We start from the raw sequence: 72,089 nt of genomic DNA, 5'->3' as shown, positions 1-72,089 counted from the left end.
ATTAACACTAGTAAATATCTTTTATGTAATTTGCGTGTACACCATTGTATTAATGTATTTTATGTTACAGAAGATAAAACGCAATGTAAACGATGTGCTTATATCAGTTGATACTGTGTTATATGATAAATTCTTTTAATGCGTCATCTTTACGAGCCCATGTCTGTGTGAAGCACCTATTTAAAAAATATATATATCTAAATTTCATTAAGTGTGAGCTATATTACAGATATTCTTTCCGTTTATTACTTATGATCTGATCAATAATAATCATATTTTGGTTACGTACATTATGTATGTTGGTTTATGGGTTCTCACGTACTAACTACGGAATAAAATTTGTTGATATCATAGTTATCATCTGCTTTAAGTTTGAAACAAAAGAAAGACCAGTCTATAATCATTAATTAATTCGCTGTATAGGAAAGCAAAATACCGTTACAAAAACTGAGTTGAACGGGTAAATGCCTGGGGCTAAGACCTCGCAGCGGTTGCTATGGCGACTTGGTGTGACAAACGAGCTAGAGCTGTGAATCTGTCGACACGGGTGACTGACCCACAAGGTAAGAAAAATCGTCTGGATTACCGCGGCGGGGGGTCTCCTTTCTCCCACTTCTTACAAATAAGTTACGGGCAGGTATGTTGTGACAGTCATTATAGTCTTCACCTATACCTTACCTGGATTTTACCTGTGTTCTCCAAAGTTCTCCCAAATTACCTGTATCTTATCTGTCAATTAATTATAAATTTAAAAAGTTATTGAGTCAATTCAGTATGCAAGGACACAGTCTAAATATTGAATCTGGGCGCTACAATAAAATACCTAGAAGTCAAAGAGTTTGCACAGTTTGTGACAAAAATGACGTCGAGGACGAAGTACATTTTGTGCTTCTTTGTCCTGCATATTCTGAACTAAGAAAAACATACATCAAAAAGTATTATTATTCTCGTCCAAGTGTTTATAAACTGATAGAATTATTTTCCAGTAAAAGTGTTAAAACTTTGAATAGATTGGGTAATTTTTTGTTACATGCCACTGCAGAAAGAAAAACTCTCCTTGTAAGTAATTAAATTAAATGCGTTTTGGAAATTATGATCACAGTTTTCATATAGTGTTCTTGTATATATTTAGAAAGTATGTTATTTATATTGAATAGTACATGTTTAAATTATGTCGTCATACTGTCATGACGTCATAGGCATGCAATACGTAAACGCTGTAATTGTTATGCCTCAGTTACAAGTTTTCAAAATCATTATGTTATTCATTAGTATGTGTCGTAAGTATATTGCCTGTGTCGGGCCCTCCGCCATCTTGTCATTCAAGTTGCAATATGTATACATATATATGAATATTGTGTTATCCTATATGCTGTGTTGCATTTGGAATAAATAAATTGAATTGAAAAATATCTGTATTCCCCGATATTACATGATCTTTACCTCTATTTTACACGAACTTTGAATTCATCTCATTTCATTCCTTATTAATAATTTTGCATACCATTTTCATAAACCAAATTTGCAGAAGACGGCTATAGTACAACAACGTAGATATTTTACTGTTTTAAATGATTGAAAATGCGAAACAAAATCACATCAGGCCATTTACTACTATCCGATAACCCTTATCAACATGGCGAACTATCACTGATATTTTTCCTGATATTGTTTAACTTAACTGATTACAAATCATATAGACATAAAAGTGTACTCGACTGTGAGTGGGTTAGTATACCATTTAACAATAATCAGGTGTGAAATTGCGGTCGACACGGCACAGCACCACAGGTATCTGTTCTGTCGGGTGTTCTAATCGGAACCCGCCTATAACTGCTGGTGAGTTGACACGTATGGTTTCCGTGCACGTCAAAAATGTTCCGAATATATGCTTTTGAGTTTTGTTAAAAATTTCTTTTTACTGTAGGAATTCATTTTTAAATTAAACACATTATTTACATTTAAATTCCGTTGAGTTAAAACAATAAACATTCGTATCACAAATAAAATAATTACGCATTATAATAGACATTCAGTGAGATGTTACATGTTGTATACGGCCCGTTATAAAAGAAAATTACAGTGAAACCTCACTATTAAGAACACCTGGGGGTCCGGGTCAAAGTGCCGAGGTGGACCAATTTGATCTAGACCATCAGGAACCGTAACTCTTAATTGACTGAACTCAGGTGCAAGTTGTATAGATTTGGCTAAATACATGCCATAGTCTTAACTTTAAATAAAAACAAAGACAATTGTTTTTTTCTATCATTTCCTTTATTTTCTTCATAACCTTCTAAAATTTCTGTCTTTCTTTTCAAGATGCTCTGACCTGTGTTTTGCCGACCCCAAACTGTTCAGCAAGTTGTCGTTGGCTACGACCATTGCTACATTGAATCAGTTCAATTTCTTTTTTAGTTTAACTCGTTACGTTTACGTGATGTGGCCATCATGAGCGAAAAAAGAAATGAAGTTAGAAAGAATAGCATAATTCTAGCGAAATATTTGAAACCAAACATGTTTTTTTTTTTAAATTATAATAACACCTATCTACAGACCCTATTCGGCATTGATACAAAAACATTGAGATCGCTGAAAAAACTTGCGCTTGACCAGAAAAAAAATCAAACGTTACTATGTTTATTTTACTCGCTTGTATGTAATCGGGTCTTAAAACGACCAACAGCCACAAATCAATTATTTGAATACCATAATTAATAAGCAAATGTACGGTTATTACAATTTTCAAGGCAAGATAGATAATCTGATCACTTGTGTATTTAATCCGTCACAGCGCCACCAAGGAAGGGCGATCACCCGTAACGGTAAACAAAGGACTACAAACTCAAACCCGGCACATGTTGGCTTGTTACGAACAATGAAAGACTGGATGTTTATTTTACCTTCCGGTCAGTGCGAAGATTTCAAAGAGATTAATAGCCATTCTACTCACCTGTCGATACACTGGTCAGTAAACAAAGATCGATAATTACGTATACACACGTCAATGGCCAGTTTGACACGCATTACCGTAAGCTGTTCACGGTTCGCTACACACCAGTTAAATTTTTTAGACACGACCAACTGGTCGTAATTGTGGGGGTAATAAGCGTTAATTAGTATTCGTTGGGACTGCCCAAGGTGGTCGTAATACGGAATAGCAAAGTGGTCGTAATAGTGAAGCGACCAATACAAAGATATATTGAGAAAAAAATCGGGACTGAAAAAAGTGCCCGTAATAGCGGGGTGGTCGTAATTTTGAGGTGGTCGTAAGGTGAGGTTCGTAGTAAGAAGTTACATGTTATCAACGGCCCGTTAAAATAGAACATTATATAATTGTGACATGTTATATAGGGCCCGTTTTAATAGAAAATTAGTGAGATGTTACATGTTGTATACGGCCCGTTATGATAGAACATTATTCAAATGTTACATGCTGTATACTGCCCGATATAATAGAAAATTAGTAAGAGGTTACATCAGCATCACATGTTATATACGGCCCGTTAAAACAGAATATTATATATTGTGACATGTTATATACGGCCCGTTATAATAGAAAATTAGTGAAATGTTACACAAGTTGTTTACGGCCCGTTATATTAGAAATTTAGTGAGATGTTACATATTGTATACGGCCCGTTATAATAGAATATTGCTCAAATTTTACATGTTATATACAGGCTGTTAAAACAGAACATAATATAATTGTGACATGTTGTATATGGCCCGTTATAATAGAAAATTAGTAAGAAGTTACTTGTTTTATATGGCCCGTTAAAATAGAACATTATTCAAGTGTCATATGTCATATACGGCCCATTATGAAAGAAAATTAGTAAGAATATGTATGTTATGTACGGCCCGTTAGAACACAATATAATTGTGACATGTTGTATACGGCCCGTATAATAGAAAATTAATAAGAAGTTACATGTTATATATCGCCCGTTAAAATAGAACATTATTCAAATGCCATATGCCATATGCCATATGCGGTCCATTATAAAAGAAAATTAGTAAGAAGTTACATGTTATATACAGCCCGTTAACACAGAACATTATATAATTGTGACATGTTATATACGGTCCGTTATAACACTAAATAGAACGTTATATAAATGTTACATGTTATATATGGTCCGTTTTAATAGACATTTAGTGAGATGTTACATGTTTTATACGGCCCGTTATAATAGAATATTGCTCAAATGTTACATATGATTTACGGCCCGTTATAATACATATTTAGTGGGAAGTAACATGTTATATACGGTCCGTTAAAACAGAACATTATATAATTGTGACATGTTATAAACGGCCTGTTAAAATAGAACATTATATAAGTGTTCCATGTTATATAGGGCCCGTTTTAATAGAAAATTAGTGAGATGTTACATGTTGTATACGGCCCGTTATGATAGAACATTATTCAAATGTTACATGCTGTATACTGCCCGATATAATAGAAAATTAGTAAGAGGTTACATCGGCATCACATGCTATATACGGCTCGTTAAAACAGAACATTATATATTGTGACATGTTATATACGGCCCGTTATAATAGAAAATTAGTGAAATGTTACATGTTGTTTACGGCCCGTTATAATAGAGTATTGCTCAAATTTTACATGTTATATACAGGCTGTTAAAACAGAACATAATATAATTGTGACATGTTGTATATGGCCCGTTATAATAGAAAATTAGTAAGAAGTTACTTGCTATATATGGCCCGTTAAAATAGAACATTATTCAAGTGTCATATGTCATATACGGATCATTATAAATTTGTTTAGAAAGAATATGTATGGTATATACGGCCCGTTAAAACAGAACATAATATAATTGTGACATGTTGTATACGGCCCGTATAATAGAAAATTAATAAGAAGTTACATGTTATATATCGCCCGTTATAATAGAACATTATTCAAATGCCATATGCGGTCCATTATAAAAGAAAATTAGTAAGAAGTTACATTTTATATACAGCCCGTTAACACAGAACATTATATAATTGTGACATGTTATATACGGTCCGTTATAACACTAAATAGAACGTTATATAAATGTTACATGTTATATATGGTCCGTTTTAATAGACATTTAGTGAGATGTTACATGTTTTATACGGCCCGTTATAATAGAATATTGCTCAAATGTTACATATGATTTACGGCCCGTTATAATACATATTTAGTGGGAAGTTACATGTTATATACGGTCCGTTAAAACAGAACATTATATAATTGTGACATGTTGTATACGGCCCGTTATAATAGAACATTATACCAAATGTTACATTTGCATTATCGTTGTCTTATTCGCATTAATTGCAGGCACGTGTTTACATTTGTTTATATATATTTCCTAAATAGCGGTCTGATCCCGTTGAACCTGTGATATCACGATCTTGTATTGCTAATGTATATGTCTTTGTATATGTTGTAAAATCAGATTGGCTGAAACGCCAAAGGAATAAATGAATTAAATTTACCTACAGTTAAGGATCCACTTCTTGGCATTGGGAGTCCTTTTATATAATCATTATCAAAACAAACTGCCCTACAGGTAAATTCAACATGTTAGAGTTTAGAGATACACCTGTTAATTAAGATGTGGTATTTACCGGGCTATTATCTTAACACGCCTCTGTGACCGCGGCTTGCCGGTCCCTGGCCTTTGTGGTGTTGGCCACTCGTCGGTTATAAAACGGACTCGGATGTATCTTAGTTCGTGTTTCTACGTGTAGATATTCATATAACATTATCATGACCAGTCCTAGGACAGGACTTTTTTTATTGTTTATTCCACAGATCAACCGATTCCCGTCTCTGATATCGAAGGTGCATTGAGACTTTCCTATCTCCAATAATTTAGCTCGAGCTCTCCAACAAATGAAATGTAACCCAAAACCGATGAGTGGATGAGTCGGAACAGAATATCACAAATCGCGCAACATCGTTGCCTAAAATATTAGCATCTCTAGAATAAACTTTTAATAGACTATTAATGCAATGACTCAAATACGGTCTCTGGGCGAACCTCACACGTGAGGTCACTGTGCGGAACATATCCCTATATAGGCTACCGGTAGATAATCAGTTTTGACGGTATGTATCGATACAGTTTTTGATAATGTTTCTCAATATTTATTTAACGGGTTTTACGTCTGCTATTACAGCTGACGACAAAACATGTGCACGTACGCTGACTTGTCGATCATTCTCACCAACCAATGGAATTAACGGACGCCTTTCTACAGTGTTTGATTGACAGAGTCAGAGATCACTGGAGTGTAACAAGCTTGAGTGTCTTGTCAATCATTCTCACTAACCAATGAAACTCACGGATGCCGTCAGATACCCCGTTTGATTGACAGACAGCTAAAATAGAATCATCTGCGTGTGACGAGCTGCCGAGAAAATCAGCGGTTATGGCTGCCATGTTTATGCAAAACACCGCGTAAAAAGTGTTGCATTCAATGAGTAATTTATGACTTAAAATATGATTGAATACAAATCATTGAAATTACAGTGGTGATAGAAACAGAAACCATAATTGGACCTGAATGCAAAGCACTCAATATACATGATAAATATAAAGACATTAAATGGTTATCATAAATCGGTACATTTAGGGAATGTATATAAACATTGTACATGTAAATTATATTGCAGAAAGGGCCGTAGTAATGATTTAATTACATTCTGAATCCATTCTGCTTTTGATGCAATAATGTAATGTTTAATTCATTTTTGTGTTTTCCGTTTAGATACCACATTAACGATATTACATGTATACAAGATACCCAGATAGGCAGTTATTTACAGCTCTTTTGTGTTTACACTTTAGAATAGATATACGACTAGTTGTCACAACATTCGATATTCCGCATATTTTAATATGGTCGGAGTCTGATAACATGATAACACCGATGTTTAAAAGATAACGGAATAAGGATTCAAATGTCGAAGTTTAGATATTTTGATGAGATTTGGTAAAGCTGTTCTTATGTCGCAGTGGTATTTTCTATTTTCCCAATTCAATGTCGTGTAATGAATGCAATATTTCTAAAATAAATGAATATTTTTTAAAAACGTGAATACGTCAATGGAGAATGCTGGATGGATGAAACAGCTTATGTTAAGTTACATTAAATATTAACAGTGCTTAATATATTGCGATTGTTTTTTAATGTTTATAATATGGCCATAATAACGCTATTGATGGACCAAGGGTCTAAAGCTTTAAATAAAACTTGAAATGTTCTTCAATTTCATCCGAATCATAAAGGCTTATCTACACCGCCAACATGGAACCATGCATAATTCTGATAAACGATACCGATACCACTACCGCTACCGAAAGACGAAGGGATATAACTCGTGTAGATCAGAAATGAACAGCAAACAACTTGTACCCACTGTATATCGCGGATCGACATGGACCACGGGCTTTAAAATGAAATGCATGTCCACCACGTATCGTGGATCGTCGTGGAACACGGTGTCTCGAGTTGAACTATGCCCACCACTAATCGCGGATCGTCACATACCGTGATGCCGAGTGGATACCGTATCAGTCAGCTGATGTCCACGATATATGACGGAACGTCGCGGAATGCCATATCCGGTGGGCGAGTGGGGTCCGCGCTGCCCACGTCCGTGACGGACGCGTGGAAACCGCAAAGTCCACGTAAGCTGTAGTGTATATTGGACTTTACCGTCGTTATTACTAACTAGACCCTATGTATCACTGAAAGCGTATTGTGATCGTAACCCCGCGAGTATCGATGATGATACCACTTCATATTTGTACCTCTAAATCAGAAAGAGTCATGGTTTGATTAAAGAAGAACACGAATCTTAGTCATAGACGTTGTGTAAATTATTTTAATAGCCTATCGACTGTGCTGTTACGTGTTGGTTTGGCGTCGATATTTGTACACGTATTCTTGACCGTCGATGTGAAGCAATATTCAATTCAGTATGTTCTTTTTAATTCCATCCAAAATGGGGCAACACTGAATACAATACAAACAAATAAAAATAGAGTGACCAACAGACAGGTAACTGACATGAGATTACATATACATGAACATACGGTATACATTTTTTTAATTGCATGTATGATACCCGATATATATACACGGTTTGTGACTTCGCTAAATTGACAGTGCTTCAATAATATCGTTACAAGACCCTGAACAGGAACTAATGCATGATGAAACAAATCGCCTTACGCCAAAACCGTCAGGTGGAAGAATTCGATGTGATACGCGTGTAACCACAGGGGCTTGGCACAATTTTCCAAATGATAGTCTATATCAGAGACATATATACAGAGAGATTGGCAGCTCTCTATTTGCCCTTGTGTTTACATAGTGGCCCATGACCTTCCCACAATCCTTTGCGGTCACTCGGTTCAGTCTTCACTAGACGCCATATTAGAGAAAACTTGAAAACCAGACACATAATTATCGATAATTTCTATTTGAAATCATCACCAAGATCCAATTATGTGCTTTAATTTTATTAATATCAAAGTGCAGAAGTGTCATCAATATGAAATATATCACAATTTGCTGTCCAAGTGTTTGTATTTTGAGTATGAAAGTCAAGCACAACGCAGGAAAGATCGGCGGGAATCTCCAATTTTCGAAAAGTCCCTATGGGGTTTTCGAGAATACGGATAAATGACAACAATGTGCATGATAATCAAGACCACATTCCATAAGTATGATAGTTTTTGGTTAATGTGGTAACTTTTGTAGTGGCCTAGATAAAACAATGTGCTTTTTGTGTGCGTTTAAAATTGACGATGTTTTGGTCGGACGTAATAGCTGCTTAATTACAAAACTTGGACATGTCGGATAGGACCCAATGGATTTTAGAAAATACGGATAAATGGCAACAATGTGCATGATCAATAAGACTATATCCCATAAGAATGATAGTTTTTGGTTAATGTGGTAACTTTTGTAGTGGCCTAAATAAAACGATGTGCTTTTGTGTGCGTTTAAAATTGACGATGTTTTGGTCTGACGTAATGGCGGCTTAATTACAAACTTGGACATGTCGAATAGGACCCAATGGATTTTCGAAAATACGGATAAATGACAACAATATGCATGATCAATAAGACTATATCCCATAAGTTTGATAGTTTTTGGTTAATGTGGTAACTTTTGTAGTGGCCTAAATAAAACGATGTGCTTTTGTGTGCGTTTAAAATTGACGATGTTTTGGTCTGACGTAATGGCGGCTTAATTACAAACTTGGACATGTCGAATAGGACCCAATGGATTTTCGAAAATACGGATAAATGACAACAATATGCATGATCAATAAGACTATATCCCATAAGTTTGATAGTTTTTGGTTAATGTGGTAGCTTTTGTAGTGGCCAAAATAAAACGATGTGCTTTTGTGTGCGTTTAAAATTGACGATGTTTTGGTCTGACGTAATGGCGGCTTAATTACAAACTTGGACATGTCGAATAGGACCCAATGGATTTTCGAAAATACGGATAAATGACAACAATATGCATGATCAATAAGACTATATCTCATAAGTTTGATAGTTTTTGGTTAATGTGGTAGCTTTTGTAGTGGCCAAAATAAAACGATGTGCTTTTGTGTGCGTTTAAAATTGACGATGTTTTGGTCTGACGTAATGGCGGCTTAATTACAAACTTGGACATGTCGAATAGGACCCAATGGATTTTCGAAAATACGGATAAATGACAACAATATGCATGATCAATAAGACTATATCCCATAAGTTTGATAGTTTTTGGTTAATGTGGTAGCTTTTGTAGTGGCCAAAATAAAACGATGTGCTTTTTGTGTGCGTTTAAAATTGACAATGTTTTGGTCTGACGTAATGGCGGATTAACCAGAACATGTCGAATAAGTTCCAATACTACGATACACACATGCGCATAGCCCGATTTACCTGCGCTCGCGTGTGTTTGATAGGAGACAGGACGCTCTCGATAAGGGATATGCTTGAGTGGTCACGAATAAAGGGAGCCACTATCTGTACGGGGAAATAGCGATGTTACTAATCTCTCTGTATGTATGTCTCTGTCTATATATATATGTATGATACTATATACATATATATATATAGACTATCATTTGGAAAATCGTGCCAAGCCCCTGTGCGTGTAACACTGACGAGTCCTTTAATTTGTAGTCGACTCCGATGGGTAGGATGTTGCGATTCGTTAGTGGGCTCGTCTGTGGAATTTAACGTGCTTTAGGTAACTTTTCCTAATGGACCGATGAATCGGGACCCTTGAATGCACTTGATTGTAAATAACCAAATTTTTTTAAGTGATTTTTAACTTTTTGGTAAAACTGTCAAATTCATGATAATTGGTCCTTTATGTAAAAGACAAAATCCGGTTAAATACCAAATAATTTCAAACTCGTGTTTCATCGATGAATTTCGCGGGTAAACCCCGCCTACTCGAAACACTACACCGATATCGTACCCCAATCGGACGTTTGTATTCGAACTGGCGATGTACACTGATTGGTCAACCAATCAGAAACGTTATGCCTGCTGAGAGTCGCCGAGTTGTGTGGGACATCAAAGGGATCCAAACTATTTACCGTTAGTTCTTTTGCTAAATAATGTGCGGTATTGCTGTAAGTAAAACACTTTTCATAGATGGTTTATTATCGGTTGATAAACTGTCGGCAAGAATTAAGGTAGATTTTCCCATGGGCATGGTCCTTGTTCTGCATGGACGCTCAAACAACCCGAAATATACCCCGAGTTTCCCCTGGCCCTGACACCATGTCTATGGATACAGGATTTTCCATAAGGGCGGCGTGCCAAATTACGTGGGGTCCGGGGGTATTCACCGGGAAAAATTTTAGCAGGTAAATGCAAAATCCTTCATTCTAGTGTATTTCACGATACGACCAATCCCCTCCCCCTTAAAGCCGCCAGTGACACGTTGCAGTCAGATGTCACAAGTCTAAAAATACCACCATAAGTCTTTTTTAACTTGTTTATATTTACCCATACACACAAATTTCCGAGTAAGTAATATCAGTTTCGGTAGTGTGAAAACCGACGAGGCTGGACGGGTGACCCATGACCTTCACATCCGACCGTGAAATCAAATTCAGGCCATCTAGGCACGTCTTATCTTTTGTAAGCACATTTCCAAGAACATATAAAGAAGTTTCTCACTAACTTAAACTATATAACGTGTACTTTAATTGAGTTCTAAATATTTAGAAATGGAATTTTTTAATATTCTTTTTAAATATTTCATATGTAAACCTCCTTATCTGGATAGTTGTTTACTTTTTAACCATCTCACACTGTAGTTTGTGAGCAGTTATTTCAAGTTATAAATCACACTGTAGTTTGCGAGCAGTTATTTCAAGTTATAAATCACCGTGTTTTTTTGTGAGCAGACAATTGTGGGTTTAATCTTATTATAAAGACATGCATTACATTTTGTCTAGTACAACCTTAATAATTCTCCATTTTTGCATTATATAGCTTCTTTTCCTTAAGCAGTTCCTGTATAAACAAATTGTATTTAAATGTATATATTGTGTGCGTCGTTTATGAACCCTAATTTGTGGTGTATCCTAATGTAGCAACATTCATCTTACTCCTAGTTCTCAAGATCTATCTTTCTTCCTGTCATTCTTCTTTGCTTTCCTTTCTTAATAATCATTATAAGTAAACTGCGTCGCTATTAAAATCGTTGATATATATATTCTATTAAGAGGGCTTTTATAAGTTCTTAAAAACTTGTGCCCAATCCATTTGTGTCTGAACAATAACATGTGTTCAAATCAAATCAAACAATTTTTTTTATATCTTAAAAGTATGATAGAAAATTTTCTAACATAAATTGTTGGACTAGTTTTCCTCTATTTAAAATGATATTTGAAAACTCTTTAAGTACTAATATTACATAATTGATTTCATAGTCCTTATCAATACCATGTACACCAATGATAACAGACATTGGATGACGAGGAACCATAATACCATAGACTTCTTCTATTTTTCTGTGTTGATGGAAACCAAACAGACTTAACATGGAAGCATTCCCAGAAAAAAAGCAAAAATGTTTCCCTGCCATCAAAACAAAATGGTTTTCGTGCCATCAAAACGAAATGGTTTCACTGCCATCAAAACAAAATGGTTTCCCTGCCATAAAAACGAAATAGTTTCCATGCCATAAAAACGAAATAGTTTTCCATGCCATCAAAACAAAATGATTTCCCTGCCATCAAAACAAAATGATTTCCCTGCAATCAAAACAAAGTGGTTGCCCTGCCATCAAAACAAAATTGTTTCCCTGCCATCAAAACAAAATGGTTTCCCTGCCATCAAAGCGAAATGGTTTCCCTACCATCAAAGCGAAATGGTTTCTCTGCCATCAAAACGAAATGGTTTTCCTGCCATCAAAACGAAATGATTTCCCTGCCATCAAAACGAAATGGTTTCCTTGCCATCAAAACAAAATGGTTTATCTGCCATCAAAACGAAATGGTTTCCCTGTCATCAAACAAAATGGTTTTTTTTCTGTCATTAAAACAAAATGGTTTTCCTGCCATCAAAACAAAATGATTTCCCTGCCATCAAAACAAAATGGTTTCCCTACCATCGAAACAAAATGGTTTCTCTGCCATCCAAACAAAATGGTTTTCCTGCCATCAAAACAAAATGATTTCCCTGCCATCAAAACAAAATGGTTTCCCTACCATCGAAACAAAATGGTTTCCCTACCATCGAAACAAAATGGTTTCCCTGCCACCAAAACAAAATGGTTTCCCTGCAATCAAAATAACTGTACATCTCTCTTAATCTACTAACGACTCTTTATTAGTTTAGTATTGGTATATACAAGTCTATGTAACATTTTAAATTGAAAGTGTGTCTCATCTGTAATACTTCTTGGAAGTAAATAGAAATATTTCATGTGTCCAGAGGTATTTTGTAACAATTCATGCCATTTCAATTGACTAGTTTCTGGCAAACTTTTTATTAAGTCAATAAAACAAAAATGTTTTTTGACTTTGTTATGAGTAGATACGTACAAAATTAATTAACAATGGTCAGTGAATTGGTTGGTTAACTTCAATCCTACTAAAACAGAAACCTTATTAATATCCAAAAAGACTAATTCCCCAAGTCATCCCCCTCTACATATGAACAATATTTTGCTTTCTGAGGTAAGTTCACATAGGCATCTCGGTTTGACTCTGTCCAACAATGGCGGTTGGACTGATCATATCAACTTGATCATATCCAAGGTTTCACCAAAATTGAATATTTTACGCAGATTCAAATTCACTTTAGATCGTACTTCCCTTCAAACTCTGTATTTTACTCTTATCCGACCTATTTTTGAATATGGGAACATTGTTTGGGATAACCTTACAAAAACTCAGTCTGACATGCTAGAAAATCTCTAATTAGAGGCAGCGCGTATAGTTACTGGCGGAACTTAACTCACAAGTAGAGTAAAACTTTATCTTGAAACAGGCTGGCTTCCCTTAGAGCAAAGACGTAAACACCACAAAATAATTCATTTCCATAAAATGGTTCACGGTCTCCTTCCTCAGTATCTACAAGAAATTCTTCCTCGACGTAATAATAGAATCCATAATCACAATACTCGTGTTGGAAATAACTTTCGCCCTCCTCCTTGTCGCACAAGTCTTTACATGAAATCCTTCCTGCCATCTGTAATCCCTTTGTGGAATTCCTTGCCAGATGCAATCAAAAGTGATCCGTCCATAACTAAATTGAAAAGTCATTTGAATAAACCACGCCACAAAGTTCCACATTACTTCCTTAGCGGTAATAGACTGGGTCAGATTCACCATGCAAGATTAAGGATGGAGTGCAGCCCACTAAAATTTAATCTATTTCATAAAAATCTTATAGATAGTCCTCTATGCATGTGTAATCATGAAGATGAGACCAACGAACATTTCTTATTACGTTGTCCACTTTTCGCGCAGTTTCGCTTACGTTGTTTTAGTGCTCTAAACTATCCCTTATCAACTGAAATACTACTCTTCGGTGATAACGAACTCACGTATGATGAAAATCTTTTGATTTTTTCAAGTGTTCAAGAATTTATAATTATTTCTAAAAGATTTGAATGATTGTTTTTATTTTTTTTATTCTTGATTGTTTGCACAGCTGTTACAGCAGGTTGTATATCTCATGCCATGGCATAAAATTCCTCTCTGATCTTTTTCTTCTGGTCTTTTCATCTCTCCTCTTTCCGAATTTCCCCATTTTTCATTTATTCAAGTATTACATTGCTCACTTACGTATTCTCCCACTTGCTGCCGTTTACTCAATGTGTCATAAAAGGAAACGGATTAATATAAGTCTTATACTTGTTTCCGAATCATATTCACATTATGATTGTATGATTGTGTATTGTATATGTATGAATTGAATGAATAAAATAAAGTTTATATTGAAATTAATTAACAGCATGGAATATTAATATTTCCAATGTCATTTCTAATAATATTTTTTCCAATGTGTTGGAATAGCACGTACAATACCATAGTATTCTGTAAAATTAACTACTTATACTCTGGAACTTCTGTTTTTTTCCTTTTTTTTCGTGAAATTTTGGTTATTCTACTCCTTGACTGGAAAAATCATGATTTTGGTTTTCTTTGTATACTAAATGAAGGTTGACATTTAGTGCAAGACGATTCAAGTTTATTCAATGATTTTATAGAACCTCAGGAGAATCCGACAAAATTAGCGAGACAAAATTAGCGAGACAAAATTAGCGAGTCGACTTCAAATTATAAGCTTCCAACTTACAGATTTCCAAATCAAGTTATTGTAATAAACTTTTTCATATTCAACAAATGTACTAATGTAGTAAGTACCATTGAAAACACCAACAAGAAATATATTTAAAAAAAAGATAAACGGCATAGTTTAAATGCTGGTGGTTATAATGTAAAACTGCTGTTGAAATAAATTAACGATATAATGCGTTTCAGCACGGATAACAGAATTATATCAGTTTGAATCATTTTTAATCAGGAATTTAATTTTATCAATGTATCATTTAAAAAGATTCATCCGCTTATTCAGCTTACATTCAATCTTAACTTTGTTTCGGTTTTAACTGCATATCTGCAATTTGCATTTACCGCTACATTGACCAATCACATACTTCATCTTGACCAGTAACGCCACCTGTCGCGTCATATCCGGGGCAAAAAGAAAATTATACGGCTATGCCGAAAAACACTAATTGTTTGAAAAGGTCAAAAAACACATACGAGTTGTTTCCCTTGTACCATTGTCAATATGATACATTGTAACCACAGGCGTCTACTTCTATAAATAGAGAAAAAAATATTGGCACTACGTATGAGTAGGGCCTAATATTTTTTGTCTATTAATACCATCCAAAGGCAGACGCCTGTGATATAACCTATATTAACACAGACAAGTCAAAATATACGTAGTGTAATAGTATCATTTTTTTATTAAGCTTAGAACAATGAAATGTGGGAAAAACAACTTTGATGAGTTGATGGGCACCATAAAAGCATGGTTTGTTTTGATTTGGGGTTTATTTTTTTTTTTACTTTTTCATTGTTTTTTTTTTGGAGGGGGGGGGGGGGTCATCGGCACCATTGACAAGGCTCCACAAAGATTACACCAATTACATCTAGCATATACACACAAAGCATAAATACACATTTAAAAGCAATATCATACTATCATACCCACATGTTCATGAGAGAGAGAGAGAGAGAGAGAGAGAGAGAGAGAGTATTACAATTTCTTACCCCAAGTACCTGTGATTATTACCACAGATTTACAGAATACACAGAGGGTCGATCGAGTTATGTCCCCTGAAGAGAGGTATCATATAGGTGGCGCGCAATGCTTATCGATCAGCTGCAACAGATGACGAAAGTGGAAGAGGGCCGGTGATTTCGGGCGATAATGTTAGAAGTTAGCCAGCACAGCGGGTTAACCAGCAGGTCCGGTTTGGATACACGCCTACTGCGGTGATAGGCCCCGCCTACTTCTACGCCTGCTTCCTGTCTAGAACTTTACACGCATGCTATATCGTACTCAAGTCACTTGTGGACATGATTATGATGTTTTTAATTTAAATGTTACATTATTGACGAGTAAATTATTGTATTACAATCGCATGGTTAATTTGTGGGGGAAAAATCGTACCTCTGCCTTACAAATAAATAGTTTTTTTTTGTTTTTGTTTTTACTGTGATTGTACTCTCCGTCTATCCATGTACAGTACTGTACATACATTAAGCTTAGATTCAGTTTTTTTGAATCGACTTGAATTTTTTGAAATATTGAATATAAGATCGTATTTTTTTTAAACTTAAGCTTACAAACAAATTTTGACTCTGAATTTTTAATAAAATACCCACACCCGATCTGTATTATTTGTCATGCGTTACAAGTATGAAGTTGAATTTTCATATGTGTAGTTATGACCTGGAACCACATTTTTAGTATTCTCCTAGAAGAAGTTCACACCATTCACCGTTTTGACCCCGTCATTTCGCATGTTGTTATTAACCAGATTGCTGCATCAAGAAGTGAGTTCATAATGAAATAATTAAGGAGATTTTCTTTTTTTTACATTTCATTCTTGACGTGCAACAACATCAGCAATAGATACGTGCGTTTTGTATGCCAGTACAGTATATATCCGCACAGCGACTGGCCATGCTTTGGTTACGAAATTGATTACTATTCATGTGTTGGTGCAGCTGTTGTATTTTTTTTTTCTTTTTTCCAATTTGAGACTGAACTTTAACCGGATTAATTATCATTCCAGTTGTACTTTAGTGAGTTAATTGGAATTTCTGTTTAAAAATCGGAGACAGTGAAAACAATTATAAATAGCTAGAGCGTTACTACTTACTGAAAATAATGCCCCAATCGCCATGCTGGTGTAATTTGACAAATATTCAATACTTAGACAAATAATTATAAATTAAACAATGCCATTTATTTTACTATACACTAAGTATTTAGTCAAATGACCCCCACCAGCTGTGGTGGTCAACCCCATTTCACACACTTACTATACACTAAGTATTTAGTCTACTGGCGCCCCCACCAGCTGTGGTGGTTAACCCCACTTAACATGCTTACTATATACCCGGTATTCAGTTAAATGAGCCCTACCAGCTGTAGTGGTTAACCCCACTTCACACGCTTACTATACACTAAGTATTGAGTATAAATACCCCCACCAGCTGTGGTGGTTAACCCCATTTCACACACTTACTATACACCAGGTATTCAGTCAAATGAGCCCTACCAGCTGTGGTGGTTAACCCCATTTCACACACTTACTATACACCAGGTATTCAGTCAAATGACCCCCACCAGCTGTGGTGGTTAACCCCATTTCACACACTTACTATACACCAGGGCCCAGTTGTTCAAAAGGTGATTAGGCTAATCACAGTTTAACAACGATATTAAAATCCAGATAAAATAATTTCTGGTAAAACTCATTTGACAAAATTTTCTTGAACTATAACACCTACCAATCTCTTCATAACTGCTGATTTTGAAGGATATACACATATATGATTTGAAGTGAAGGCGAAATGACATTTTCACTAATCAAGTGATTAAGCTAACCACCCTTTGAACAACTGGGCCCAGGTATTCAGCCAAATGAGCCCTACCAGCTGTGGTGGTTAACCCAACTTCACACGCTTACTATACACTAAGTATTGCGTCTAATGACCCCTACCAGCTGTAGTGGTTAACCCCACTTTATACCCTTACCATACACCAAGTATTGACACTACTGACCTCCACCAGTTGTGCTGGTTAACCCCACTTTATACCCTTACCACACACCAAGTATTGACTCTACTGACCTCCACCTGCTGTGCTGGTTAACCCCACTTTAAACACTTACCATACACCAAGCATTGACTCTACAGAGCGCCACCAGCTGTGCTGGTTAACCCCACTTTATACACGTACAACACACCCAGTATTGACTCTACAGACCCCCACCAGCTGTGCTGGTTAACCCCACTTTATACACTTACCATACACCAAGTATTGACTCTACAGACCGCCACCAGCTGTGCTGGTTAACCCCACTTTATACACTTACCATACACCAAGTATCAACTTTACTGACCCCCACCTGCTGTGCTGGTTAACCCCACTTTATACAAGTACAACACACCCAGTATTGACTCTACAGACCCCCACCAGCTGTGCTGGTTAACCCCACTTTATACACTTACCATACACCAAGTATTGACTCTTCAGACCGCCACCAGCTGTGCTGGTTAACCCCACTTTATACACTTACCATACACCAAGTATCAACTTTACTGACCCCCACCTGCTGTGCTGGTTAACCCCACTTTATACAAGTACAACACACCCAGTATTGACTCTACAGACCCCCACCAGCTGTGCTGGTTAACCCCACTTTATACACTTACGATACACCAAGTATTGACTCTACAGACCCCCACCAGCTGTGGTGGTTAACCCCGATTTATCCACTTACCATACACTCAGTATCTAGTGTAATGAAACCCACCAGCTGTGGTGGTTAACCCCATTTTACACACTTACTATACACCAGGTATTCAGTCAAATGAGCCCTACCAGCTGTGCTGGTTAACCCAACTTCACACGCTTACTATACACTAAGTATTGCGTCTAATGACCCCTACCAGCTGTAGTGGTTAACCCCACTTTATACCCTTACCATACACCAAGTATTGACTCTACTGACCTCCACCTGCTGTGCTGGTTAACCCCACTTTATACACTTACCATACACCAAGTATTGACTCTACTGACCCCCACCAGCTGTGCTGGTTAACCCCACTTTATACACTTACCATACACCAAGTATTGACTCTACAGACCCTCACCTGCTGTGCTGGTTAACCCCACTTTATACACTTACCATACACCAAGTATCAACTTTACTGACCCCCACCTGCTGTGCTGGTTAACCCCACTTTATACAAGTACAACACACCCAGTATTGACTCTACAGACCCCCACCAGCTGTGCTGGTTAACCCCACTTTATACACTTACTATACACTAAGTATTGCGTCTAATGACCCCCACCAGCTGTGCTGGTTAACCCCACTTTATACACTTACTATACACTAAGTATTGCGTCTAATGACCCCTACCAGCTGTAGTGGTTAATCCCACTTTATACCCTTACCATACACCAAGTATTGACTCTACTGACCTCCACATGCTGTGCTGGTTAACCCCACTTTATACACTTACCATACACCAAGTATCAACTTTACTGACCCCCACCTGCTGTGCTGGTTAACCCCACTTTATACACGTACAACACACCCAGTATTGACTCTACAGACCCCCACCAGCTGTGCTGGTTAACCCCACTTTATACACTTACTATCAACTAAGTATTGCGTCTAATGACCCCCACCAGCTGTGCTGGTTAACCCCACTTTATACACTTACTATACACTAAGTATTGCGTCTAATGACCCCTACCAGCTGTAGTGGTTAACCCCACTTTATACCCTTACCATACACCAATTATTGACTCTACTGACCTCCACATGCTGTGCTGGTTAACCCCACTTTATACACTTACCATACACCAAGTATCAACTTTACTGACCCCCACCTGCTGTGCTGGTTAACCCCACTTTATACACGTACAACACACCCAGTATTGACTCTACAGACCCCCACCAGCTGTGCTGGTTAACCCCACTTTATACACTTACTATCAACTAAGTATTGCGTCTAATGACCCCCACCAGCTGTGCTGGTTAACCCCACTTTATACACTTACTATACACTAAGTATTGCGTCTAATGACCCCCACCAGCTGTGCTGGTTAACCCCACTTTATACCCTTACCATACACCAATTATTGACTCTACTGACCTCCACCTGCTGTGCTTGTTAACCCCACTTGATACACTTACGATACACCAAGTATTGACTCTACAGACCGCCACCAGCTGTGCTGGTTAACCCCATTTCACACTCTTACTATACACCAGGTATTCAGCCAAATGAGCCCTACCAGCTGTGGTGGTTAACCCAACTTCACACGCTTACTATACACCAAGTATTTAGTCTACTGGCCCCCAACCAGCTGTGGTGATTGACCCCAATTCATACACTAGCTATATATCACTTTACTTTTTAATTGAGGATTTTCTTGTAAAACCAATTTTCATGATGCAATACTTACCATAACTTTATCATGCGTTAGTCCACCAGTACCCCATACATTTGTATAAGAAAATACAAGGTAGAAATTCCACTCACACACCCCTTGGGAGGCCCCTCTTATCCTTAGATGTGCACACATACCCAGGGTACTTCTTCTTCATTATCCCAACATGGAACTGATGAAGCACAGGATAAAGTGAGTCAAGGGGAGGAATGAAAAAGGGAGGGACTCACTAAAGTTATGGTAAGTACTACATCATGAAAATTGGTTTTACAAGAAAAGCCTCAATTTCATTTCAGTAATACATTGCCATAATTTTATTATGTGAATTCGTCTTACAGTAGAGGAGACTCCGATTCCCAGCGCCATCAGCCGAAAATAACAGCACTCCGAGGCCAAAAAAGGGGAAACCAAAAAGCCAACCCAGATGTTGGAGCTGCCAGTGGATAAACAACGTGGGACATGCAAACGCAAAAACCTACTGACTAGAGGAAGGGGGAGCTGCAATCTGCTGTGCAATTACCACCGGACCAAGAGAGAATAGGTCATCCGAAACTGATGCCATAGATCTAAAAAAAAAGTCAGTGAAAGTGGTCTGGCCACCCCAAAAGGCGGCAGACATAATCTCCTGAAAAGAAGTGCCCAAGAAGAAGCAAGGGACCTAACTTCATGAGCTCTAACTTTAACGCCATCAAGTGTTCCTTCATCTGAATCTTCGTAAGCCAGACGAATTACTTCGCAAATCCAGCTGGATATAGACTGCGAAGAAATGTTCTTCTGGCCCTGCTTACTAAGCAAGAACAAACGAGTTCGTGAGCCCCGCCCTTCCCCCTGGTTTTATCAATATAAAATCTCAAGGACAGACAAGGACAAAGCAAAATGCCCCCATCATCAGAGCCAACTTCAGTATTTAAAGAAGGGATCTTGATGGGTTCAGGAGAAAATCCAAGAAACTGATTCTTGGCTAAAAAAACCAGTATCAGTGCACAAAGAGTAGGCAGAAAAATTCCGAGACCATCGAAGATAGGAAGGAAAATAAGAAAGAGCGTGTACTTCACTACCTCTACGACCTGGGGCAAGGGCAACAAGAAAAACAGTCTTAAGAGTGATGAATTTCAAGGAAGCACTGCCTAGAGGCTCAAAAAGAGCTTTAGTCAAGGAATCGAGGACGAAAGACAGATCCCAATGTGGGGCCAACTGCCTGACTCTAGGCTGGTCAAGTCTAAAGCCTCTGATCATAGCAGACAAAGAGGGAGAAGAGCCCACTTTTGGTCTGTCAAGAACAGAAAAAATACTAGCCAAAGCCGAACGGTACCCAGCAACGGTACCGGGGGCAAGGCTTCGGTCTCTGAACAGGGAAAGCAGAAAATCCGCTATCAACTGAATATAGGCCTTGACTGGATCAACCTGCCGTCCATCACACCAATCACATATGATTCGCCATCTGGACTGGTAGATGGCAGATGAGGAAGATCGAAGAGATCGTGCGATGCAATCTGACACCTCTGAAGAAAAGCCTGCCTGAGAGAGTCCTTCTTTGATAGCCTCCACGCGCGAAGGTGGAGGATCCCTGGGTATGGATGTATTGACCTTGACCGAGGCTGCCGCAGAAGGTCCCAACTGGGAGGTAACTGTAGAGGTTGGTCTACCAGAAGGGACAGCAACTGTGGAAACCAAGGCTGACTCGGCCATAACGGTGCTATCAGAAGAAGTGAACATGGATGTTTCACGAACTTATGAAGCACACTGCCCACCAAGTTAAAGAGAGGAAACGCATAGGCGCTCATTCCGTTCCAATCGAGAGATAGGGCTTCTACTGCCCAAGCCAAGATCCGGAATCGGGGAGACGAAGGTCGGTATTTGAAAGTTTAGGGAGGCTTCAGTTGCCTCTCTGTCAGAACTGTCTGACGACGCCTGGAGAGGGTATCGGCCAAGACATTCAGTCTGCCTGGAAGATGTTTGACTTGGATGGTCAAATTCATTTCCCGACACAACCGCAGGACTCGGATAGCGAGAGCGCACAGTACATGAGATCTGGTGCCTCCCTGCCTCTCCAGATAGGCCACACCTGTCGAATTGTCTGTCGCAAGACAGATCACCTGAGACTGCAGAACCTACCGAAGAGACTGCTGCAGCGCCAACAAAACTGCCCTCGTCTCCAGCACTTTTATGTGCTCCGAAAGCTCCTCTGTCTTCTCTCTGGAAGGAATGAAACCGACCTTGAGCAAGAGTTTCAGAACCGATCAAGTATCCTCCACTAACGAGTCCCGAACCATGTGTAACATGAGGGAATCGTCGAAGTGGATATGGATATCTATGCTTCTGGAGTGAAAGTAACTCGCCAGGCCTTGCAACAGCTTGTTAAAAACCAGGGGAGCAGTGGTGAGCCCGAAAGGCATGGACCGGAACTGAAAAACCTTGCCCTCGCAATTGAAGCGAAGATATTTCCGTGCCGACTTTTTGATAGGAATATGGAAGTTAGCGTCCTTCAGGTCTACTCAAGTTTCCCACATTCCATCCCCAACGGCGGCAATAATGCCCCTTGGGTCTTCATCTTGAAGTGAGGAGAATCAACGTGCGTGTTGAAAGCACTGAGGGCAATGATCGGACGCCAAGCACCCGACTTCTTGCGAACCAGGAACATCCTTGAGAAGAAACCGGGTGTACAGTCCGTCAAAGAATTCTTTTTGACCGCACCCTTGAGAAGCATGGTCCCTACTTCCTCCCTCAAGGCAAGATACTTTTCTGGATCTCCTGGCGGAGAAAATAAAATTGGCTCTGCTGACAGAGGGGGTTCCAACAAGAGTGGAATCCCAAGACCCTCTGACACCATCGACAAAGCCCAGCTGTCCTGGGTGATCTCCTTCCACAGAGGAAGACAGGAAGCTAGGTGGCCGCTTACCGGTAAATCTGGTAAGGGAATGTCTAGCCCGTTCCAAGAATCGGAAACGAGTCAAGCTGGACTCGAACCGAGACTGGAAGCGACAGCTGGAGGGTGGACGGAGGGACAGTCAGGAACCCTATTTGCCCTTTGAAGGAGGTTTCTTGCCACCCTTACGCTTCTTGCCCTTGGCCTTGAGGAGAAGCTAAGACTTAATCCCAGAGGCACGACACCTGGGATTAGGTCTAGCCTTCTTCACAGCAGACCCAGCAACCTGCGCGGAACTAGGAGTCTGACTAGGCTTGCCAAAAAGAATCCTCCTTGAAATCCTTCTGAACAGAAGGCAAAGTGCCCCCGAACAAGGAACATGTGAAAGGGGCCGTCAAGAGACGTGAGCGGTAAGGACCGCTCAATTTAATGCCCTTCAAGACAGAGAAGCGTCGGGCGAGCACTACATTACGGAGGAGGGAGCACTGCCGAGCAGCTACTGTCCTCAACGCAGCATCCAGGGCAGATGTAAGTCTGTCCTGCATTTCCTGTCTTTCTTCCTCGGATAACCTATAATCAGGCAGATCGGATATTCTATAGAGGGAAACCGTGCAAAAGTCCACATAAGACAGGACATGTAGATAAAGCCTTAGCATTCTCTCCACCTTGTGGTGTTCCTTAGGCTAGAGGACCACCTGGTCAACTTGATTCCCGGGCCAAGAAGCAAAGTCCCTCGATTCTAGCTTGGCTTGATGAGGGGAAAGCTTCCCATCTTGGATAGCATAATCTGACGGTTTAACATCACGGAGATGACGCATGCCTGCAACACGATGGGAGGCTTCAGCCACAACATCATCGGCCTGATCTGATTCCCTAGACTCATTATCAGCAGACTGACCATCAGAAGATGGAGCAACCGATTGAGAGTTGTCCAAATCGGAACAACCAGGGGACAGATGCAGAATGTCATGCTCTGCCTGACCCGATCCCTCGCAATCCATAGGCTCCGGATAGTCCAAAACTTCAGTCTGGACTGTAAAAAGGAGATAACGAAGTAGCCAAAGGGGCTATCTGGAGCTGTGGCTCAGACATAGCCTCTGAATGGGAACGCTTCTGTAAACGTTTACCCACCTTGGCCTTGGGACGTGACAAAAAATTGATTTAGTCCGAGTCACATCTTTTCCTAGAGACTGCATAGCAGCAGGGACCGCCTGAGAAGCGAAAGCACCAGAGGACCGGTGTCGTCTACTGGAGCCAGCCTTAAAGGGTTTTAGACACAAAAATGTTTAAGTTGTCTTTAGGTTGGTTTTCTGAAAAGCCAGTCAAATTGCCCCCACACTCCTGGTGTTGTGTATATACAAACTGAGATACAGGGCACAGAATGGGTCCATCTGGACAACTGACCTATATGCAAAATTTCATTCTGATAACGAGGTCGTCAGCCTCCTACGTCACAGGTTCACTGCTGCCGAGACGACAGTTAAGCTGATAGTATAACTAACATTAGAAATACCCAAATGTGTGTCACATTAAATCACTATTTACACACTATCTACCATTGCTACGGTTTTGTAATGTGGGAATACTTCACATTAATATATTGGGTTACAACATTGAATTGGTTACATGTACTCCAGTGATGATCCCGTTATTCATTAAGCATCTGTATTCAATTTAACTTTATTCCATAAGTTTTGCAACTTATTGGATAGAATAGTATATAACATTAATGGAAAAAGACATTCACTCTTATATGATTTATAATTCAATAAGCGAATTTGTCAGATTTGTTTCAGGGAAACAATAATGTTTCAAAAAGTAATGATTCAAAATGAACATATTCCAATTAAAATCTTTTAAAAAATCTTTCTTTTAGTTTATTTGCTAGTGATGAATATTTTCCTAAATTGTTAAGTTCTTTTATATTTTTTACTTTGTGTAACTGAATACGTTTAAACATACCAGGGTATTTCAAATGATATGTTTTAATCAAATCAATACGAATATCTACGTAACATTTTCACCAGTTCAAAGTTACTGATTTGAATAAAGGATCTTTACAAAAAACCCATGTATCGTCTTAGATAAAAAAAAACAACAACAACAGCTCTATGATTACGCACTATCTAATTAAATTACATCAGGATGAGAAACCAGTTTTTTTTAAACTACTGCATTTTTATCAAATCTTTATCTTGCACAATTAAGAAATGGATATTTTTATGTTTACATTATGTCAGGAAAGGGAAAAATGTGTTCTTAAATGTTAATAAAATCTTATCAAATTATGCCAAGAATAAAATGGATAACAAGGTTAGGAAAATTAGTCATCGTGAAAAGACTACACAAGTAATATAATTGTGTCACCCCACTGTATAGTAGTCCAGATATGTATATATCACACATGTGATATTTACACCTCTGAGTAGACCTATAGTGTATATACCATTGTTTGAGTTTTTAAAATTAAAAAAAAAGATGACATGTGATAATAGTAAATTACCAAGGTTGTGATATTGTCCGCTGGTCTACTATTTTGGTTATACAATTTACAGACATGATGTGTGGAAAGAAAATCTAAATATGTAAGATGATAAAATCACGACATTCACTGTCATTGCTTTCAATGTTTACAAAATAATATGGGGCTCTTTGAAGTTTCGCTCTATAAATGCATATACCAAGGCAGATTCTAGCCTAGTGATACTGGTGAGGTGAACCAGATGACGCGTTGGACCACGTGACCACCTAGCTCATTAAAATTTTTCAGCCAGCAGCATTATCCCCCTACTGGCCTAAAATAGATAAACAGCTTTGTAAGGCGAGGTGAAACCTGTGTCAGTCAACATTTATGAGGTCGGGCTAACAAAAAATGGAAAAATACCCTGTGTGTCCAAAACCCTTTAAAGGCTCCCGAACTAGAGGGTTGGGAGAGGGAGGGGGAACCAACAAATCACTAAAACGCTGCTGTGAATGAGGGACCAAAGCCCAAGGATTCCACCGAGGAAAAACATATTGGTTGAAACCTAACCCCGGAGGGCAGGTTGGAGGTCCCAAGGATTGGGAGTGACCCTAGAAAAGGTCAAATTGACCTGCCTGAGACTGGGGCTGGAACCCCTGCCCAAAGGATAAAGGGGAACCGCCACTCCCTCCGGGGCTGCAAACCCAGACATGTACGGACCCTGTCCGCAACTGCTAGGATTCTGGAATGCCAAACCACTCGCAGGCTGATTTGTGGAAAGCCTGGGGCGGGCGTCGGATGGACAACACCCGACTGACCGACAGACTCGCAGCCCTACGAATACACCGGGTTCCCAATCATCGATAAACCTGGAGCAGACACAGTGTGACTAGGATCAGGCAACGAATAATTTGGGGAGAGAACTGCAAACCAGAAGGATTGGAAGAGAGAACGTCTGGGCCTGGTCGTGCCAAACCAGGGTCCTGACAAGGACCTACCCCGATTCCAGAAGCAACTGGACCAGCGACTGGTGACTGGGACATCACTTTACCTAAAGGCAAGCTCTTAAAAGGCTTACGAGGATTCCCAGTCCATTCAGCCAAAGGGCGTGCCAACCCCATGCTAGGCTGACTCTCTAAAGAATAAGGCTGAGGCTGGGAGGAAGGGGCCGCCTGAGACTCACCTAATAAACCTGTAGACACAGGACAGGAGACAGAAATATGGTCCCTCGAAGGTACCTCCTTGGAGGGTTCTGAGGAACACCTTACGTTTACCCTTACCCCTAACCTTCTTAGAAACCCTGGGTTTCCTAGTAGGGTTAGAGGGTTTGGGTAACTCATCAAGAGATTCCTGAAGAGGGGCCAGCAAACAAACATCACATGGCGCCTCTTCATTACTGGACTGGCACTGTTGACGAGACTCATGAGGGTCCATATCACTGAAGAAGTGAGTGCACCCATGAGCAGAGCCACGCCGGAGACCAGAATGGGACATATCATATCTAAATAATACCTAAAGACAACAAAACTGATAACAATTTGTTTTTTAGAATAAAATTTAATAAATTGCTGAAAATTCAAATAATTACAATGTAAAAAAACACTGCAAGAATGAAAGAAACAGTTATGTTGCAAAACAATAGCAAAAACCACCTGTGAGTGGTATACCACACAATGAAAATCACAGGTGAGTTATATATACATGTAGGTCACCACGTGTAAATACACAGCAGTGACAAACAAGCCAAAACTTTTGTATGGGGATTTGTAGAAGAGGTCAAATAGACCACAAAAGGATACAAATTGAACCTGAAACACTTCAATTCAAACATTTTGTGCGTATGCGGACATATGGTTAATACGCTAGGCATACGCTGAATACGCTAGAGGTACGATATAGGTACGTTACTCGTAGGTCGAGTACGCTGGACATAAGTTGCCATACGTTGGCGGAAGGTGTATCATGAGTAATTAACGTACTTCTAAAGTATTTCTGACGTATCTGCAACGTATATAGACATCTTGGCATATGCCAGACGATGGAGTAACGTATTTAACATACAACTAGCGTATTATTGGCGTATGGCCAGTGTATTGTCAGTCTTTTGATAAAGTGTATATATAGGCTCCAATTTTTAGCTCATCTTCAGTTCTTCATGAACCTCCAACGACAGAGGATGGATGTAACACTTACCCAACTCCAGTATGATCTGATCAATTTTGCACTTCACCAGATCCAAGATAACAGAATCAGAAGAAGACGTGAAGTCTGGATGAGACCATGGATTAGCAGGCGACGACAGTTTGGCCTCCACGACCAGCTTATGGTGGAGCTCCTAAACGAGGACCAAAGATCCTTCAAGAACTTCATGCGGGTTCCACCCGAGATGTTCGGTGAGCTCCTAGCCTACAATGGGACTAAGTCCTGAGAGGTTGAACAGACCTTAAATGTTCGTGAGGCTGTCCTCAAAGGCTGTGTCTGGACTGGGCTGGGTTGGAGTGGGCTGCTCCCTCAGTACTGAGTGGTGATGTGGATGCTGGAAGGGTTGCTGTTGGTACTGCTCCATGTACTCCATGTACTGTGATCCCCACACTGATGATGCTGGAGGCGCGTGTCTCCACATGTGGGTAGGTGGCTGATATTGCTCGGAGGGTGATGATGAGGAGGAGCCGAACGAGCCGAAGGACGATGCTGAATAGGGGCGCAGTGGAGGTGGGTCAAGGTGGCTGGGTTTTTGGGTTGCTGGGATGGGGGAGCTCAAATGGCATCATCATCGTCCTCATCAATCAAGTCAGACAGTAACCTGTTGATGGTGGACCTTGCTTTCTTGTACTTGGCATCGGACATGGTCACCAGGTTGACTCTGACGTAGTTGGCAAACGCTATTCGGGCTGTGATGGGCTGCTGCTGAGCTTTGGAGAGGTCCTTGAGGATATTCAATTTGCCGGACTCAACAAGTCTATTCTGTAGGGACTCAAGGAGGGCGCTTTCCGGGTCCTGAGGCTGCTTGTGTGACAATGAACGGCTGGATAAGGGGGTGAGGGCGATCTCATTCAGGCCAATCTTCAGCTCAGCGCAGACCGTCTCTGCAGCATCAAGGTCTCCTCTGTGTTGTTGGATGGTTGCCTTCACCTGCAAAGGCAGGTAATAAATCATAAGCAAAGTGAATGCAACAATGAATGCAAATTAATGAGCTCCAGAAAAAGTAGAATAGTTGTGTACTTACACCCTGGAGGCTCATGACGTTGGCAAGTGACCGTCTTCAAGAAGCCGAACTTGGAGATGGTCCATTCCTCCCACTCAGTCAGGTCTGGGTCACCATCGTCGCTTTTCTCACGCACTGACGGAATCAGACCTTGAGGGTGTCGGCTGTCTTCTCCTTTAGCTGGGCCTCAGTAGAGTCAATATTTCTTGGTATGGTAAGTGTATGAAGTGGGGTTAACCACCACAGCTGGCGGGTGTTATTAGACTCAATACTTGGTGTATGGCAAGTGTATAAAGTGGGGTTAACCAGCACAGCAGGTGGAGGTCGGTAGAGTCAATACTTGTTGTATGGCAAGTGTATAAAGTGGGGTTAACCAGCACAGCAGGTGGAGGTCGGTAGAGTCAATACTTGATGTATGATAAGTGTGTGAAGTGGGGTTAACCAGCACAACAGGTGGAGGTCGGTAGAGTCAATACTTGTTGTATAGCAAGTGTGTGAAGTGGGGTTAACCAGCACAACAGGTGGAGGCCATTAGAATCAATACTTGGTGTATGGCAAGTGTATAAAGTGGGGTTAACCAGCACAGCAGGTGGAGGTCGGTAGAGTCAATACTTGTTGTATGGCAAGTGTATAAAGTGGGGTTAACCAGCTACAGCAGGTGGAGGTCGGTAGAGTCAATACTTGGTGTATGGCTAAGTGTATGAAGTGGGGTTAACCAGCACAGCAGGTGGAGGTCGGTAGAGTCAATACTTGGTGTATGGTAAGTGTATAAAGTGGGGTTAACCAGCTACAGCAGGTGGAGGTCGGTAGAGTCAATACTTGGTGTATGGCAAGTGTATAAAGTGGGGTTAACCACTACAGCAGGTGGAGGTCGGTAGAGTCAATACTTGGTGTATGGCAAGTGTATAAAGTGGGGTTAACCAGCACAGCAGGTGGAGGTCGGTAGAGTCAATACTTGGTGTATGGTAAGTGTATAAAGTGGGGTTAACCAGCACAGCAGGTGGAGGTCGGTAGAGTCAATACTTGGTGTATGGCAAGTGTATAAAGTGGGGTTAACCACCACAGCAGGTGGGGGTCAGTAGAGTCAATACTTGGTGTATGGTAAGTGTATAAAGTGGGGTTAACCAGCACAGCAGGTGGAGGTCGGTAGAGTCAATACTCGGTGTATGGTAAGTGTATAAAGTGGGGTTAACCAGCACAGCAGGTGGAGGTCGGTAGAGTCAATACTTGGTGTATGGTAAGTGTATAAAGTGGGGTTAACCAGCACAGCGGGTGGGGGTCAATAGACGCAATACTCTTTTTATGGTAAGTGTATAAAGTGGGGTTAACCAGCACAGCAGGTGGAGGTCGGTAGAGTCAATACTCGGTGTATGGTAAGTGTATAAAGTGGGGTTAACCAGCACAGCAGGTGGAGGTCGGTAGAGTCAACACTTGGTGTATGGTAAGTGTATAAAGTGGGGTTAACCAGCACAGCAGGTGGAGTCCATTACACTCAATAATAGGTGTATGGTAAGTGTATAAAGTGGGGTTAACCAGCACAGCAGGCGGAGGTCGGTAGAGTCAATACTTGGTGTATGGCAAGTGTATAAAGTGGGGTTAACCAGCACAGCTGGTGGAGGCCATTAGACGCAATACTTGTTGTATGGCAAGTGTATAAAGTGGGGTTAACCAGCACAGCAGGTGGAGGCCAGTAGAGTCAATACTTGGTGTATGGTAAGTGTATAAAGTGGGGTTAACCAGCACAGCAGGTGGAGGTCGGTAGAGTCAATACTTGTTGTATGGCAAGTGTGTGAAGTGGGGTTAACCAGCACAGCAGGTGGAGGTCGGTAGAGTCAATACTTGGTGTATGGCAAGTGTATAAAGTGGGGTTAACCAGCACAGCAGGTGGAGGTCAGGTAGAGTCAATACTTGATGTATGGTAAGTGTGTGAAGTGGGGTTAACCAGCACAGCAGGTGGAGGTCGGTAGAGTCAATACTTGGTGTATGGCAAGTGTATAAAGTGGGGTTAACCAGCACAGCAGGTGGAGGTCGGTAGAGTCAATACTTGATGTATGATAAGTGTGTGAAGTGGGGTTAACCAGCACAACAGGTGGAGGTCGGTAAAGTCAATACTTGGTGTATGGTAAGTGTATAAAGTGGGGTTAACCAGCACAGCAGGTGGAGGTCGGTAGAGTCAATACTTGATGTATGGTAAGTGTATAAAGTGGGGTTAACCACCACAGCAGGTGGGGGTCAGTAGAGTCAATACTTGGTGTATGGTAAGTGTATAAAGTGGGGTTAACCAGCACAGCAGGTGGAGGTCGGTAGAGTCAATACTCGGTGTATGGTAAGTGTATAAAGTGGGGTTAACCAGCACAGCAGGTGGAGGTCGGTAGAGTCAATACTTGGTGTATGGTAAGTGTATAAAGTGGGGTTAACCAGCACAGCAGGCGGAGGTCGGTAGAGTCAATATTTGGTGTATGGCAAGTGTATAAAGTGGGGTTAACCAGCACAGCAGGCGGAGGTCGGTAGAGTCAATACTTGGTGTATGGTAAGTGTATAAAGTGGGGTTAACCAGCACAGCAAGTGGAGGTCGGTAGAGTCAATACTTGGGTGTGTTGTACGTGTATAAAGTGGGGTTAACCACCACAGCTGGTGGGGGTCATTAGACGCAATACTTGTTGTATGGTAAGTGTATAAATCGGGGTTAACCACCACGGCTGGTGGAGGTCATTGTACTCAATACTTGGTGTACGGTACATATATGTAAGTGTATGAAGAGGTTTTAACCACCAAAGCTGTTTGAGATCAGTGGCCACTACAAAATATATGTTCTTGGCTAAAGGCTGTGTACAAAAGGGACAGTTTCAATTTTCCGAGATGGCTTCTTATTGCGATTGTATTTTGTAGTATTGCAATAGTTGTTCTCCCTATAACAAGATTAATACTATTACTATTATGCACAACTTATACAATCGTTACTTGTTTGTTGTGTACAACAACACTCTGAGCACACTTAACAACACAGCAGCTTAGTGAGATTTAGCCGTTTCCTGGTATCATATATCCTATTTACAAATTCTAGTGGTGAAATTGTTTACACGTTGCTTTCCCCCCTCCCCCCCTTCTTTCTTTTACATTGTTTACATTGTCATGATAAACTAATTTAGTATCATTGATGCATTTAAATACCTAAGTCTTCTTCCATACTTTCAATACCGACTGCATTATCTTATTTTTGTTCCTTAAAATGTTCTACACCAATCTGTCATTGAACATATGGAGTGTTCCGATTTCTTACATCAATAAATAAATAAATTGCATTGATAAAACATTGTAAAAATCAGAAATAATATACATACTAGACTCATAAGAAACGCCACCATGCAGTAAGGCTTGCAGTTATACAAATATAAAGTATCTGGAGATATTGGAGTCAAGCATCCAGTTAAACATTTTCACAGAGAAATACAAGTATTTAACTTGCAAGTGATAATCAAAGGTTTCGATACAGTCATAGGAATTTCAAATCTACATCTTTGGATCAGCAACACATAGTGTATAACAAAGTACTACATTTTGAAAACTGATATCTTCTTCAATTGCAATAATAATAAAAAAACAAATCATTTGTGTAGCCCAAGAATTGTTTCTTATCATGTTATGTGTAGCTAAAACGATCGTATACATGTATATAAACGACAAATATTGAACATGATGTCCAGACATTCGCAATTAATAACGCACGCCCTTTCAGGCCGTCCTGTATATATACATACTTAAAATCTAGTTTATGGTCAAACGTATTTCTTCAAAACATAAAGCTTTTTTATGAAGTCCGAATTCTCTTAGGATTTTGCTCAAGGGAAATACATTTTTAGTATAAAATAATAATTATTCTTCAGAACTCATACTATATACATACATATACAAATTTATTTTAGTTCTGTTCGCGCAGTTCGTTGATGTGAAAAAAAATGCAATATTTGTGTAATTATGCATGATTTAGGTCATCATGTGATAAAAAAACAAACAGTTGTAAGAAACGATCCGATCCTGCCCGATTCTGCCCAATCCTGTAAGTCGTCTATCCCATATACTGTAGGACGGATCGCACAGAATATAGGTCGCGCAGGTATTTCCCGTTATGCAAACCACAAGATTTGTCCATTTTTTGACTGCAAACACACATTTGTAACAAAGATAATCGGTCATTTTGCCTTTAACATTATAAACAACATTGTACGTCAATCATTATCTTCCTCATGAATATGCATACCGGATTTGCTGGTTAACCCGCTGTAGTGGTTAACGAAAATCACCTACCGTGATTCGGGTAATGTCAAACAACGGATTATCTCGGGGAATGGCAGGAAAATCTTCTCTTGACAACGTTACAAAGAGGTGAGCCCTGTTTTTCGCCTTCATGGTATATAAGATAATCAACTGACAACCACCCGTAATGTTTTAATTCCTGGACTTGTACTATTGTTATCGGAGGCCGGAGGGTCGTAGGCCTATCGAATTTGTACATTTGTATCAACCGGGCACTTCAGATTTCCATAAAATTAGCCTTGGGTATGTCGATTAAGTTTACATAAGACACCTGCTGTATCATAATCATTTAACTTTAAATGTTCCAAACTATACACTATATTTATGAAAGCCCCCTCCTCCGCTATAGTGCAGTGTTACCGGTAGGCCTACTGTCTAAGAGTTTGCAGCATGGAACTTGACATTCATCCTCATTTACAAGAATGTAAGAAATTCTCTCATGCACTGCTTATGTATGAGCCAAGAGCTTGTGTATGGCATAGTCATAGCTATGCATTAAAACAGTTACTGTGAAATAACATGTAAAACTCAGTTATATAATTGACTTTGATGCCAAAGACTTCATACATACATCGTAGTCATATTGTATAGCTGTACTGGATTAGGCTAATTTGTCAGGAAGTTTTGAGAATCTTCCTGTGGAATAAGAAGTTAAAAAGCATATATTTGTAGATGGACGATGTCTGGTGTATGTTCCATGTCAGGATCAGAGTAAATTCGGGCTAGTATATATTCTACAATTGTATATATTTTACTTAGCTGTTAGAACATACACTTTGATCTTTGTCTCCATTCAATAAAGCCGGAATTACCATGCGAGAGATCCGGTTTTGATTCGCATAGTACTCATCAGGAATGTTTTTTTTTCGTTTTCATTCTCACATTAATGTATGGTATGTTTGCTGGGTTCATCGCCCCATGAACAGCAAGGGTTATTTTGAGGTGGAGTCTCCTTGTAGTAGTTGGTGACTACCTCACTCAACAACATATATCTGGATCGAGGCCTGTCGCATGGCATCCAGAGCAATTAAGATACCATGACAACAAAGATCGCTCTGTTTCTCAGCTTTCTGAGAAACATAAACCAGCAATGGGTAAGGGAATCACAACCACAACCTCGCATCTTCACCCAATCAACTGAGCTATCTTGACCCTTTCTTTATGTATAGATATTGCCATGTAGTTATTATTGTAGAAATGAGACCTCGGAGGCTCCATAAATATAATTGTTATACGGCAACAATTTAAGTCTACACCTGTAAATATAACTTACAAGCCTAAAAAAATAATACACATGTTTCCGCTTACATGTCAGAAAAAAAATGTCTTTTTCTCCAACACGCTAACCATATGAAATGTTCTAGCCAACTTCGGGCATACTACCGTAATATGCTAACCCTATAGGAAATTTTCGTTGCCAGATGCCGGCATACTACCGTAACATGCTAACTATAGGAAATGTTTGTTGCCAGATGCCGACATACTACCATATACGCAGTCAAAATGAGGTACAATCCTTGAATATCAAATTTGTTCATGACATAATATAATGATTTACCCTGAATCTGAATTCATGTCTCATTTATCAGATCCCACCTATATACTTTACAACATTAATTGTAACTTTCTAGAATTTCCTGTGAGGATATATTCGATCACACATAGTCTATGCGGATCTGGAATCCGGAAATGGACATTTTTTGCAGGATTTTTTTTCCTCTCTTCTGATTTTAGACAATTGTTTTCTAAGAAAAAACATAACTAAAAAAAGAAAGATCTATACTTAATTTCTTTTTTTCTTTTTTTTTTTCAATGAAACTTATACATGAATTTGATTTAAAAAGAAGAGCCTTCAATTTCTATATTTAGATTATTAAAAAAAAAAGATCATTGATTAAATATATGGAATTATTGGAAGTTAAATTCAATTGAACTAATGTTTTTGAATATGCATACATTTTATTTAGTTCAAAATTGATGTTTTATCAGTATATATATACATTTGAACACAATTCATCTCAGGATTTTTATTTGACTCTAAGTATTTTACAACTGAGAGTCACTGACTCCTGAGATTTTGATCCTACTTTTATTTACTGTTCAGTAGTTTCATTCACTATTCAGTACAAGTTATAATAACTCAGCTGCATTTACTTGTTATCAAATTGAATACTATTAATCAATTATTTTTTTTTTTTTTTGTTGATGAATGCAATATGTTTAGTAAAAGTGTTATTGCGCACAATCTCCAGTTTGAGGAAAGTCCTCAAACTGGAGATCTCCAGTTTGCCAACATTTGATCCTTGACAGGTATGCATAGAGTACCCTAGCTAGTTCTTTCTGACAAATCAGTACATTAGACCTAGCTTTTACTTCAAGCTGCTCTGTCTGATCGAGTTGTAGGTTCTTGAAATTATGAAGTTCAGCACATGTTCAAATGATGACCACAACAGAAATAAGATGGCTTTTCTTGCACATGACTGACAGGTTTCACTGCATGTGTATATAATTTTTGACAAATTAATTAAGTTTAAATTTAGGATTTAAAAATCTGGAGCCTCCATGTCATAGGAAAGTTAATTGGAATTGTTTATGGAGACTTTTCGTAATCGCAGTAAATTTTGGGATGGTTGTATGTATCAGCAATAGAAGTTCTTTACTTGAAAAATAAAAAATAAAGTGAAAGAGCAAAATTTTAGGGCGACACTATTTATGACAACTTGTAGGTAGTCTCAAGCCATTGTCTTCATATTAATATAACCATTGTGTGCACAGCTTTCACAAATATGCATAATTATCTTCTGTTTAAGATAGCGTTTTAACAAAATTTCTCTTTGCATTAAATTCATGTGATAAAAAAATCATAATGATTAAGAAACCAATTACAAACCACTTGTCATTTTTGCAGGCATGTTGAAAGTTATCACATGCTTTACTATGGAATGAAATTTCTTATTATTAGCTCACCTGCCCGAAGGGCAAGTGAGCTTATGCCATGGTGCGGCGTCCGTCGTCCGTCCGTCCGTCCGGCCGTCCGGCGTCAACTTTTTCATTCAAACAACTTCTTCTCAATAACCAAGAGGCCCAGGGACTTGATATTGGACCTGTAGCATGCTGGGGTGAAGGGCTACAAAGTTTGTTCAAATAAATGACCTTGACCTTCATTCAAGGTCACATGGGTCAAATAGGCTATAATCTTCAAACGACTTCTTCTCAATAACCAAGAGGCCCAGGGACTTGATATTGGACCTGTAGCATGCTGGGGTGAAGGGCTACAAAGTTTGTTCAAATAAATGACCTTGACCTTCATTCAAGGTCACATGGATCAAATAGGCTATAATCTTCAAACGACTTCTTCTCAATAACCAAGAGGCCCAGGGACTTGATATTGGGCCTGTAGCATGCTGGGGTGAAGGGCTACAAAGTTTGTTCAAATCAATGATCTTGACCTTCATTCAAGGTCACATGGGTCAAATAGGCTATAATCCTCAAACGACTTCTTCTCAATAACCAAGAGGCCCAGGGACTTGATATTGGGCCTGTAGCATGCTGGGGTGAAGGGCTACAAAGTTTGTTCAAATAAATGGCCTTGACCTTCATTCAAGGTCACATGGATCAAATAGGCTATAATCTTCAAACGACTTCTTCTCAATAACCAAGAGGCCCAGGGACTTGATATTAGGCTATAATCTTCAAACGACTTCTTCTCAATAACCAAGAGGCCCAGGGACTTGATATTGGGCCTGTAGCATGCTGGGGTGAAGGGCTACAAAGTTTGTTCAAATAAATGATCTTGACCTTCATTCAAGGTCACATGGGTCAAATAGGCTATAATCCTCAAACGACTTCTTCTCAATAACCAAGAGGCCCAGGGACTTGATATTGGACCTGTAGCATGCTGGGGTGAAGGGCTACAAAGTTGTTTCAAATAAATGATCTTGACCTTCATTCAAGGTCACATGGGTCAAATAGGCTATAATCCTCAAACGACTTCTTCTCAATAACCAAGAGGCCCAGGGACTTGATATTGGGCCTGTAGCATGCTGGGGTGAAGGGCTACAAAGTTTGTTCAAAGAAATGACCTTGACCTACATTCAAGGTCACATGGGTCAAATAGGCTATAATCTTCAAACGACTTCTTCTCAATAACCAAGAGGCACAGGGACTTGATATTGGGCCTGTAGCATGCTGGGGTGAAGGGCTACAAAGTTTGTTCAAAGAAATGATCTTGACCTTCATTCAAGGTCACATGGGTCAAATAGGCTATAATCCTCAAACGACTTTTCTCAATAACCAAGAGGCCCAGGGACTTGATATTGGGCATGTAGCATGCTGGGGTGAAGCGCTGCAAAATTTGTTCAAAGAAATGACCTTGACCTACATTCAAGGTCACATGGGTCAAATAGGCTATAATCTTCCAACGACTTCTTCTCAATAACCAAAAGGCCCAGGGACTGGATATTGGTCCTGTAGCATGCTTGGGTGAAGGGCTACAAAGTTTGTTCAAATAAATGACCTTGACCTTCATTCAAGGTCACATAGGTCAAATTGGGTATAATCTTCAAACGACTTCTCAATAACCAAGAGGCCCAGGGACTTGATATTGGGCCTGTAGCATGCTGGGGTGAAGGGCTACAAAGTTTGTTCAAATAAATGACCTTGACCTACATTCAAGGTCACATGGGTCAAATAGGCTATAATCTTCAAACGACTTCTCAATAACCAAGAGGCCCAGGGACTTGATATTGGGCCTGTAGCATGCTGGGGTGAAGGGCTACCAAGTTTGTTCAAATAAATGACCTTGACCTTCATTCAAGGTCACATGGATCAAATAGGCTATAATCTTCAAACAACTTCTCAATAACCAAGAGACCCAGGGACTTGATATTGGGCCTGTCGCATTTTGGGGTGAAGGGCTTGCAAATTAATTCAAATAAATGAACTTGAACTTCATCCAAGGTCACATGGGTCAAATAGGCTATAATCTTCAAACAACTTCTCAATAACCAAGAGGCCCAGGGACTTGATATTGGGCCTGTAGCATGCTGGGGTGAAGGGCTACAAAGTTTGTTCAAATAAATGACCTTGACCTTCATTCAAGGTCACATGGGTCAAATAGGCTATAGTCTTCAAACGACTTCTTCTCAATAACCAAGAGGCCCAGGGACTTGATATTGGGCCTGTAGCATGCTGGGGTGAAGGGCTACAAAGTTTGTTCAAATAAATGACCTTGACCTACATTCAAGGTCACATGGGTCAAATAGGCTATAATCTTCAAACGACTTCTCAATAACCAAGAGGCCCAGGGACTTGATATTGGGCCTGTAGCATGCTGGGGTGAAGGGCTACCAAGTTTGTTCAAATAAATGACCTTGACCTTCATTCAAGGTCACATGGATCAAATAGGCTATAATCTTCAAACAACTTCTCAATAACCAAGAGACCCAGGGACTTGATATTGGGCCTGTCGCATTTTGGGGTGAAGGGCTTGCAAATTAATTCAAATAAATGAACTTGAACTTCATCCAAGGTCACATGGGTCAAATAGGCTATAATCTTCAAACAACTTCTCAATAACCAAGAGGCCCAGGGACTTGATATTGGGCCTGTAGCATGCTGGGGTGAAGGGCTACAAAGTTTGTTCAAATAAATGACCTTGACCTTCATTCAAGGTCACATGGGTCAAATAGGCTATAGTCTTCAAACGACTTCTTCTCAATAACCAAGAGGCCCAGGGACTTGATATTGGGCCTGTAGCATGCTGGGGTGAAGGGCTACAAAGTTTGTTCAAATAAATGGCCTTGACCTTCATTCAAGGTCACATGGATCAAATAGGCTATAATCTTCAAACGACTTCTTCTCAATAACCAAGAGGCCCAGGGACTTGATATTAGGCTATAATCTTCAAAAGACTTCTTCTCAATAACCAAGAGGCCCAGGGACTTGATATTGGGCCTGTAGCATGCTGGGGTAAAGGGCTACAAAGTTTGTTCAAATAAATGATCTTGACCTTCATTCAAGGTCACATAGGTCAAATTGGGTATAATCTTCAAACGACTTCTTCTCAATAACCAAGAGGCCCAGGGACTTGATATTAGGCTATAATCTTCAAAAGACTTCTTCTCAATAACCAAGAGGCCCAGGGACTTGATATTGGGCCTGTAGCATGCTGGGGTGAAGGGCTACAAAGTTTGTTCAAATAAATGACCTTGACCTACATTCAAGGTCACATGGGTCAAATAGGCTATAATCTTCAAACGACTTCTCAATAACCAAGAGGCCCAGGGACTTGATATTGGGCCTGTAGCATGCTGGGGTGAAGGGCTACCAAGTTTGTTCAAATAAATGACCTTGACCTTCATTCAAGGTCACATGGATCAAATAGGCTATAATCTTCAAACAACTTCTCAATAACCAAGAGACCCAGGGACTTGATATTGGGCCTGTCGCATTTTGGGGTGAAGGGCTTGCAAATTAATTCAAATAAATGAACTTGAACTTCATCCAAGGTCACATGGGTCAAGTAGGCTATAACCTTCAAACAACTTCTCAATAACCAAGAGGCCCAGGGACTTGATATTGGGCCTGTAGCATGCTGGGGTGAAGGGCTACAAAGTTTGTTCAAATAAATGACCTTGACCTTCATTCAAGGTCACATGGGTCAAATAGGCTATAATCTTCCAACGACTTCTTCTCAATAACCAAAAGGCCCAGGGACTGGATATTGGTCCTGTAGCATGCTTGGGTGAAGGGCTACAAAGTTTGTTCAAATAAATGACCTTGACCTTCATTCAAGGTCACATAGGTCAAATTGGCTATAATCTTCAAACGACTTCTCAATAACCAAGAGGCCCAGGGACTTGATATTGGGCCTGTAGCATGCTGGGGTGAAGGGCTACAAAGTTTGTTCAAATAAATGACCTTGACCTACATTCAAGGTCACATGGGTCAAATAAGCTATAATCTTCAAACGACTTCTCAATAACAAGAGGCCCAGGGACTTGATATTGGGCCTGTAGCATGCTGGGGTGAAGGGCTACCAAGTTTGTTCAAATAAATGATCTTGACCTTCATTCAAGGTCACATGGGTCAAATAGGCTATAATCTTCAAACAACTTCTCAATAACCAAGAGACCCAGGGACTTGATATTGGGCCTGTCGCATTTTGGGGTGAAGGGCTTGCAAATTAATTCAAATAAATGAACTTGAACTTCATCCAAGGTCACATGGGTCAAATAGGCTATAATCTTCAAACAACTTCTCAATAACCAAGAGGCCCAGGGACTTGATATTGGGCCTGTAGCATGCTGGGGTGAAGGGCTACAAAGTTTGTTCAAATAAATGACCTTGACCTTCATTCAAGGTCACATGGGTCAAATAGGCTATAGTCTTCAAACGACTTCTTCTCAATAACCAAGAGGCCCAGGGACTTGATATTGGGCCTGTAGCATGCTGGGGTGAAGGGCTACAAAGTTTGTTCAAATAAATGGCCTTGACCTTCATTCAAGGTCACATGGATCAAATAGGCTATAATCTTCAAACGACTTCTTCTCAATAACCAAGAGGCCCAGGGACTTGATATTAGGCTATAATCTTCAAAAGACTTCTTCTCAATAACCAAGAGGCCCAGGGACTTGATATTGGGCCTGTAGCATGCTGGGGTGAAGGGCTACAAAGTTTTTTCAAAGAAATGACCTTGACCTTCATTCAAGGTCACATGGGTCAAATAGGCTATAATCCTCAAACGACTTCTTCTCAATAACCAAGAGGCCCAGGGACTTGATATTGGACCTGTAGCATGCTGGGGTGAAGGGCTACAAAGTTTTTTCAAAGAAATGACCTTGACCTACATTCAAGGTCACATGGGTCAAATAGGCTATAATCTTCAAACGACTTCTTCTCAATAACCAAGAGGCCCAGGGACTTGATATAGGGCCTGTAGCATGCTGGGGTGAAGGGCTACAAAGTTTGTTCAAAGAAATGACCTTGACCTACATTCAAGGTCACATGGGTCAAATAGGCTATAATCCTCAAACGACTTTTCTCAATAACCAAGAGGCCCAGGGACTTGATATTGGGCATGTAGCATGCTGGGGTGAAGCGCTACAAAATTTGTTCAAAGAAATGACCTTGACCTACATTCAAGGTCACATGGGTCAAATAGGCTATAATCTTCCAACGACTTCTTCTCAATAACCAAAACGCCCAGGGACTGGATATTGGTCCTGTAGCATGCTTGGGTGAAGGGCTACAAAGTTTGTTAAAATAAATGACCTTGACCTTCATTCAAGGTCACATGGGTCAAATAGGCTATAATCTTCAAACGACTTCTCAATAACCAAGAGGCCCAGGGACTTGATATTGGGCCTGTAGCATGCTGGGGTGAAGGGCTACCAAGTTTGTTCAAATAAATGACCTTGACCTTCATTCAAGGTCACATGGGTCAAATAGGCTATAATCTTCAAACAACTTCTCAATAACCAAGAGACCCAGGGACTTGATATTGGGCCTGTCGCATTTTGGGGTGAAGGGCTTGCAAATTAATTCAAATAAATGAACTTGAACTTCATCCAAGGTCACATGGGTCAAATAGGCTATAATCTTCAAAACAACTTCTCAATAACCAAGAGGCCCAGGGACTTGATATTGGGCCTGTAGCATGCTGGGGTGAAGGGCTACAAAGTTTGTTCAAATAAATGACCTTGACCTTCATTCAAGGTCACATGGGTCAAATAGGCTATAGTCTTCAAACGACTTCTTCTCAATAACCAAGAGGCCCAGGGACTTGATATTGGGCCTGTAGCATGCTGGAGTGAAGGGCTACAAAGTTTGTTCAAATAAATGATCTTGACCTTCATTCAAGGTCACATGGGTCAAATAGGCTATAATCCTCAAACGACTTCTTCTCAATAACCAAGAGACCCAGGGACTTGATATTGGACCTGTAGCATGCTGGGGTGAAGGGCTACAAAGATTTTTTCAAAGAAATGACCTTGACCTTCATTCAAGGTCACATAGGTCAAATTGGCTATAATCTTCAAACGACTTCTCAATAACCAAGAGGCCCAGGGACTTGATATTGGGCCTGTAGCATGCTGGGGTGAAGGGCTACAAAGTTTGTTCAAATAAATGACCTTGACCTACATTCAAGGTCACATGGGTCAAATAGGCTATAATCTTCAAACGACTTCTCAATAACCAAGAGGCCCAGGGACTTGATATTGGGCCTGTAGCATGCTGGGGTGAAGGGCTACCAAGTTTGTTCAAATAAATGACCTTGACCTTCATTCAAGGTCACATGGGTCAAATAGGCTATAATCTTCAAACAACTTCTCAATAACCAAGAGACCCAGGGACTTGATATTGGGCCTGTCGCATTTTGGGGTGAAGGGCTTCCAAATTAATTCAAATAAATGAACTTGAACTTCATCCAAGGTCACATGGGTCAAATAGGCTATAATCTTCAAACAACTTCTCAATAACCAAGAGGCCCAGGGACTTGATATTGGGCCTGTAGCATGCTGGGGTGAAGGGCTACAAAGTTTGTTCAAATAAATGACCTTGACCTTCATTCAAGGTCACATGGGTCAAATAGGCTATAATCTTCAAACGACTTCTTCTCAATAACCAAGAGGCCCAGGGACTTGATATTGGGCCTGTAGCATGCTGGGGTGAAGGGCTACAAACTTGGTTCAAATAAATGACCTTGGCCTTCATTCAAGGTCACATGGGTCAAATAGGCTATAATCTTCAAACGACTTATTCTCAAACACCAAGAGGCTCAGGTACTTGAGGTTGGGCCTGTCTGTAGCATGCTAGGGTGTAGGGCTACCAAGTTTGTTCAACTGAATGACATTGACCTACATTCAAGGTCACAGGGGTGAAATATTTTTAAATCTTGCCGTAGCCAAGAGTCACCAAGACCTGATATTAGGCCAATAGTATGCTGGAATGAAGGACTAGAATATTTATTGACATGAATAAACCAAGCTTACTCTGATATTTGAATAAATTGGTTATCAGCATAGTATCCGTAGAAATGACCTCAATCAACTGCAAATTTGCTGTAGAGCCAGGTGAGCGATACAGGCCCATTGGGCCTCTTGTATTAGTTATAAACTTCGAGTGGAGCGAGATTTCAAATTCGTTTAATTTATAGTTGATACATTGTCTCTTTAAAATGCAGTGTAAGATAGAAATTACTTTAGCAGAAAAAGCGTATACATTTTAATGCAATAAAGCAATAACACTTAACCCTTAACTTGTTTTCATTCAACATTTCAAGTGTTAAGGAAGTTAATTAAGAAAAAGTTCATTATCGTCTATATATGGTATTATGTCCAACTGCCAATCACACAAAATGAATTACCGGCTTTGTGAGAAGGAATTTTAAATAACAACAAAATTAACAAAAAATATCTTTAAAAAAGATAAATAGTTTTAATGCTGGTGGTTATAATGTAATACTGCTGGTGAAATAAATCAATGAACTAATGCGTTTCAGCACGTATAACAAAATTAGATCAGTTTGAATCATTTTTAGCTCACCTGCCCGAAGGGCAAGTGAGCTTATGCCATGGTGCGGCGTCCGTCGTCCGTCCGTCTGTCCGGCCGTCCGTCCGTCCGGCCGTCCGGCGTCAACTTTTTCATTTAAACAACTTCTTCTCAATAACCAAGAGGCCCAGGAACTTCATATTGGGCCTGTAGCATACTGGGGTGAAGAGCTTCCAAGTTTGTTCAAATAAATGACGTTGACCTTCATTCAAGGTCACATGGGTCAAATAGGCTATAATCTTCAAACGACTTCTTCTCAATAACCAAGAGGCCCAGGGACTTGATATTGGGCCTGTAGCATGCTGTGATGAAGGGCTACCATGTTTTCTCAAATAAATGACCTTGACCTTCATTCAAGGTCACATGGGTCAAATAGGCTATAATCTTCAAACGACTTCTTCTCAATAACCAAGAGGCCCAGGGACTTGATATTGGGCCTGTAGCATGCTGGGATGAAGGGCTACCAAGTTTGTTCAAATAAATGACGTTGACCTTCATTCAAGGTCACATGGGTCAAATAGGCTATAATCTTCAAACGACTTCTTCTCAATAACCAAGAGGCCCAGGGACTTGATATTGGGCCTGTAGCATGCTGTGATGAAGGGCTACCATGTTTTCTCAAATAAATGACCTTGACCTTCATTCAAGGTCACATGGGTCAAATAGGCTATAATCTTCAAACGACTTCTTCTCAATAACCAAGAGGCCCAGGGACTTGATATTGGGGCTGTAGCATGCTGGGATGAAGGGCTACTAAGATTGTTAAAATAAATGACTGTGACCTTCATTCAAGGTCACATGGGTCAAATAGGCTATAATCTTCAAACAACTTCTTCTCAATAACCAAGAGGCCAAGGGACTTGATATTGAGCCTGTGGCTTGCTGGGGTGAAGGACTACCAAGTTTGTTCAAATAAATGACCTTGACATTCATTCAAGGTCACATTGGTCAAATAGGCTATAATCTTCAAACAACTTCTTCTCAATAACCAAGAGGCCCAAGAACTTGATATTGGGCCTGTAGCATGCTGGGATGAAGGGCTACCAAGTTTGTTCAAATAAATGACGTTGACCTTCATTCAAGGTCACATGGGTCAAATAGGCTATAATCTTCAAACGACTTCTTCTCAATAACAAAGAGACCCAGGGACTTGATATTGGGCCTGTAGCATGCTGGGGTGAAGGGCAACAAAGTTTGTTCAAATAAATGACCTTGACCTTCATTCAAGGTCGAATGGGTCAAATAGGCTATACTCTTCAAACAACTTCTTCTCAATAACCAAGAGGCCAAGGGACTTGATATTGGGCCTGTAGCATGCTAGGGTAAAGGGCTACAAAGTTTGTTCAAATAAATGACGTTGACCTTCATTCAAGGTCACATTGGTCAAATAGGCTATAATCTTCAAACGTCTTCTTCTCAATAACCAAGAGGCCCAGGGACTTGATATTGGACCTGTAGCATGCTTGGGTGAAGGGCTACAAATTTTGTTCAAATAAATGACCTTGACCTTCATTCAAGGTCACATTGGTCAAATAGGCTATACTCTTCAAACGACTTCTTCTCAATAACCAAGAGGCCAAGGGACTTGATATTGGGCCTGTAGCATGCTAGGATGAACGGCTACAAAGTTTGTTCAAATAAATGACCTTGACCTTCATTCAAGGTCGAATGGGTCAAATAGGCTATATTCTTCAAACAACTTCTTCTCAATAACCAAGAGGCCAAGGGACTTGATATTGGGCCTGTAGCATGCTAGGGTAAAGGGCTACAAAGTTTGTTCAAATAAATGACGTTGACCTTCATTCAAGGTCACATTGGTCAAATAGGCTATAATCTTCAAATGTCTTCTACTCAATAACCAAGAGGCCTAGGGACTTGATATTGGACCTGTAGCATGCTTGGGTGAAGGGCTACAAAGTTTGTTCAAATAAATGACCTTGACCTTCATTCAAGGTCACATTGGTCAAATAGGCTATACTCTTCAAACAACTTCTTCTCAATAACCAAGAGGCCAAGGGACTTGATATTGGGCCTGTAGCATGCTAGGATGAAGGGCTACAAAGTTTGTTCAAATAAATGACCTTGACCTTCATTCAAGGTCACATGGGTCAAATGGGCTATATTCTTCAAACAACTTCTTCTCAATAACCAAGAGGCCCAGGGACTTGGTATTGGGTCTGTAGCATGCTTGGGTGAAGGGCTACCAAGTTTGTTCAAATAAAGACCTTGACCTTCATTCAAGGTCATATTGGTCAAATAGGCTATATTCTTCAAATGACTTCTTCTTAATAACCAAAAGGCCCAGGGACTTGATATTGGGTCTGTAGCATGCTGGGGTGAAGGGCTACAAAGTTTGTTCAAATTAATGACCCTTGACCTACATTTAAGGTCACAGGGGTGAAATCGGCTTAAATCTGTAAACAATAATTTTGCGATAGCCAAGAGCCTCGTAGACCAGATATTAGGCCAATAAAATGCTGGAATGAAGGACTAGAAAATTTATTAATATGAATAAACCTAGCTTACTATGATAATCAGCATAGTATCTGTAGAAATGACCTCAATCAACTTCAAAGTTGCTGTAGAGCCAGGTGAGCGATACAGGCCCATTGGGCCTCTTGTTGGTGATAATAAGACTGCATTTGAATCAGGAATATGATTTTATTGATGTGTCATTTGGAAAGATACATCCACTTATTTAGCTTGCATTCAATCTTAACTTTGTTTCGTTTTTAACTGCATATCTGCATTTTGCATTGACCGCTACATTGACCAATCACATACTTCATCTTGACCAGCAACGCCACCTGTCGCGTCATATTCGGGGCCAAAACAAAATTAGACGGCTATGCCAAAAAACAAATTCCTTGTGTAGGGAAATGTGAACAAAAATTGGTTAAACAAAAAAAACTGTGTAAGACTTTTTTTTTTTATATATATATACATTTATATGTTGGAGAAAAAAGCAACAAAAAAAAATTATTATTTGCCAGTTGGTCTGCTTGTCAAAATTTGAAAATATTTGTAAACATATCCATATATATAGGTGGATATTGTAGATACAGCCGTGTGATGTACATGTATATGTATGTATGATTTTGACTGCATGTGTGCTTGACAGGAACATGGCAGAGGAAAGCAAACAGACTGAGTAAGTCTATCAAGGTTTTTGACATTGCATTTACTTTCACCATATTCCTTAGACATATACATATATAGTGAAACCTGACGACTTTACAAACAATGGCCATTGTATTTATCCAGTAATAAATTAACCAATCCTTCACATGTCTATTGTAGCGCAGTGGAAATTTTAGTTTTTCATTGTAAACCTACACCCTACTTTGGGTAAATGTCCCCATCCCCACCTTGGCTTATTTATATTATGGGATGAATAATAAACAGTTAACTAATAAGATGTCTTGTGGTATATATGTAAAAAAAAAAAAGCAGTAATTATGAAAAATATCTTAAAACTCCATTTATTTACCACAAATGAGGCCACATTCTTCTCATAATTTATTATTAATTATTGTCAGGTTTCACTTGAATCTTCACCATAATGTTACCCACAACATGAACCTACTCTTACCTGCAAAATTAAATTTGCATCATTAACTTTTATATTAAAGCCTTTATTCCTTAGCCTTGTACTTATTTACGCTTTACCTTATATAGTACTTAGCGTACCTTTTGTAGTTGAATTAAGTACAAATTCCATAACAATATTTTTATTCTGCCTGTGGACTCATCATTTCATTTTTCACTTCAATATTGAATGATGATTTTGCATTACAGTTAAAATGTTACCATGTTTAGGCAATATTATTTAAAAAAATATCAAAACTTAGTTTAAATGACTATTTATTTTAAACTTCTTCTCAAGTTCCACCAGTGCTATTGAGCTGAAACTTGCCTGAAATGATCCTGATATGATCCCGACCAAGTGTTGTTATTTTTCGGGTCGGTCCGAAATCCAAGATGGCCGCCATAGCCGCCATCTGGGCTATTCAAATCGCCTTGCGTCCGTGGTCCGCCGTCTTTTAAACATCTTCTCAAGTTCCACCAGTGCTGTTGGGCTGAAACTTGCCAGAAATGATCCTGAGATGATCCCGACCAAGTGTTGTTATTTTTCGGGTCGGTCCGAAATCCAAGATGGCCGCCATAACCACCATCTTCAAAAACACATTTTAAACTTCTTCTCAAGTTCCACCAGTGCTGTTGGGCTGAAACTTGCCTGAAATGTTCCTGAGATGATCCCGACCAAGTGTTGTTATTTTTTAGATTGGTCTGAAATGCAAGATGGCCACCATATCCGCCATCTTAAAAAACACATTTTAAACTTCTTCTCCAGTTCCACTGGTGCCATTGAGCTCGAAATTGGTGAGGATGTTAAGGAAGGAGTGCCAACAAAGTGTTGTTATTTTTTCGGCCTTGTAAAAACTTTGGCATGGCAGCAATGGCGGCCATTTTGTAACATGATTGCGGTATCATGGTTTTCCTGAACAACACCTATTTCAAACTTCTTCTCAAATTCCACCGGTGGGATTCAGCTCTAACTTACCAGAAATTATCCTTAGATGGTCCAGACCAAGTGTTATTATTTATTGGGTCGGTCAGATATCCAAGATGGCCACATGATGGCCAACAGTGCCACTATATACTTGCTACAGAGAATGCATACTACAATAATATAAGGGTTTTAATTTAGAGTCTGATGACCGTTAAGGCCCCTGGGCCTCTTGTTTTGGTTCTATTGTTCCCTCTAAAGCTGACTTAGATGACGGGTAAAATGGGCCTTTGAAATTTGATTAGGACATTGAAAAAGCCTTGAAAAGGTGTTGAATAATGGTTCGACATAATCCGTATTAACCCTGAGATTAGGCCTACGAGGTAATCAGGCTTTATTAATGGTATAATTCATATAAAACTTTTGTTTTTGTTGATTGTTGTAGGCCGCTCTAAGAAGAACAATGGAGAAAGAAACCAAGACAACACGATTTTGTCTGATCTGTAATTACGTCAGCCGAATCATAGAGCCCATCGCTTCCAGGTGTGCCAAGTTCCGTTTTAAACCATTGTCGGAGGATACGCTGACAAAGAGGTTAAAGGGCATCTGTGACAAGGAAAGCATCAGCTGCGATGACGAGGTATTTCCTTATAAGGATAAAAAGGATATCGGAAGATTTTCTGCGGAATATTACACTGAAATCATTGATGTTTATGTCATAAATGTTTTACTTTTAAAATACCTGGTTAGAGTAGTAACTGTTCATATAAAGGAATTCCGATCAGTGAACCTGGTAAGGGTCACAAGTGTTTTAAACATTGAATATGGTACATTTGTGCTTGGAAGATTACTTAAAGTATTATTTATTAAACATTATTTTAAATTGTTTTAAGAACATCTGAAGGAGATTTGAGAAAGGCTATCACATATCTACAAAGTGCTTCAAGGCTTAAAACAGAGGAAACTATTACAGAAGCTGACGTCAACGAAATAGCAGGGGTGAGTTAGACATAGCAGGGGTGAGTCGGAAATAGCAGGGGTGAGTTAGACATAGTGGGGGTGAGTTATAAATAGCAGAGGTGAGTTAGAAATAGTGGTGGTAAGTTAGAAATAGTAGGGGTGAGTTAGAAATAGTGGGGGTGAGTTATAAATAGTGGGGTGAGTTAGAAATAGTAGGGGTGAGTTAGAAATAGCAGAGGTGAGTTAGACATAGTAGGGGTAAGTTAGAAATAGTAGGGGTGAGTTAGAAATAGTAGGGGTGAGTTAGAAATAGTGGGGGTAAGTTAGAAATAGTAGGGTGAGTTAGAAATAGTAGGGGTGAGTTAGAAATAGTGGGGTAAGTTAGAAATAGTGGGGTGAGTTAGAAATAGTAGGGTAGTTAGACATAGTGGGGGTGAAGTTAGAAATAGTAGGGGTGAGTTAGAAATAGTAGGGGTGAGTTAGAAATAGTGGGGGTAAGTTAGAAATAGTAGGGGTGAGTTAGAAATAGTAGGGGTGAGTTAGAAATAGTAGGGGTGAGTTAGAAATAGTGGGGGTGAGTTAGAAATAGTGGGTGAGTTAGAAATAGTGGGGTAAGTTAGAAATAGTAGGGGTGAGTTAGAAATAGCAGGGGTGAGTTAGAAATAGTGGGGGTAAGTTATAAATAGCAGGGGTGAGTTAGAAATAGTAGGGTGAGTTAGAAATAGTGGGGGTAAGTTAGAAATAGTGGGGTGAGTTAGAAATAGTGGGGTGAGTTAGAAATAGTAGGGGTGAGTTAGACATAGCAGGGGTGAGTTAGAAATAGTGGGGGTAAGTTAGAAATAGTAGGGGTGAGTTAGAAATAGTAGGGGTGAGTTAGAAATAGTAGGGGTAAGTTAGACATAGTGGGGTACGGTAGGAAATAGTGGGGGTAAGTTAGAAATAGTGGGGGTAAGTTAGAAATAATAGGGGTGAGTTAGAAATAGTAGGGTTGAGTTAGATATAGTAGGGGTGAGTTAGAAATAGTAGGAGTGAGTTAGAAATAGTGGAGGTAAGTTAGAAATAGTAGGGGTGAGTTAGAAATAGTAGGGGTGAGTTAGAAAATAGTAGGGGTGGTTAGAACTAGTGGGTGTAAAGTTTGAATAGAGAGATAGTATTAAATCGAAGAAAGGTAGAAATAGTGGGGGTAAGTTAGAAATAGTGGGGGTAAGTTAGAAATAGTGGGGTGAGTTAGAAATAGCAGGAGTGAGTTAGAAATAGTGGGGGTAAGTTAGAAATAGTGGGGGGAAGTTAGAAATAGCAGGGGTGAGTTAGAAACAGTAGGGGTGAGTTAGAAATAGTGGGGTAAGTCGGAAATGGCAGGGGTGAGTTAGAAATAGCATGGGCGAGTTAGAAATAGTAGGGGTGAGTTAGAAATAGCAGAGGTGAGTTAGAAATAGCAGGGGTAAGTTAGAAATAGTGGGGGTGAGTTAGAAATAGTAGGAGTGAGTTAGAAATAGTAGGGGTGAGTTAGAAATAGTAGGGGTGAGTTAGACATAGTAGGGGTGAGTTAGAAATAGAAGGGGTGAGTTAGACATAGTGGGGGTGAGTTAGAAATAGTTCAAATCCTCAAAATGCAACATATTTTTGTAATATTATGGCTTTTTAGAAATATAGTTAATTTGAGAGCATACTTTCACAGAAAAACATATTTTTAAAGAATAATGTTATGTTATGGTACATTTGAAAAAAAAATATAATGCTTTAATGCATTTTTGGAATATTTTGTAAAATGAGTTTCTGATCCACTTGAAATACAATTGAATTTCAACAAGACAAAAGAGTGTGTATAGTTTTACATGGGTGGCAGTTAATATATGTAACAATTTCATCAATAGTACTCCATATACCGGGTATGTCCTTCAGAATCTGTGTTAATAGAATCTAGGGCTCAGAGTGGCGCCTATTTTAGAGGCCATGGTGCCTTAAATTCACCATATATGCGACCAGTAACTGATGGTGACCTATAAGGTGCCAGTGCATGGCCACTAAAAAAGATGTGTAAATTTGTGATTTGGTTCATTTTCAAATCAAAGGCTGCAGTTAATGCTAAAATGGCATTCACATTAGAAAGAGGTTTTACTGATCTAAAGAATTAACAGATTTTTTTTTATAAATTCAAGACAACTATGCCAGGCGACTAACTTTTTCAATTGGTGCCTAGATTTTATAACTTGGTAGCTTAAAAATATCCACTTTGAGCCCTGTAGAAGATGTAGAATACATAGTAAGTTTTCAATGCCATTTCACATTCTTCATTTATGTTATATCACTTCTAAGGGATTCTAACTTGTCTCAAAGACTGCCATATTTTGTTTATTCTCATTCAATTTTACATTCAAATATTTGATATTAATGTATTTCTTCAACATCACAAAATTATATGTAAATGCTGTATGCATTCATATTCTTAATCCTTTGCTTTATATGATAAGATTTAATTGTATATAATTACACAACCAATATGATATTTAAGAGTGTGACGTTTGGATGACTGTACACTGTCACCTTCATCAGACTTATGACCAATGTGAAGCATATATATACTAGCACTGTCTTATATGTACATGTAATGTCCAAAATAGTAAAAGATTTGATCTACATTTGTACTCTGACAATGTTTCGTCTTAATCATGATCCTATTGACACCAAGTTTGAAAATGGTGTGTCGAAATGGTAAAAATAAAATAGAATCAAACAATGCAAGTGTACGAGACGATATATAATATACTATGTACTGTAATCGAATCGGCAGCACTTTGTTTGTTTTTTGACTAGTGTGATGTCAGTCTGATTGCTGTTATTAGATGATGGAATGTGCAATTAACTGCTTTGGACGTCAAAAGCATATAAGGAAAAGAAAGCACATGTTTTGATGAGAGAGAGAAAAAGAAGAAGAAGAAAAAAGTGTCAGTGTAGTATATTCTAGATGTTTGTTTGAAAATTGGAATCTTAGGTACATATGTAGGCCAGGGTGTTCTCCTTGAAACTGCTCCCACAGGATGCAAACAGTTTTAACATTGCCGGGATGACTTTTGTGCACTGCTCCCTGACTGACTGCAGTATAACCAGTGGATGATTGTCGGATTGTTTAAATGAGTAAATACGTCACATGTTAAAATCGAACAAAACGGTGAATAAATTAAACGGGAGACACACTTTGACGAGCCAAACTCCTCTTGAAGCTGCCGCAACATCCACATCTTTAGGAACGTGTGCCCGTTCTATGTCTTGCATGGTGCCGCTTTTGTGTATATATGTGTGGAACTCTCCTGTCCTATCAGATTGGAACTCTCCTATTTACGAAGATTTGTTGTTAGTCTACTTCCTGTTTATTTCATTCGGCATTACTTGGCGGGAAATATATTCTGGAAACACTGGTATTGTATGTTTCAATGTATATGTTAAAAACGACGCCTTTAACTCAAGAACACATTAAAATGTATTGAAATAAAACAATTAATAACGTTAATGTAAATTCAACAGTTTTCTCTTCGTGTGTATTGCAGAATACTGTACGAGAAAGAAAGGCAGTATGCATGCATTTTTGAAAGGAGGCAGTGCTGCTTTAGAAAGAGCCAAGGAGAAATCAGCTTCTTCCAGTGCTGATAAAGAAGAACAATCTAAAAAGACCAGACAGGTTCCGTGGGTTGAAAAATAGTAAGTACATCCAAAAGATCATCACTGTCGTATTAGACAACGCTGACACTCGCTGTAATCGGGTCGGGGAAACCCCGAGATCGGCGTATAATACGGGTGTACCTAATGAGTGACCAGGGAGTAATGAGTGTCCAGGGAGATACTTTTCACGCCCAGGAATTCGTTAATGAAGATTTTTTGAATTTTTTTTCTGTAACGTACATATTGTCCCATTATCTACCACCATGCAAAATCTCACTTCGATCGGACCAGTGCATATTATTAAAATGCACCGATGAAGTTGCAGTGCAGCGTGCACTCGGGTGTCCCGGGCGTATTTTTCACGCCCAGGAAGTCGATGATTTATATTTTTTGATTATTTTTTCTGTAACATACAGCTTATACCTTTATCTAACATCGTGCAAAATTTCACTTCGATCAGAAGAGTGCATAATACTACATTTTACCATTAAATCTTACGAAGTTGCCCTGTATTTCGGCTGCGGTCGGCATGCGAGTGTCCAGGGTGTACTTTTCACGCCCAGGAAGTCCTTGATTTATATTTTTTGATTTTTTTTTCTGTAACATACAGATTAAACATTTATCTAACATCGTGCAAAATGTCATTGCGATCAGACGAGTCCATAATACTAAATTTTACCATTATATCTTGCGAAATTACGATGAAGTCGCCATGTTTTCCCGGCTGCGGTCAGCACGTGAGTGTCCAGGGCGTATTTTTCACGCCCAGGAAGTCCTTGATTTATATTTTTTGATTTTTTTTTCTGTAACATACAGATTAAACATTTATCTAACATCGTGCAAAATGTCATTGCGATCAGACGAGTCCATAATACTAAATTTTACCATTATATCTTGCGAAATTACGATGAAGTCGCCATGTTTTCCCGGCTGCGGTCAGCACGTGAGTGTCCAGGGCGTATTTTTCACGCCCAGGAAGTCGTCGATTTATATTTTTTGATTATTTTTTCTGAAACATACATATTATACCTTTATCTAACACCATGCAAAATGTCATTGCGATCGGACGAGTGTATAATACTAAATTTTACCGTTAAATCTTACGAAGTAGTGTACTCCAAAGATTGGAAGGGAAGTAACTCTGTTGTTAAATGAGGACTCGGTTCTACAAAGAGTCCATTATTTATTTATTTTAAAATGAGTATAACTAATATATTGGCTATATGTAACACATTTACTTTATTTTTTTCAAGTATAAAATCAGAATATACTATTTAGAATAATTTCCTCACTTTGCATTAAAACATTATTTATTTGATTATAGATGAAGATGTAATTTATTATAAAACTTATATTATGTGTATTTTTTTACTGAATAATGTCACAATGTTTGATGATGATTTAATATCTTAACCAATTTCTGCATTGTACTTTGCATAATAGTTATTGTTGTAACTCATAATTGATTCATCTATATTCATGTATTATTTTTTATGATATTTATTTATTAAATGTTTGATAATAACTTAATATCTTAACCAAATTAACTAAATTAATGTACATTGTATTTTTGTCTTTGCGGACTCGGGTGACATTCGGGTGTGTGTGAAATGTTATAAATGAAGGACCAGAAAAGAAAAGGAGGAAGACACCACTGGCATGGATTATCATAGACATTAGACAAGTTTGAAGGAAAGGAAAGTCGAATTGTGTACCAAAGTGATTGTTGCCCGAGTCCGCTTAGGTCTACCACAAAACTATTTGTCTTTTTGAAGTATTTAGATAAACATGTATATCCCATATATATAAGATTATTTGTATCAATATCTTATAAAATCTCTTTCTGTCTCTCTCTTCCTTCCCCCCCTCCAACTCCCCCTCTCTTCCCCTTTCTCTCCGTCTCCCTCCCCTTCTGTCTCTCTCTCTCTTTCTCTCTATTTCTTATAAAATTAGATTGTAAATATGTAAATAAAACTACCATCATGTGAATTTTTTCTCAATGTAAAATTGTATCGGGAGAGGGCTTAATATAAGTTGGAAAACTTGTGCCCAATCCCTTTGTAACACATTGTAAATGACAAATAAAATATGTTTAAATCAAATAAATCTTAACCAATTCATGCATTTTAATTTGCATAGTAATTATTGTTAGTCATGATCTATTCATCTTTATTAATGTATTATTTTTTATGATATTTATTTATTGAATGCCTTTATATGAGTTATATATACTAACTGTTTTAGACTTTTAGTTAATTTTTGTTGTTGTTAGTTACTTAGTTATTGATAAATTGTTCAATTGGATATTTATATAATTACATTTTTTAATAAAGTGCTGTAAAACTATTCTGATGTGAAAAATTCTGACAGGATTGCCTGATAATAATGCTATGTACAGTGTGATTTTTGTTTTTAATATGCAGCATTATTTCTTTTAACAGTATAATTACAAATCTTATAAGAGCTTACAATCAATTTATTTTGTATATATTTTTTCTATTGCAATATTCCCTTTAGAGTGTTTAAACTTTGTATGAAACCTTTTGAAAAAAACAAATCTTACTTTTAGAGTATCCTAAACTTTTATTTTTTTGACAGTTGTCTTGGCATTTCTTACCCTTTTCCCTGTCCTGTCTCTTCTTTAAAAGGTTAAATATTGTGCTAGCTAAAACCAGCTGTACTTCCTCCTTTGTCATTAAGAAATAAAATTTAGAATCATAACAGTAATTTAGAAAGTCAGCATTCACTGTTTTGTCATGATTATACAGTTTTTGATGTTCTTGGTTATAAAAGATATATTTGCCTAAAAAATGGGATTCTGTTTCAATGTCGTAAGAATTAAAGTATACAAGTAAATTAAAACAAATACATGTACACATATGTAGATGTTTCTTTCCTGTAAGTATATTATTTATTGTTTTTCTCATTTCAAACATTGATTGTTAACACAGCAAGGAAGTATAAGTACAAGTAGTATAACATAGAAAATGATACAGTAATGTATTAAATAAAGGTATTAGACAACAGACTTTTAAGAGAAATTAAAGAAAGAAAAAAAATCATATCTAACATATGATTCTTTTGAAATGCGTGTATATTATAATCATATAAATTAGAGAGTTTGAAATCTGAAATGAAATACAATTAAAACAGTCAACTGGCATTGGAAACTGTCCTATATCCAACAGTTCTTCAAAATCTATTTCAAAGTTTGAAACTCGAAATGAAATACTGAAAAAAACTTGTTGATATAATGATAAAAAGAACGTGCATATGGGATAAGAATTTGAAATGGCATCGAAAACTGTATGAAATAAATGTTTTACATGGAGTGTACAGAGGAGTCCGCATGTAAAAAATATTATAATCTGTCAAAATGTATTGCAGTATTTCAAAGTTAGAGTCTGCAACCAAATTGTGAATCATGATACGAGATTCGTATCAAATAATAGAAAAAACGGTCGATGGATTTTAACTGAAATAAAAAGTGATAATTCGTGCCATTTCGGGAAGATAAATGTGTACAAGTTTGTACATGCAGGGACATACTATACTCCTACATTTGTTTAACCAAGGACAGATCAATTAAAAATCTGAAGTCCCTTATATCCAAAATAAAAAGGCCACTGATTTTATTTTTTATCCGACCATATTGGGCTGATACCTAGTGTGATTAGAACCATCTTCTTGGGATCTAGATAAACCCTACCCTACCACATTGTTCCGACAATAAACGATCAGTACCTCTAAAAACGGCCCTATTAAAAGCCGATCCCTTCACGAAATGTGTTAAAAAATCTCGAAAATGCACAACTTAAATCGATAGAACTTACACTTCATAAAGCCAATTGGTGGTATTACGTAGTCATCAATAACAGTAATTGATGATTATTCACTCGGGCAACAAACGGTCATTTTTGTACACGTGTTGTTGCAGCAGTACAAGATGCAGAAAATTACATTTGGTAATAAAATGACTTTATTTCTTCATGTTTCTGGTAGCAACAAAATATTCTTTTTATATTAGAATAGAAATAAGCAAACTGATGGTGAGGGACAAACAGCACGACACCTAATTTGTTAGGTACGTGACTCCGCCTACTGATGGCTTTCGTCACCTGTCACTCGTCTTCCATTGAACACAAGTGAGGCGGAGACGCGGGTTAGTTGACAGCTAGACAGGCGCCAAAGTTATATAAACTAATCCAATTAGACTACACCGCAGGTGGGCGGAGTCACCGATAGATGATCTTTTTCACTTGACTCGGTCAATCATTGTTTTATAAAATATTAATGCATTTATTGATCACTTCGAAATTGCAAGAATGTATTCATGGTTTTGATGAAATAATACGTTTTATAAGTATTTTATTTCAGGTTTCAGATTTGGAATTCCACAATTGACATATTAGAGACGTGTACATAATTTGGTTTGATTTATTTTGTTTAACGTCCTATTAACAGCTAAGGTCATTTAAGGACAGCCTCCCGTGCGTGCGACATGCATGCGTGGGGTGAGTGCGTATGTGTGTTCGTTCGTGTTAAGTCTCCTTGTGATAGGCTGGAACTTTTGCCGATTTATAGAAGAAACGCAGAGAATGTCTTTATTCTTCTCTACCAAAAATATTATAGATATAAATGTTCTTTGTGACATCATGCCAGAAAGATTAGCAGAAATCCGTAATATTTTAGATTCCCATCATCTGAGACAACCTAACTTTCGATTAGAAAATATGCGTATTTCCTTCTTTCCGTCGTCCATCAAACTGGAACGATCCAGATATTAAAGGATTCGTCTACTTAGAAGTTCATTAAAAGAAATATACCTAGGAAGTGTCCAATAATAAAGGCATCTTGGTGTGTGGCTCCCGCATGTTAAAAATACTGCAAAGCCGTTTGAAGAACCGTGCTAGCTCTCTTAACTATGACCTTTTCAGAGCAAATTTTAAAATTAATTCTCCTGATTATATGTGTGGTAATCCTTGAACGACCCTTAAAGGTCCTTGGTTGTTTTTCTATTTACAATTTACATTGTTATAACCTTTCCGCAAAAATCAAACCTCCGAATTTCTCCTATTGGGCGAACCAGAATACGGGCATGTTAAATAAGTCCATAGCCGATTTTAATACATTTATCAGGTATGGCAACGGAGTTATAACGTTACTATTAATTCTGTCACAATGCGTTATATTCTATTTGATTTGCAAGAGATTAATAAATAATTGCTATATTTATTTTTAAGTCGTTAATTGTACTAGAATACTAAAACATTATATTTTTGCCTCTGATTGTACGTTATCTAGCTAGTGTCTAGCTAGATTAGCCGAACACGCGGGTTTGTCACTCATTAAAACTATTTATATTGTAAAAAATAATGTTAGTATTTAACTTGGAATGTATGATTTTCGAATTTATTTTAGAACTCAAAGTTTACGATGTTATTAAACGTTCTAATTACGGAACTGAAACTGTAACTGAAGGAATAATCGTAACTGATGAAATAGTAAGTTTTTATTTGTATTTTATTCCGGGTTGCAATATGTTATATATCAATTAACAGGGACATGTCAAGTTGTTATGTAAACCAATACAATTACCGGTCACACCGCAGGTGGGCGGCGCTACGGGATTACTTTGTCAGATCACAGGTAGATATAAAATGGCCTGGACAATGAAGTGATCACCGAAGGCTGGATTCAGTAACAAAATACAATAATATACACTCGTCCGATCGAAGTAAAATTTTGCATGGTGTTAGATAAATATATAATCTGTATGTTACAGAAAAAATAATAAAGAAATATAAATTAACGGCTTCCTGGGCGTGTAAAAACCTCCCTGGACACTCATGTGCCAACCGCAGCCGTAATACAGGGCAACTTCATCGTAACATCGTAAGATTTAATGGTAAAATTTAGTATTATGTACTCGTCTGATCGAAATGAAATTTTGCATGATATTAGATAAAGGTATAATCTGTATGTTACAGAAAAAATAATCAAAAAATATAAATCAACGACTTCCTGGGCGTGTAAAAACCTCCCTGGACACTCATGTGCCAACCGCAGCCGTAATACAGGGCAACTTCATCGTAACATCGTAAGATTTAATGGTAAAATTTAGTATTATGCACTCGTCTGATCGAAGTGAAATTTTGCATGATATTAGATAAAGGTATATTCTGTATGTTACAGAAAAAATAACCAAAAAATCTTTATTAACGGCTTCCTGGGCGTGTAAAATACGACCTGGACACTCAAATGCACGCTATAATGCACATTTAGTGGTGCATTTTAGTATTATAAAATAATTTGATCGAAGTGAAATTTTGCATGGTGTTAGATAATGATGTCATTAATATGTTACAGCAAAAATTATCAAAAAATCTTCATTAACGAATTCCTGGGCGTGCAAAATGTCCCTCGACACCCGAGTGCACGCTGCACTGCAACTTCAGAGGTGCATTTCCGTATTATTAAATCATTTGATCGAAGTGAAATTTTGCATGGTGTTAGATAATGGTCTCATAAGTATGTTACAGAAAAAATAATCAAAAAATCTCCAATAACGAATTCCTGGGCGTGCAAAATGTCCCTGGACACTCCCTGGTCACTCATTAGGTACACCGTATAATACCTCGATCGGCCTATTTAACGTTATACAAATACAAAAATTAAATTTATTTGAGTGCGGGAAAGAACTGAAAACAGATGCGGTCTAGGACCTATATGGCCTATGTTATAACGATGGTAGTGTTACTACGGCGGCGATTGTAACATCAAGTTTCTAAGTAGCCACTGCTTCCATTAAACATATTTCAGCAAAATATTATTTATTTTGTCATAAATTCATGCGACTTGGATAGAAATTTAAAAAAAGATGAGTTTAAATTGATTTGAGCTATTTTTAGTAACAAATCCATACCTCAATCGGCGTATAATAGGCCGATCGAGGTATTATACGCCGATCTCGGGGTTTCCCCGACCTGGTAATTGGGGGATCCAGTTTCAGAAGTATCAATCAAATCGGTTTATTTTGTATAGTGATGATTGTATTTAAATTAGATGGTGTCAAAAACATATAAAAAGACGTCAGTCTTGGTCCAAAGAGTCAAATATCATTTTTGGGGTAAAAAAACATACTTTCAAGCCAAGGGTCTTTACTAGTCCTATAATATAAGCTTCGAAGGTTCATATCGTGATTTTTTCATTATCAGATATTTACATTTTTGTTATTTGTCGAACCTCAAAGTCATATCGATAGTTGCGTATTATACCCAAGTTGGTGGTTTTCCCCAAAGTGAATATGTGCATAAATATTGCCCAAAAAAATAATTGAAAGTTGCACTGTGTGACTGTTCTATATTAGTCACATTATAGTAATTGTGACAATAGATACTAGCCACAATATATACCACATGGCTAGAGATAATATCTCTTTTAATTAGCTCAATTGGTTCAGCAAATGACTGGTAAGCCAGAGGTCCCTAATGTAATTAATTGATCATGCGCTTTGTTACATTGACTGTGCCGGCATGTGCATAAGAAAGCGAGCCCAACACTGTGGTTCTTTCAATTGTCAGATTTTTTATCAGAGATCTCTCCAGTAAAATCGAACATTTGAAAGAACTATTATTTTGTGCTATATAGATGTTTTATGCACAAATTACCTGGATTTTTTATGATACCTCTTGTATACACCTGTACCCACGGCAGGTTTGTCTGGATTTCTACAATTTACTATATTATGTCTCCACTCCCCATATTGACATTGACTGTGAGTTTATTTATAGTTGGATGTGAATTGTCAAAAGAGAGATAATGAAAGCAGCAACCAGTCTGGGATTTTAACCCAAGGACTCTTAACACTAGACATATTGAATTGCATTATTCACTAGATTGACTAGTTTAGTACATACTTGGTTTGTTGTAACTTGGCTATTTTGTTGATGCCAGATACATTATATCTAACTACACTTTTCAGCCGACCTCGGAGTGTGGATGACGTAGCTTACCAAGATGAAGTAGTGGCGGTCCTTAAGAAGTCTTTACAGTGTTCTGATGTAAGACCTGTAATCAATCAAGGACTGTCAAATGCTTAAGACTCACTGTATTTTCAAACTATTGATTATGATAAGTTCTCAGTGTTTTTCCTGGTTATTTTTGAAATCACCAAGTGGGAATTTTATGTGCAGCAAAATTGTAAATAAATATAAGGAGGAAAGTGGGATTTTATATATTGCTGGATTTTACCATCACACAAAAAAAACCCAGATTTTACATTTAATAAAGATTCTTGGGATCTAAGGACGTATGAAACTGAAATAATGTAGCTAGTGCTAGTTCCAAATGAAAGTCAGATTTGGATGTACCTTACCAAAAATTTGTGAGTGTATGTTTGTGGTTTCCAGCTGCCGAACCTCCTTTTCTATGGTCCCCCTGGTACAGGTAAAACTTCAACTATTCTTGCTGCTGCCAGAGATTTGTTTGGGTAAGTTTGCAGATCTTACACTAAGACCTTGAAAATGGAAATTATTTTTACTAAAGTTGCAGGAGATGTATTTGTTATGTTGTTTTTAAATACTTATACAATATATGTGAAGTTAATTTTTTTTTTTTAATTTTAATTTTTTTTTTTTTGAAAACAAAATTTAAAAAGGTACCTGTGTATTATGCACAAGTACAAACTTTAGTCAGCATTTATTGCATTTTGAGAAATGTTACTTTTCAATGAGATTTTGATCTTGTTCCTGTATCAGGCTTAATGTTATAAAATAATGATGAAAGTCTAGATCTGAACACCAGATATCTGTTGGGTTTTATAAAAACCTACCTATTTTCCTTTGGAGAAAGGTTTTAAATTGATATACCTGCCGGGTTGGTATTATTATGGTCCCATTATCCAATTTCTGGATTTTGTTTTGGCACTGAAGCTTCCTCCAATGCCACAGGGTTAACCATTGAATGTAAAATAATGAAAAAAAAAAAATATTTTGTTAAAATCCAGGCCAGAAATGTTCAAAAATAGAGTTTTGGAGTTGAATGCTTCTGACGAGAGAGGAATTGGCGTGGTTCGAGATAAGGTGAAGAGGTTTTCACAGCAAACAGCCAGCGGTACACGACCAGAGTATGTATGAGATGTACAGCAAAGTTTTCCAGTGGGTTTCTATAATAATTTGAATCTGAAATATATGTCAATTAATGTTGGTGTGGTAAATTAATATCTATATAAAACCGCCAGTGCACCATTCCACATATCACACTCCACATCTCACATTCCACATATCACACTCCACATATCACACTCCACATCTCACACTCCACATCCCAAACTCCACATCTCACACTCCACATCTCACATTCTACATCTCACATTCCACATCTCACACTCCACATCTCGCACTCCACATCTCACATTCCACATCTCACATTCCACATCGCACACTCCACATCTCACACTCCACATATTACACTCCACATATCACACTCCACATCTCACACTCCACATCTCACACTCCACATCTCACATTCCACATATTACACTCCACATATCACACTCCACATATTACACTCCACATATCACACTCCACATCTCACACCTGACAATGCCATCTTATACCTCCCTCTGGGCCATTTCCAGGTTATTTGTAGTGTCCAAAAAATGAAATAAAATTGAATTATAGATTTTCCAAGAAACTGTGTAATTGAGATTTAAACCCAAAATGATGGTTTTCTGTCAACAAACTTTTCATGTTTCAGTGGCAAACCGTGCCCGCCATTTAAAATCATTATCCTGGATGAAGCTGATTCCATGACTTCTCCTGCACAGGTATGCTACAAATTCAAAGATCGACAGGAAAAACTTCATTAGGATTATATTTCACCCTTAAATCCCAATAAAATTCCTAAATAACAAATTATTCTCTCATTCCTTCTTTCCAATGTCACAAATAGCTAGGATTATTTTTCTTTTGAATGTATGCGTAAATTTCACAGAATGCAGAATTTGCTTTTGATGGATTTATAATTACAAGCTCATTAATCCTGTGATGGAGACCGAAGGCATAAAAGATTATACATATATTATACATAGGCATAAAAGATTATACATATATTTCCTGTGACATTCCAGAAAAAGTAGGGAATGTCTGTCGGCACATTTTATGAAAGGCTGCCCATTGACAGTGAATCTTTCAATAAAATGACCAAAAGAGTTTGCACAAAAACTATAGGATCCGTAGAGTTAGCAGATTCATGTTTAGCACAGGCCTTGAGAAAGCCTTGAATTTCACTTTGGACCTTGAAAAGTCTTGAAAATCTATCTACAGCCTTGAAAAATTCTTGAATATTAAGGACTCATTCGGAGAAGTGAAACCCTGGCCCCTGATCATTTGGATTCAACTTTGTCTATATATGCTACCTCCCCTACAGACATTAATAATTACCATGTCAAATTTTATTTTAATCAAGTGAATAGTTATAAATTGCTTTTTTTTGTTCTATTGTTCCCTCTAAAGCTGACTTAGATGACGGGTAAAATGGGCCTTTGAAATTTGATTAGGACATTGAAAAAGCCTTGAAAAGGTGTTGAATATGGTTCGACATAATCCGTATTAACCCTGAGATTAGGCCTACGAGGTAATCAGGCTTTATATTAATGGTATAATTCATATAAAACTTTTGTTTTTGTTGATTGTTATAGGCCGCTCTAAGAAGAACAATGGAGAAAGAAACCAAGACAACACGATTTTGTCTGATTTGTAATTACGTCAGCCGTATCATAGAGCCTATCGCTTCCAGGTGTGCCAAGTTCCGTTTTAAACCATTGTCGGAGGATACGCTGACAAAGAGGTTAAAGGGCATCTGTGACAAGGAAAGCATCAGCTGCGATGACGAGGTATTTCCTTATAAGGATAAAGGGGATATTGGAAGATTTTCTGCGGAATATTACACTGAAATCATTGATGTTTATAATATGTCATAAATGTTTTACTTTTAAAATACCTGGTTAGAGTCGTAATTGTTCATATAAAGGGATTCCGATCAGTGAACCTGATACACAAGTGTTTTAAACATTGAATATGGTACATTTGTGCTTGGAACATTAGTTTTAGTATGATTAATTAAAAATTATTTTTAATTGTTTTTACAAGGGGATCAAGGCTCTGCTAAGAACATCCGAAGGAGATTTGAGAAAGGCTATCACATATCTACAAAGTGCTTCAAGGCTTAAAACAGAGGAAACTATTACAGAGGCTGACATCAACGAAATAGCAGGGGTAAGTCAGAAATAGCATGGGTAAGTCAGACATAGCAGGGGTAAGTCAGAAATAGCAGGGGTGAGTTAGAAATAGTGGTAAGTTAGAAATAGTGGGGGTAAGTTAGAAATAGTGGGGGTGAGTTAGAAATAGTGGGGGTAAGTTAGAAATAGTGGGGGTGAGTTAGACATAGTGGGGGTGAGTTAGAAATGGTGGTAAGTTAGAAATAGTGGGGGTAAGTTAGAAATAGTGGGGGTAAGTTAGAAATAGTGGGGGTAAGTTAGAAATAGTGGGGGTGAGTTAGAAATAGTGGGGGTAAGTTAGAAATAGTGGTGGTAAGTTAGAAATAGTGGTGGTAAGTTAGAAATAGTAGGGGTAAGTTAGAAATAGTAGGGGTGAGTTAGAAATAGTGGGGGTGAGTTAGACATAGTAGGGGTGAGTTAGAAATAGTAGGGGTGAGTTAGACATAGTAGGAGTAAGTTAGAAATAGTGGGGGTAAGTTAGAAATAGTGGTGGTAAGTTAGAAATAGTGGGGGTAAGTTAGAAATAGTGGGGGTAAGTAGAAATAGTGGGGGTGAGTTAGAAATAATAGGGGTGAGTTAGAAATAGTGGGGGTGAGTTAGAAATAGTGGGGGTGAGTTAGAAATAGTGGTGGTAAGTTAGAAATAGTAGGGGTGAGTTAGAAATAGTGGGGGGAGTTAGAAATGGCAGAGTTGAGTTAGAAATAGCAGGGGTGAGTCAGTAACCTAGGGGTTGACAGAAATCACACCCTGGGGTTGACAGAGAAATCACAACCTAGGGGGTGACAGAGAATTCACACCCTAGGGGGTGACAGAGAAATCATACCCTAGGGACTGACAGAAATCATACCCTAGGGGGCAAAGAAACCACTCCATATGGATGACGGAGAAATCACACCTAGGGGGCATAGAAATCATTCCATAGGGGTGACAGAGAAATTACACCCTAGGGGTTGATGAGAGAAATCATACCCTAGGGGGGCATAGAAATTACACCCTAGGGGGTGACAGAGAAATCACACCCTAGAGGTTGACAGAGGAATCATACCCTAGGGGGTGATGAGAGAAATCACACTCTTTTATTTAGCAGTGACAGAGAAATCTTGGACAGTGATATTTCTCTCTTAGTAAGGTTTCTTTAATGATATAATTTATATAATTGCACTAATATATTCATAGTTTACAATATCTGTAATCAACTTTGATGGATGATTTGCAGGTTGTTCCTGACCAGACCTTGGACGACTTGATCGTAGTGTGTAGCTCGGACTCGTACGAGAAACTGGACGCGGACATACAGGTATGTAAATCATCAAACTATGATATACCAGGACTTCTATTGCATTTTATATCTATGTGGGATAAAAATAACATCCCGTTCTTGCAAAAAAATATGTATTTACAAACTCACCTGAATTTGTCTGGTCCACATAATAGCCAAATACTGTAAAAACCTGATAGTGCATTAATCTATTTTTAGTAAGAAATTAAAGAAAGAAATCAAAATCAATTTTTAGGTCACCTGAGACAAAGTCTCAAGTGACCTATTCTAATCCCCTTTTGTCCGTCGTCGTGCGTCCGTAAACAATTTACATTTTCGACTTCTTCTCCAAAACCTCTAAACCAAATTCAATGAAATTTGGCTGGAAGCTTTTATGGCTAAACGTCAACCAAATATTGTGAATTATATGGTCCCCACCCACCAGGGGCCTGAGGGGCGGGGCTAAAATGGGTCAAATTGACTAAAACTTCAAAAATCTTCTTCTCTACTCTCAGATATGGTGGAATCAAACACTCTTCATAAATGGAAGGGTCTTAAGGTGCTTTACCAAAATTGTGAATTTCATGACCCAGGGGTCTTGCATTTGCCCCTGGGGAGGGGGTAACATTTACTATAGTTTATATAGGGAAATCACATTTTTGACTTTAATTTGTTTGATTTTGATTGGAATTCATTCTAACTTATTTAACATTATCAGCATTGGATAACAGTTTGAATTCATTCTAACTTATTAAACATTATCAGCATTGGATAACAGTTTGATGGTATGCACATGTTGGCCCTGACTGACCCCCAGGGGCTAATGGGCGGGGCCGAAAATGGTCAAATTGACTGAAATTTCAAAAGTCTTCTTATCTACTCTCACAGTCTCTCAGATATGATGGAGTCAAATACTCTTTATAAATGGAAGGGTCTTAGGTACTTTACCAAAATTGTGAATTTCATGACCCTGGGGTCTCAAGTTTGCCCCTGGGGAGGGGGTAAAATTTACTATAGTTTATATAGGGAAATCACATTTTTGACTATAATTAGTTTGATTTCGATTGGAATTCATTCTAACTTGGTTAACATTATCAGCATTGGATGACAGTTTGATGGCATGCACATGCTGGCCCTGACTGACCCCAAGGGGCTAATGGGCGGGGCCAAAAAGGGTCAAATTGACTGAAATTTCAAGAATCTTCTTATCTACTCTCAGATTTGATGGAATCAAATACTCTTCATAAATGGAAGGGTCTTAAGGTACTACCAAAATTGTGAATTTCATGACCCTTGGGTCTCATGTTTGCCCCTGAGGAGGGGGGTAAAATTTACTATAGTTTTTATAGGGAAATCACATTTTTGACTCTTATTTGTTTGATTTCGATTGGAATTCTTTCTAACTTGGTTAACATTATCAGCATGGGAAGACAGTTTGATGACATGCACATGTTGGCCCTGACTGACCCCCAGGGCCTAATGGGCGGGCCAAAAAGGGTCAATTAAATTAACTGAAATATTTCAAATCTCAGGTGACCGTTAAGGCCCTTTGGGCCTCTTGTTAGATTGAAGTTCCTGTTATCAAAAGGATTTTTGAAATCAGTTAAAAGTTCTAAATGCATGCAATGGATAACTAAGTAAGGAATTAAAGTGTTTATAGAATTTTCTTCCTGGTTATTTTACAACATTTCCTGAATACGTTGTGTCAACTTATATAGATCACTCGTGTCTTCCTGGAGGGAAGCACACAAGGGGTCTTAGTATGGAAGGAAAGCAGAATACCAGTAGTCTTAGTCACATGATCGGGCAGTTGACCACATTCTCTGTCACATCTGATCGGGGAATCCAACCCTTGCACTTGACTTGCAGTGTACACAGGAAGTAAAGAGAGCTTTTATTAGGTCACCTGAGACAAAGTCTCGAGCGACCTATTCTATTCCCCTTTTTCCGGCGTCGCCCGTCGTCTGTCCGTAAACAATTTACATTTTTGCCTTCTTCTCCATAACCACTGAACCAAATTCAATGAAATTTCGCAGGGAGGTTCTATTGCTATAGGTCAACTAAAAGTGTGAATTATATGGTCCCCATCCCCCAGGGGCCTGAGGGGCGGGACCAAAAAGGGTCAAATTGACTAAAACTTCAAAAATCTTCTTCTCTACTCTCAGATAAGGTGGAACCAAACACTCTTCATTAGATGGAAGGGTATTAAGGTGCTTTACCAAAATTGTGAATTTCATGACCCTGGGGTATCATGTTTGCCCCTAGGGAGGGGGTAAACTTTACTATGGTTTATATAGGGAAATCACATTTTTGTCTATTATTTGTTGGATTTCTATTGGAATTCATTCTAACTATGTTAACATTATCAGGTTGAGATGACAGTTTGATGGTATATACATGTTGGTCCTGGCTGACCCCCAGGGGCTGATTAGCGGGGCCAAAAAGGGTCAAATTGACTGAAATTTCAAAAATCTTCTCTTCTACACTCAGTTATTGTAGAATCAAATACTCTTTATAGATGGAAGGGTCTTATGGTACTTTACTAATGTAATAAACTTCATGACCCTGGAGTCACAAGTTTGCCCCTGGGGAGGGAGTAGATTTTACTATAGTTTATATAGGGAAATCACATTTTTGACTATTATTTGTGAGATTTCTATTGGAATTCATTCTAACTTTGTAAACATTATCAGCATTGGATGAGAGCTTAATGGTATACACCTGTTGGCCCTGACTGACCCCTAGGGGCTGATGGGTGGGTTCCAATAGGGTCAATTAAATTAACTGAAATATTTGAAATCTCAGGTGACCGTTAAGGCCCATGGGCCTCTTATTCTCTTCCTGACAGGGTCTGATTAATGACGGTCACTCCGCCTCACAGGTCATCACACAGATGCATGAGAAACTGATAGAAAAGGAAGACCTATCTGACAAACAGAAGGCAGTTATCTTTGAAAAGCTGGCGGTAAGTGTAAGACTGCAGAAGTATTTCTGTATCAGCTCAAAACGTGTCAATAATATAAATCGACAGATTGTCCGACTGATGAGAATTAAGTTTTTGGATTGCCTAGTAAAATCATGAAGGGCACAATTTAACACATATATTCTAATGCTTAATGTTTTAGCATAGAATTAGTAAGTGCAGTTCCTGCCGAATTTCTGTCTATGTATGTAACTTGATACCCGTGCCTATGTATATGGACATTTCAGCATAATATTGGGAAAACAGGATGTAGATCACGGACTATACCAGTCAGGTTAGACAGAATGTTGAACTATTCTAGGTCAGATTACACAGGATTTTAAGGATGTCGGAATACTCATGGTCATTTTAGACAGGTTTCACTTTACACAGATAGCAATTAAAGGCCTGAATGCTGTAGTGATCTCTGTTAGTAATTTTTTTTTATAAGAAACATAAAAATTTGTGGCACTATGGCTGTTACTAGAGTACATTTGTGACTAAGGACAAGTTGTGTTAAATTGTACCCTGAATGACTTTTACAGTTTTAACTACTCAGAAACCCCTGAACCGAATTCAATGAATTTTTACAAAATCGTTCCATGGACAAAGCTCAACTAAAATTGTGAATTATATGGTCCCCACCACGCAGGGGACCGAGGGTCAGGGCGGCCAAGAGGGGTCAAATTGATTGAAATTTCAAAACTCTCCTCAAGACCTAAATAAGGTAGAATCAAATACTTTTCATAGATGTAAGGGTCTTGGATTTTGACAGTTGAAGTTTGTTATCGCTATTTCTGAGAAAGTACTGAAGGGATCTTTCTCAAATTTCATTAGTAGGTTCCCCTTGGTCCCTTGTATTGCATTTTTGGACCAGTCTGTCCTGAAAACAACCTGACAAACAAACAGCCATTATCGTATCTAGGACATATGACATTCGCGTATAGGTATGCATTCCACGAAATTGCACATCTTTCAAAAACAACACAATATTTTAACATTGGCCATATCCTTGATATTCAAGATGCAATGAGGGGCCGCGGTGGCCGAGTGGTTAAGTTGTTCCAACACTTTATCACTAGCCCTCCACCTCTGGGTTGTGAGTTCGAAACCTACGTGGGGCAAATGCCAGGTACTGACCGTAGGCCGGTGGTTTTTCTCTGGGTACTCCGGCTTTCCCCCATCTCCAAAACCGGGCATGTCCTTAAATGACGGCGGTTAATAGGATGTTAAACAAAAACACACACAAAAAAAAAAACAAGATGCAATGAATGTGTTTCCTACACAAGTAATCAGAATGTTGAGTTATTTGTTTGTTGTTTTCCAGGTTGTTGACAAATGTTTAATGGACGGAGCTGATGAGTATCTACAGTTGATGGCTCTCTTTACAACAATCATGCACCAAGTCTGTCACGGATGACCTTGCTTATTTGACGTGTAACGGACAATTCCACAGTGACAAAGTCTGTCACGGATGACCTGGCTTATGTGACGTGTAACGGACAATTCCACAGTGACAAAGTCTGTCATGGATGACATGACGTATGTTACGTGTAACCGACGATTCCACAGTGACAAAGTTCGTCGCGGATGACGACGTATGTGATGTGTAATGTACAATTCCACAGCGATAGACTGGAAACTTTCTATATTGAGGCTAGTTGTAAAGAACATGGACAGAAACTGCCTCTCTGCATGTTATGTTGCTTTAGAATGGCCACACCCAGTGGTTTATTTAGTGGAATGTTGTTATGTTGAAAATCACTGGATTATAAATGTTTTAACAAATTTAATGAGATATGTACAGATTTAATGTGACAACTGAAGTATGTCCATTAATCAAAAATTACATTTTCACAGATAGCAGAGCCGGTATGTAACAGCGAATGTTTCGTAAATAACATGCCATGATTATTTTGGAAAAAAAAATAGTATGCGGTAAACAACTGTTTTATGTGAACGACTATAATGCCTGAACTTGTTTACATGTTAAAATATTGTTAATATTATCAAAGGCTGTGTTCATTTTTGCACAATCTGATACATAAATATTTTCTTTGTAATAAAACACAAGACAAAGAAATATGTTGCTTTTGGTTTTATTAGCTCACCTGCCCGGGTGCGGCGTCCTTTGTCCGTCCAGCTGTCTGACGTCAACTTTTTAGCCCACCATCTGATGATGACATGGAACCTATGAAGATCATTCAATGGTGGGCGCCAAGATCCCTCTGGGATCTCTTGTCTCTGGGTACTCCGGCTTTCCGCCACCTCCAAAACCTGGCATGAAAATACTGAAGGGATCTTTCTCAAATTTCATATGTAGGTTCCCCTTGGTGCTTCCTTATGCATATTGCATTTTGAGACCAATCGAAAAACATCATTGCTGACAGGCAGCCATCTTGGATTTTGACAATTGGAGTTTGTTATCGCTATTTCTGAGGAAATACTGCAGGGATCTTTCTCAAATTTCATATGTAGGTTCCCTTTGGTGCCTTGTTATGCCTATTGCATTTTGGGACCAATCGGATAACAACATGGCCGACAGGCAGCCATCTTGGATTTTGACAATTGAAGTTTGTTATCACTATTTCCGAGAAAGTACTGAAGGGATCTTTCTCAAATTTCATATGCAGGTTCCCCTTGGTGCCTAGTTATGCATATTGCGTTTTGAGACCAATCGGAAAACAACATGGCCGACAGGCAGCCATCTTGGATTTTGACAATTGAAGTTTGTTATCGCTATTTCTGTGAAAGTACTGAAGGGATCTTTCTCAAATTTCATATGCAGGTTCCTCTTAGTGCCTGGTTATGCATATTGCATTTTGAGACTAATCAGAAAACAACATGGCCGACAGGCAGCCATCTTTGATTTTGACAATTGAAATTTGTTATCGCTTTTTCTGTGAAAATACTGAAGGGATCTTTCTCAAATTTCATATGCAGGTTCCTCTTAGTGCCTGGTTATGCATATTGCATTTTGAGACTAATCAGAAAACAACATGGCCGACAGGCAGCCATCTTTGATTTTGACAATTGAAATTTGTTATCGCTTTTTCTGTGAAAATACTGAAGGGATCTTTCTCAAATTTCATATGTAGGTTCCCCTTGGTGCCTACTTATGCATATTGCATTTTGGGACAGATCGGAAAACAACATGGCCGACAGGCAGCCATCTTGGATTTTGACAATTGAAGTTTGTTATCGCTATTTTTGTGAAAGTACTGAAGGTATCTTTCTAAAATTTCATATGCAGGTTCCTCTTAGTGCCTGGTTATGCATATTGCATTTTGAGCCTATCAGAAAACAACATGGCCAACAGGCAGCCATCTTGGATTTTGACAATTGAAATTTGTTATCGCTTTTTCTGTGAAAATACTGAAGGGATCTTTCTCAAATTTCATATGTAGGTTCCCCTTGGTGCCTACTTATGCATATTGCGTTTTGAGACCAATCGAAAAACAACATTGCTGACAGGCAGCCATCTTGGATTTTGACAATTGAAGTTTGTTATCACTATTTCTGAGAAAGTACTGAATGGATCATTCTGAAATTTCATATATAGGTTTCCCTTGAGGCCTTGTTATGCCTATTGCGTTTTGAGACCAATCCGAAAACAACATGGCCGACAGGCAGCCATCTTGGATTTTGACAATTGAAGTTTGTTATCGCTATTTCTGAGAAAGTACTGAATGGATCTTTCTCAAATTTCATATGTAGGTTCCCCTCGATGCCTAGTTATGCATATTGCGTTTTTAGACCAATCGGAAAACAACATGGCCGACATGCAG

The 72,089-nt window shown here is 38.6% G+C and overlaps 2 protein-coding genes across 7 annotated transcripts; one reads left to right on the top strand and one right to left on the bottom strand.

Annotated features, from left to right (window-relative positions):
• Positions 1-27,212: 27,212 nt before the first annotated feature.
• On the bottom strand, positions 27,213-28,845 carry LOC117342465. The gene has a single exon (XM_033904632.1). It carries the CDS (start codon positions 28,754-28,756, stop codon positions 28,358-28,360), a length of 399 nt encoding a protein of 132 aa, XP_033760523.1. The 5' UTR covers positions 28,757-28,845; the 3' UTR covers positions 27,213-28,357.
• Positions 28,846-33,111: 4,266 nt separating this feature from the next.
• LOC117342464 (replication factor C subunit 4-like) lies at positions 33,112-70,257 on the top strand. 6 transcript variants are annotated; one of them, XM_033904627.1, is made up of 14 exons: positions 33,140-33,188; positions 46,795-46,824; positions 48,629-48,823; positions 49,077-49,182; positions 52,689-52,839; positions 60,785-60,863; positions 61,212-61,291; positions 61,808-61,927; positions 62,560-62,629; positions 63,503-63,697; positions 63,954-64,079; positions 65,298-65,378; positions 68,188-68,304; positions 69,629-70,257. In XM_033904627.1, the coding sequence occupies exons 5-14, from the start codon at positions 52,715-52,717 to the stop codon at positions 69,719-69,721; spliced, it is 1,086 nt and encodes a 361-aa protein (XP_033760518.1). In that variant the 5' UTR covers positions 33,140-33,188; positions 46,795-46,824; positions 48,629-48,823; positions 49,077-49,182; positions 52,689-52,714; the 3' UTR covers positions 69,722-70,257. The 6 variants fall into 6 exon arrangements, with proteins under 6 accessions (XP_033760520.1, XP_033760517.1, XP_033760519.1 ...); XM_033904629.1 differs by lacking the exon at positions 46,795-46,824 and having other exon boundaries at positions 33,112-33,188; positions 48,629-48,726; XM_033904626.1 differs by lacking the exon at positions 46,795-46,824 and having other exon boundaries at positions 33,112-33,188.
• The last annotated feature ends 1,832 nt before the right edge of the window (positions 70,258-72,089 follow it).

This window comes from Pecten maximus, chromosome 14 (genome assembly GCF_902652985.1).
Source record: "Pecten maximus chromosome 14, xPecMax1.1, whole genome shotgun sequence".
Lineage (NCBI taxonomy): Eukaryota > Metazoa > Mollusca > Bivalvia > Pectinida > Pectinidae > Pecten > Pecten maximus.
The sequence above is the reverse complement of the archived record's forward strand: the minus strand, read 5'-3'. Positions and strand labels throughout refer to the sequence as shown.

Coding starts and splice junctions, on each gene's coding strand:
- LOC117342465 (XM_033904632.1), bottom strand. CDS start 28,756: ATGATTTATTACCTGCCTTTGCAGGTGAAGGCAACCATCCAACAACAC.
- LOC117342464 (XM_033904629.1), top strand. CDS start 52,715: ATGCATGCATTTTTGAAAGGAGGCAGTGCTGCTTTAGAAAGAGCCAAG. Junction 63,698..63,953: donor GCATCAGCTGCGATGACGAG/GTATTTCCTTAT, acceptor TGTTTTTACAAG/GGGATCAAGGCTCTGCTAAG. Junction 65,379..68,187: donor AACTGGACGCGGACATACAG/GTATGTAAATCA, acceptor TCTTCCTGACAG/GGTCTGATTAATGACGGTCA.